The sequence below is a fragment of the Camellia sinensis genome, chromosome 4 (assembly GCF_055761805.1).
Source record: "Camellia sinensis isolate YWXY chromosome 4, ASM5576180v1, whole genome shotgun sequence".
Classification (NCBI taxonomy): domain Eukaryota; kingdom Viridiplantae; phylum Streptophyta; class Magnoliopsida; order Ericales; family Theaceae; genus Camellia; species Camellia sinensis.
In genome coordinates this window covers 196,576,805-196,648,893 of record NC_138964.1, presented here as the reverse complement: position 1 = coordinate 196,648,893, position 72,089 = coordinate 196,576,805, and the positions used below count along the sequence as shown (strand labels likewise).

Below are 72,089 nucleotides of genomic sequence, written 5' to 3'. Positions count from 1 at the left end.
GCCCGGTGCCCAAGAAGCGAGCCCAACCACCAACCTTGAGACTACCGAGGATGAATTCACCAATCTATCCCCCCTGGTTTAGTTTTCTTTTCTTTGCATTTTTGCTTTCAATACTTTTGATGTAACCGGGCTCTGTCCCCACCTCTTGTAATGAATTTCTTTATCAATGAAAAATTTTGAATTTTCGCCAAGTGTTTGTCCGGTAGTAATCCATTCCATCTTCAGCAAACTATCTCGGTATAACTTATCATTGGAACACTTTGTCGACCGGAGTCCATAACACGGTCGAAGCAATTTGAGCATAACAAAACAAATTCATGCACCGAAATACCCATCTCGGTTGTAGCTAAGTTTGGACAAGATACCATGTTGGACAAGACGCCAACTCTTCCAACCGGAGTACTTCATCACGGTTGGGAATCCCAAGTTGGACAGAACACCAACTCTTCCAACCGGAGTACTTCATCTCGGTTGGGAATCCAAAGTTGGACAAAACACCAACTCTTCCAACCGGAGTACATCATCTCGGTTGGGGATTCTAAGTTGGACAAAACACCAACTCTTCCAACCGGAGCAAATCATCTCGGTTGGGAATCCAAAGTTGGACAAAACACCAACTCTTCCAACCGGAGTACATCATCTCGGTTGGGGATTCTAAGTTGGACAAAACACCAACTCTTCCAACCGGAGCAAATCATCTCGGTTGGGAATCCTAAGTTGGACAAGACACCAACTCGTCCAACCGGAGTAAATCTCGGTTGTAAACATTAAAAGAACAATCCAAGTGCTAATGCAAAATGACTTCTATAATTTGACAAAAAGAATTACATTCTGCTTTGCAAGCCAAAAAATTGCTTTACAAAAAGAGGAAAGTAAAAAGCTTAAAAATAATACAATTTTAAGTTGGCCGCATTCCATGGCCGGGGTATGGCTCTTCCCTCTAGATCCTCCAAGTGGTAAGCCCCCTTGCCAGCCAGACCAGTGATCTTGTAGGGTCCTTCCCAATTTGCCCCTAGTTTGCCTTCTCCTGGCACCAGGGTGTTGCCCATAATCTTCCTCAAAACCCAATCCCCAACTTTGAACGGTCTGGGGTGCACTGTCTTGTTATACTTCTTGGAGAGCTCTTGTTGGTAAGCGGCAACATGGATGAGGGCTTTCTCCCGGCGCTCTTCCGCTAGGTCCAACTCCAAGGCAATAGCCTCGGCATTTAGCTCGGGCTCAAAACTCTCAGTTCTGAGGGTGGGCATTTCAACTTCCAAGGGTATGACCGCCTCCATGCCATAAGCCAAAGCAAATGGAGTCTCTCCGGTCGAACGTCGCGGGGTTGTTCGATATGCCCAAAGGACGCTCGGTAATTTTTCAGCCCACTTGCCCTTAGCCTTTTCCAACCGTTTCTTCAACCCATCCAGTATAGTCTTGTTTGATGCTTCGGCTTGACCATTGGACTGCGGGTAGGCCGGGGTGGAGTTGTAGAATTCTATCTTCAGATCTTCACAAAATCCTCTGAATAGGCGACCGTCAAACTGGGTACCGTTGTCAGAGATCAAAATCTTGGGGACGCCAAACCGCGTGACAATGTTCTGCCAGACAAATCGCTTCACGTCTTTTTCTTTGATGGTTGCCAAGGGCTCAGCTTCAACCCATTTTGTGAAGTAATCTGTGGCCGCGATGAAGAATTTCCGGTTACCCGGTGCTGTTGGCAACGGTCCCACTATATCTAGCCCCCACATGGCGAAAGGCCAAGGACTGGTGAGGGGAAGAAGTTCCCTGGCAGGCTGGTGGATCTGATGGGCGAATTTTTGGCATTTCTCGCACTTGCGGACATATTTTTGGGCGTCGGCCTGCATGCACGGCCACCAGTATCCCTGCGAAATAGCTCGGTAGGCCAAGGACCGTCCCCCGACGTGGCTGCCACAACTGCCTTCATGAATTTCAAACAAGAAGGCCTCCACACTGTTCGGGTGCACGCACTTGAGATAAGGACCGGTGAAGGACTTCTTATACAACGCGCCTGATGGAGAGAGCCAAAACCGCTCGGACTTCACCCGGATTTTGTGTGCTTCTTTCTTGTCCGCTGGAAGAGTCCGGTCTCTGAGGAACGAGATCAAGGGGTCCATCCATGAAGGACCTAGCTCGGCGCAGAGTACATCCGTCTGCCCGGCGTTTTCAATGCTTGGCCGCGGAAGAAAGTCAATCAGCAGGGGGTTTGGAGATGTGCTATCTACCATGGAAGCGAGGCCGGCGAGTTCATCAGCCCGGCTGTTTTCTTCCCGGCCAATCTGCTGGACTCTGATTGCCTCAAACTGCTTGATATGGTCCCTGACCAGAGCTTGGTACTTCGCCATCCTGTCGTCCTTCGCTTCATAAATCCCGGAAACTTGATTAACCACAAGCTGGGAATCACTATATACCAGAAGCTCGGCAACCTTCATTTGGATTGCGCTCTTGAGCCCAGCAAGAAGCGCCTCGTACTCAGCCTCGTTGTTAGACGCCGGGAAACCGAGTGTGATAGAATGCTCTATGGTTAGGCCGTCCGGGGATATAAGAACAATACCTAGGCAGGCACCATGGCGGTTGGACGCTCCATCAACAAAAAGCTTCCACATGTCCCCCACGAAAAGCTTCCAGCAGTCAGATGGGTCCTGAGAGTTGCGAAGGGCAATGGGATCACAACTGCTCGGCTGTGCGGTGTCAAGTTTGGTGTTGACCGGTTCAAAGTCAGTGCCCCTTGGTGATTCGACACCGGACTCAGCAAGTTGGTCCGTAATGCCCAAGTCCGTAGGCGAAACACCAGGTTGCGGTGTGAAGCCGGCCGCAGGTTCTGAGCTGCCTGGAACCATTCCTTCCCCCCTTGAGGATTCGGCACCGGACTCAGCAAGTTGGTTCAGAATGCCCAAGTCCGTAGGCGAATCATCAAGTTCTGAGCTGTGTGGAACCATTCCTTCCCCCCTTGGTGATGCGGTACCGGACAGAGTGGATGGGTTGGTGATACACAACTCCGTCATCGCAGCACCGGGAGGTATTACCGTGCAAACTGAGGGAATTTCGATGGTGCGCGCTAACTCCGCGGCGCGACCTTCTGCAGCTGGTAGTTCCTCGGTTGGCATTGTGGGCGTCGCATCATCTGTCCCGGCAATGTCGACCGGGCATACCGGATGAGTGCCAGGTGAGAACTCGGCAACAAAATCGGCCAAGGTTTGGGCTTTGATTGCGGTGCGCGGCTGGAACTTCACATCGAACTGTCCCAACTCGACCGCCCATTTTAATATTCGACTGGAAAAGTCTGCGCGCTCAAACAAGGCCTTGAGGGGGAACTCGATCAGTACGACGATGGTATGGGCGTGAAAATAATGTGCCAATTTCCTCGAAGCCATCATCAGTGCCAACGCAAGCTTTTCCAGCGGCAAGTACCTCGTCTCAGCCGGCAGAAGGGTCTTACTTACGTAAAAAATTGGGAGGTGCTTAATTCCTTCAGCCCGGACTAACACCGCACTTACTGCGTGCTGGGAGACGGCAAGGTAAAGGTAGAGTTCCTCACCGGGCTCTGGTGTAACCAACAGCGGCGGAGAAGACAAATAATCTTTGAGCTCAGCCAAAGCTCGGTCACACTCGTCATCCCATGAGAATTTTGACTTCAATGCTTGAAAGAAAGGGCGGCAGCGATCTGATGACCGGCTTATAAATCGATTAAGCGCGGCGGCCATCCCGGCCAGATGCTGCACGTCCTTAGCCGAGCTGGGTTGTTTCAATTCTTGCACGGCTCTGATCTGAGTAGGGTCTGCTTCGATGCCTCGGTTCGTGACTAAGAATCCCAAAAATTTCCCGGATCCCACGCCAAAGGTACACTTCGAGGCGTTCAAGCGCAGCTTGTGCTTCTTAAGAATGGCGAACATCTCGGCTAAGTCGGACAAATGGTGTGCCTCATGTCGGCTCTTTACCACCATATCATCGATGTAAGCCTCCATTGTCCGGCCGAGCAAAGGAGCGAACATTTTGGTCACCATCCTCTGAAAGGTTGCCCCGGCGTTTTTCAAACCAAAGGGCATAACTCGATAGCAGAAGAGTCCCCTTGGAGTCGTAAAAGAGGTGATTTCTTGGTCAGGCCCATGCATGGCAATCTGGTGATAGCCGCGGTACGCATCCAAGAAACTGAGCCGACTGTGTCCAGCCGTCAAATCCACTAGCTGGTCAATGCGCGGCAAAGGGAAGCTGTCTTTTGGACAAGCTCGGTTGACTGTCTTATAGTCGACACAAACTCGCCACTTCCCATTTTTCTTGGGCACCACTACCGTATTGGAAATCCACCGAGGGTAGTGCACTTCCTGTATTGCTCGTGCCTCAAGCAAGTTCTTTACCTCCTCTGCTACTACCTCGGCGTGATGCAGCGCCGATCGCCTTGTTCGCTGGATGACTGGCTTTGCTCCAGGGAAGACATTGAGGTGATGGCAGATAAAGCTTGGGTCAAGACCAGGCATGTCATAGGGCGACCATGCAAAGACTTCGATGTTCGCCATTAAAAACTCAATCATCTCGGTTCTCTCCATGGCCGAGAGACTTGAACCGAGCAAGAAGAACCTGTCCGGCTGCTCGGCATCAATCCGCACCTCAACCAATTCTTCAACTGCCTTGTCTTCTGCTTTGGTGCCAACATCATCCAAGACACTCTGGTCCTCCGGTCCCTCGATCATTTGAACGAATCCTTTGGCAGCCCGGCTCCCGTTGACCGCCACGAAGCACTGCTTAGACATGACCTGATCACCCCAAATCTCCTTGATTGCCCCCATAGCCGAGGGGAATCTCATCACCTGGTGGTAGGTCGATGCTACGGCTTGCATGGCGTGAAGCCATCCTCTTCCAAGGATAAGGTTGTATGTTGAAGGCACTTGTAGCACCCAAAACTCCACTTGCTGGACCACGGATCCCGCTTTGACCGGCAGGATAATCTTTCCCAATGGCCACTCCGGCTGCGAGTTAAATCCAACCAGTGGCGAAGTGGCCGGTGCCAAGTCTGTCTCGCGAAGTTTGAGCTGTTTGAACGCATCATAATACATGATCTCGACCGAGCTTCCCTGATCGATCAAGATCCGTCTAACATCAAATTCTTTGACGCGTAGTGTTACGACAAGAGCATCGTTGTGCGGCGTCTGGATACGCTCTAAATCCCTTGAGGTGAAACTGATCACGTCTTTCTCCTCTGTCTTCCCCCTTTTGATGGCAGGCTGTACTGACAAAACCTCCCTTATATGCTCTGCCTTCTTAATCATGCCCCGGAGTTCGCAAACACGCTCCGGTTCCACGATTCCGTGGATGACATTAATTACTCCCTGTGGTGGTGCATCTCGGTCGTCCTGTCCCCTGGGATCGACCGGAGCCTGATTCGGTTTCACTCCGCCATCGATGTAAAGGTCCAGATGCCCGGCCGCAACCAGTTCTTCCAAGTGTTGTCGCAGAGGCAAACAATCCTCAGTCCGGTGGCCCCTCTCCCGGTGAAACGTACAACGATACCGCGGATTGTAGCCCTTTTGTCCATCGCCCAATTTAGCAGGAAACCGGACATACTCCTCGTCTCGGATTTCACTAAGTATGCGATAGATTGGAATCTTGAAGACCGTGGTTATGCCAGTCCTTGCCTTCATTCTTCTGTTTGCGTCCTCAACGTCATCTCAGGGATAATCATCCCGGTCATTCCGACGTCCTCTACCCCGGTTTTTTTGATTTGAACCTCGGTCTGATTCCTCTGCTCGGTCATTTGAGCGGTTGGACTCTTGCCCAACTGCGTGCACCTTGCCTGCTGTCTTCTTGTCTGTTCCGACCGGAGTGGCCTTTACGGTGGAGGCCGACGCATCATCCTCTACTCGGATGTGCTCATTGATGCGCTGCATGAGCTGGCCCATGGAGGTCGGTTGGTGCATGGTAAGCGAGTCCCGCAGTCTATGTCCGACCGGGAGACCGCGCTTATATTGCGTGATAGCAAGGTTGACCGGGCAGTCTAAGATCTCGTTGAAGGTTTCCCAATACCTTGAATTGTACGCCTTCAGTGTGTCGCACGGTTCCATCTTGACACTTAGCAAGTGATCGACTTCCTTTGGCGTTTTTGTGTTGGTTTTGAAGCGCGTAACAAACGCCTCGGCCAACTGATGCCACCTTTGTATGCTCTCTTCCGGCAACCTCTCGAACCACTTTAGGCCCAGCTCGCCTAAACTTGACGGGAAGATTAGGCACATAAGTCCGTCATTGCGCCGATGTCCGGCCATAACCTGTCGGAAGAGGCTCACATGCATGTACGGATCGGTTTTTCTGTCGTAAAGTGTGAACTTAGGCTGGTGGAAGCCTGCCGGAAGCGGCGTTGTTTCTATTTCCAGGGAAAAAGGAGTGGCACTCAGCCTTGCCAAGTCTGTATCTTCGAATATTGGCATTGCTGGGCGGGGTGGAGGCATTCCGACCTCCTCGCTGCCGTGAACCCCGTAGGAGAGCCGCTGGAAAGCAGGTATTCTCTGAGCTTCACGCCGGCGAGCCCGCTCCCTTAACACTGCCCGTAGATCCTCTGATTGAGCAGAATAAGAGTACCTCGACGTCGTCGCCGGACGTGAGGGTTTGTAAGTGCTGTCATGCGCGCTAGACTTTTCTGCACGCATGTCGGAATCACCAACCTGGTAACTCCTGGTGATGGAAATGGACTGAGTACGTCGCTGACTTTGATCGCCTGACCGGCGGGATGGGGTGCGCTCACTGTGGTCTCCCACCCCAGTTACACCTTTCCCTTTGACATGCCGCTTAAGATCCTCCATCTCCGCCGCCATCCGCCTGATGACAGCGTCTTGGTCCCTTAACTTGCTTTCCAATCGCCTGGCGTGTGAGTCTCTCCGCCGGTGACCGTCTGGACTCCGTGAATGCCCATGACTCCTTCCGCGCTTATCCCGCGCGTCACCTGACTGTCCTCCAGTGGGCGTCCCCAAGTCAGCCATTGGATGGACGGCAGGTGGTCCCTCTCTCCTTCGGGTATACTCCGGGGTGGCTCCATCGATGGCGGACAACGGGAACTCGTCGTTGTTCGCCATGGATGGCAATCAGATGAACCTGGAAGACAAGGTTTTGTCTGTCAAGATTCCCACAGACGGCGCCAATTGTACGGGGAGCAAATATTCCGGCGTGCCCGTATTCCTTTCTTCCGAGCTCCGTCGATGTCCGATCACCTGCGAGCAAATAATGGTGAGCTACCCGGCGGTGTGTGGCCGGAAAAACCCTCCGACGGTCAAGTTAGCACACACCTTAGAGGGAATAGAGAGAAGGGAGAGAGTGTTTTTGTGTAAGGATTTCTTACAGATATGTTCGTCTATCGCGTATGGGGGGCGCAGACATGCTTATATACCTTCTGAGCCCCATATCCACTCCCTGTCATCTCCTGACACGTGGCTCTGCTATCCCATATGTCAGCATAAACCATGCCGTTCATCACCTGCTCTCAACTGCCTGTCAGCATAGCTGGAGCTCGGCAGCCAAGCTGCCCTACCTCGGTCATACCATGCTTTATACCTTAAGCGCCTAACCGGATAACCGAATGAAGGACCGGGCTAGGCGGCATCTCGGCAGAGCTTAGCCCGGGCTCCTCCTTTGGTCGGCCTTCTCGCCGGTCAGTCAACTACCTCGGCTGACCGCGCCTTTCCGAGCGCCGGCCTCTCGGTCTGTCTGGTCTCGACAATCCTCGGACCGAGCATCCTAGCCTGACCGGTCACTTCCTGGCCGAGCAGCTTCTGCACGGTCCGGGGCAGCACACAGACCAAACTCTGCCCGGCCCAACTTCTGGTAGCCCATCTCCGGGTGAACAGTCGATCATCTCGGCCCAATGCTCTGCTGGGCCCTCAACTTGTTCGGTCTATACCTCGGCCCAACACCGGAGCATAAATCACCCTCTCAGTTGCAATATCATTAATTTCTTCCTATTATAAATTTTTTTTTATAAATCTTATAAGATTTGTTCAATGACTAAAATTCAATTTTTGTAAAAAAATTCCAATATATTCCTTCCAAAAGTTAATATAGCAAGTCTAGAGAATCATAGTTTAAAACTCAAAATTATTGATATTTTTATTTATTTTTGTTTTCAATAAGCATGTTAAAATATAAATAATATCCAAATAAAATTATACGTATAAATAAACATGACATTAGTTTTAATTGTAATCACATCTTTTTAAAGTCTTTATTCATTTTTTTTTTTGATATTTTAAATTACATGTTACAATTATTCTTTCTTATTCATTAAGTTTTTAAAATTTCTTTAATTATTTCCTTTCAAAAACCAATATAACAATTTTTTAAAATTCATATATTTTTATTCTAAAATATTGAAGTATTAGAACTATGTCATTTTTTTTTAGAACAAAGCATAATTTTAATTGTTAATTGTCAATACAACAATTTCAATCTATGTTTATGAGTAAATATTACAGTAAAGAAACATTTGAAAAAAACTCTTAAACTTATATACAAAATTTTATTTACAAGAGTAAAAATATAAAAAATTAAATATAATTATTGTATTTTTAATAAATAATATATTATTTTATCTCGTGCATAGCACGGGTGACATGTTAGTATATTATATAAGGAAGAGGTTTCTAACCCACAAGCTTTGTGGGAACTTCAATATCCCAATCCTAATTTTCTAATTTTTTGATTTAAAAAAATAAATAACCTTAGCATTTATTGACTTCTCCCAACCCACAAATCTTTTTGACTTTTCTCATAATTATTGCAGCATCCTTTTCAACTTCCCCCATACAATATGATTAATGATGTTATTGTTAAATTATTTTTATAAAAAATCTAAAAAAATAGCTTGTATATTAAAAAAATATCTAAAACAAATACAAATATCTGTATCTATCTATCTATCTATCTATCTATCTATACTATATATTAAGCAAAAGGGAATTTTTAACCCCCAAGGCATGTGAAAGGTCCAATATGTCAATCATAATATTCTAATTTTTTGTTTTTTTTTTTAAAAAAAAATTAACCTTAGCATTTATTAACTTTTCTCAACCTATAAGATTTTTTGACTTCTCTCATAATTATTGTAGTACCTTTTTTAAAACAAATAATTCGTATATTAAAAAAAGTTTAAAACAAACATAAATATCTATATCTATATCTATCTATTTATTTATATTTATCTCTAACCCACAAGTTTTGTGGGAGTTCCAATATCTGAACCTTAATTTCTTAATTTTTTTGATTTTTTTTTGAAAAAAAACTTAGCACTTATTAAATTCTTCCAAGTCTTTTTAACTTCTCTAATACACACACTCTATTTAACTTTTTACATACCTATTGCAAACAATGAGTCTCCTTATTGTTTTCTCCTTCTTGACTTCTCACTTCTACACTTTCAACTTCAGTGACCATGTATACAAACAGTAAGTTTTCTTTTTGTTTTCTCCTTCTTGACTATTCCTATTGTTTACTGTTTTAATATTGTAATTAGATAGCGCATACAAATATTTGTGATTTGTCTAGCGAATAAAAAATTATAATTTGATTTTTTAATATGATTGAAGTTAGATAAATATAAACACTCACAAAGAAAAAAATGTGATTATAATTAGTTGAATGATTTTTTTTTTAATGTGATAGTAGTTAGTTTAATAAATTTTTTTTTTCATTTATTTATTTTATTATGGGAAAAATGTGATGTGATTGTAGTTTGTTCAATGACGTTTTTTTTTAATATAATTGCTGTAGTTAGTTCAATGGTTCTTTTTTTCATTTATTTATTTATTTTATTATGAGAAAAATGTGATGTGATTGTAATTTGTTCAATTGTTTGTTTTTAATGTGATTTAATCTTTTACTTACTGTTTTAATGGTTTTTCTTTACAATTATTTATGAAAAAAATATGATTGTAGTTAGATAGCATAAAAATATTAGTGATTTGATTTGATTTTTTTCTGATTTGATTTTTAAAGTACCAATTATTGATAATGATTAGATTGTTTTTGAAAAAAAAAATTAATTGATTTTTTTAACTCACTGTGTTTTTTGAAAAAAAAATTATTCTGTTTTTTTAACTATCAATGCACTTAATTTGTGATTTGATTTTTAACTTACTGTGTTTTTTGAAAAACAAAATGGATTGTACTCATTAGGGTCACATAATGTACCAATTATTGATGATGATTAGATTGTATTTTGACCCCAAAAAAATTGTAATTGATCTTTTTAACTCACTATGTTTTTTGAAAAATAAATTATTGTGTTTTTTAATTATCAATTGGCTTAATTTGTGATTGATTTTTTTAATTGTTGATGATGATTAGATAGCATTAAAAAAATTGTGATTTGTATGATTGAAGTTATCTTTTTTTGTTTATAATTTTATTTTTTAATATGATTGAAGTTAGATAAATATAAACACTTACAAAAAGAAAAATGTGATTGTACTTTGTTCAATAGTTCTAAATAATCTTTTTTATTTACTATTTTAATGGTTATTTTTTTCAATTATTTTTTTTATTATGAGAAAAATGTGTAACAACGCAGATTTTTAATTATTCTGTAAAATTTATACTAATATTATTTAATCTCAGTTCCGAAAATATATAATTTATTATATATTATTATGTGTAATTTTGTAAAATAATATAATTATTTAAAAGTTTAGGGATCAAAATATAAATAATAATAATATAGATAATACAAATAATAATAATAATGGGTGTGATACTAAAATAAATAAATAATTTTTTATTAGTATATGATAAAGTGTAATTTAATTAAGAATTAATTTATTTATATAATTATATTAAAATATTAGATCAAAGGGTAATTACCTTAAATATCTATTAAGTGTAAGAACGAATTAATGATAAGCGAATGGGGGTGTGACACGTGGCACCCCGTGGCTTGGTGCCCACGGCTGCCTCTGTATGTATATAAGGGGCCAAGTGCCCAGAAAGTAAAAAAAGAAAGGAAAGAAAAGAAAGAAGAAAGAAAGAGAGAAGGAAAGGAAAGAAAGAAAAGAGAGGAAAGGAAGGAAAGGATAGTGAATGCTAAAAGGGTTTTTAACAATTGAAAGAAAGAGTAAGGTATTAAAGTTAAGATGAGTTATATTATACCTTGAGTCACCAAAATGTATTTTACGTATGTTTTAACTTACCAAAATCTGTTTTACACAAGTTATGTTTTTAATAAAAGTTATGTTTTATAAAGGTTTCAGTTACGTGGTTTATCGTCTGAACTCTATTTGCTTAAAATGAAACCCATGGATATGTCTGTTTATATTTTAAAGAATATTTGATTATGACCTTATAAACAATTATGTTTTGTAAGTACCACCACGGAAGTCCTACGCCTTGGGGGACTTAAATAACCATTGGCCTCTGTTTGACTACTTTGTGGTCCTCTGTTTGTCATTGATCCACTGACCTCTGTTTTGTGCAGACCAAAGTGCTGTGCGGAACTAAGTGCTACACTATTGTGGGAGCCACCTCTAGAATCCGTACGAACCACCTCTTGAATCCGTACCTCTGTTCTGTGCGGACCAAAGTGCTGTGCGGAACTAAGTACTACACTATTGTGGGAGCCACCTCTAGAATCCATAAAAGTCACCTCTTGAATCCGTACCTCTATTCTGACTGTCACTTCTGTGACCTCTGTTCTGTACCGTGGTTATGGCTATTTACTTACATAATATCTGTATTTCAGTTTCTGCTACTTAAACGATTTCTGCTACTCAAATGATTTGTTTATGTAAATGTTTTAGCCTAACTAACTATCCATGGTAATTTCGTATCCCTTATACTCTTGGTATAATATTTCTCACTCTGCCATGTGCTTATAATTTTTTACCAATTTTCAGGAATCAATGCACTTCAGAAATAGCTTCTGGAAAGTCGGGCTACGGAATAGACACACAGTATTTTTTATGATATTATTTATATGTAAATATCGGCCTTTTTGGTCAATAACTTTTGTAATAAAAATAGAAGCTCCAATGATTATTTTGGTACCATTACTTAAATATTTCTTCCGCTTGCGTTTATTTATTTGTTTATGAATTGGCCGTAGGTAACCTCAATTACTGGCCATCACGATGCTTAACCCTTGGGTACGAGGAGCGGGTCGTGACAAAATGTCATTGTAGTTAGATAGCATTAAAAAAATTGTGATTTATATGATTGAAGTTATCTCTTTTTGTTTATAATTTATTTTTTTATTATGATTGAAGTTAACTCACAAAAAGAAAAATATAATTGTAGTTTGTTCAATGGCTCTAAATAATATTTTTATTTATTATTTTAATGGTTCTTTTTTTCAATTATTATTTTTTATTATGAGAAAAATATGATTGTAATTAGATAGCATTAAAAAAATTGTAATTTGTATGATTGAAGTTATCTCCTTTTGTTCATAATTTGATTTTTTTTAATATGATTGAAGTGAGATAAACATAAATACTTACAAAAAGAAAAATGTGATTGTACTTTGTTCAATACTTCTAAATAATCTTTTTATTTACTATTTTAATGGTTCTTTTTTTCAATTATTTTTTTTATTATGAGAAAAATGTGATTGTAGTTAGATAGCATTATAAAAAATGTGATTTGTATAATTGAAGTTATCTCTTTTTGTTTATAATTTGATTTTTTAATATAATTGAAATTAGATAAATATAAACACTCAAGGGGGTTTTTAAGTAAAAGGAGGTTTTTAACCCCAAGGCCTGTGGGAGTTTCAATATCTCAATCTGAATTTTCTAAATTTTTTCTTTAAAAAAAAAACTCAGCATTTATTGATTTGGTCAAAATCTTCTGATCAACATTTATTAACTTTTTTCAATCCACATACCTGCATTTATTGATTTGGTTAAAATCTCCTGATCAGCATTTAAAATCCCCTCATACAAATAACTATAGATACAATCTGTGTATAGTTACTGCAGTACCCTTTTTAACTTCTCTCATACACTATGGTTAGTGATAAGATTGTTAAATTATTTTTATAAAAAATCTTAAAAACATAATTTATCTATTAAAAAAAATCTAAAACAAATATAAATATTTATAATTATCCCGTGCATAGCACGGGTGATAGGCTAGTACATTATATAAGGAAAATGGGGGTTTTAACCCATAAGCCTTATGGGAGCTCCAATATCTCAACCTTAATTTCTTAATTTTTTGATTTTTTTTTTTTTATAAAAAAACTCAACACTTAATGAATTCTCCTAAGTCTTTTTAACTTCTCCAATAGATTTTTTTTTTTTTTTAAAAAAAAATCAGCACTTACTGAATTCTTTTAAATCTTTTTGACTTCTCCAATAAACACACCCTTTTTAACTTTTCACATACCTATTACAGCTTCCTCACTTCTACCATACCTATTGGACCCTTTCAACTTCTTTATTTCACTTCTACGGGCAGCACTTCTTCACTTCTCCCTTGCAAACACTGAGCAAACAGTGAGCAATAACCCGTTCTGACATATGCAAACAGTAAGCCTTTCATTTCGCCTTTTGGGTTAGTTCAATAGTTTTTTTATTTTTATTTTTATTTTTTATTTTTAAATGTGAACAGTGAGCAATTCTTCACTTCTCCCTTGCAAACACTGGCCAAACAGTGAGCCTTTCCCGCGTATGCAAACAGTGAGCCTTTCTCACTTCTTCACTTTCATTTCTTTCTTTTTGGTTCTATTTTACAATGATTGTATCTCATTTCTTCACTTTTTTCTTTTTTTTTTTTCATTTATTTATTTTTTATTGTGGGAACCTTTTCCTTATATAATGAATAGATGTGATGTAATTGTAATTTGTTCAATGATTTTTTTTTTTAAATATGATTGTATTGTAGTTTGTTCAATTTCTTTTTTTAATTTTAAATGTGATTTAATCTTTTTATTTACTGTTTTAATGATTCTTCTTTACAATTATTTTTTTTATTACGAAAAAGATATGACTATAGTTAGATAGCATAAAAATATTTGCAATTTGTATGATTGAAGTTATCTCCTTTTGTGATTTGTATTTTGTCTAGCAAAAAAATAAATAAATTATAAAGATAAATGTGATTGTAGTTAGTTCAATGGTTCTTTTTTTCAATGTAATTGTAGTTAGTTTAATGGTTCTTCTTTTTTTCATTTATGTTTTTTATTATGAGAAAAATGTGATGTGATTGTAATTTGTTTAATGGTTATTTTTTTTAATGTGATTGTGTTGTAGTTAATTCAATGGTTCTTTTTATTTCATTTGTTTTTTTTTATTATGAGAAAAATGTGATGTGATTGTAATTTGAAAAATAAATTATTATGTTTTTTAATTCGTTGTATTTTTAACTACCGATTGTAGTTAGTTCAATGGTTCACATAAAGTACCAATTATTGATGATCATTAGATTGTGTTTTGAAGAAAAAAAATTTGTAATTGATTTTCTTAGTTTAATGGTTCTTTTTTTTTTCATTTACTTTTTTTTATTATGAGAAAATGTGATGTGATTGTAATTTGTTCAATGATTATTTTTTTTTAATGTGAGTGTATTGTAGTTAGTTTAATGGTTCTTTTTTTTTTTTTTTTTCATTTGTTTGTTTTATTATGAGAAAAATGTGATGTGATCGTAATTTGAAAAATAAATTAGTTTTTGAAAAATAAATTATTATGTTTTTTAATTATCAATTGACTTAACTCACTGTGTTTTTATTTATTTATTATTATTATGAGCAAAAATGTGATTGTATTTTTAACTACCAATTAGATAGCATAAAAATATTTGTGATTTGTATGATTGAAGTTATCTCCTTTTGTGATTTGTATTTTGTCTAGCAAAAAAAAAAAAAAATTATAATTTGACTTTTTAATATGATTGAAATTAGATAAACGTACTCTCATAAAGAGAAAGCTGTGATTATAGTTAGTTCAATGATTTTTTTTTTTAAATGTGATTGTATTGCAGTAAGGTTAATGGTTCCTTTCTTTTTCATTTATTTTTTTTATTATGAGAAAAATGTGATGTGATTGTAGTTTGTTCAATGGTTATTTTTTTTTAATGTGATTGTAGTTTGTTCAATGGTTATTTTTTTTTAATGTGATTGTATTGTAGTTAGTTCAATGGTTCTTTTTTTTTCATTTTTTTTATTATGAGAAAAATGTGATGTGATTGTAATTTGAAAAATAAATTATTTTTTGAAAAATAAATTATCATGTTTTTTAATTAGTTGCATTTTTAACTGCGGATTGTAGTTAGTTCAATGGTTCATGTAAAGTACCCATTATTGATGATCATTAGATTGTATTTTGAAGAAAAAAAATTTGTAATTGATTTTCTTAGTTTAATGGTTCTTTTTTTTTTCATTTACTTTTTTTATTATGAGAAAAATGTGATGTGATTATAGTTTGTTCAACGGTTATTTTTTTTAATGTAATTATATTGTAGTTAGTTCAATGGTTCTTTTTTTTTCATTTGTTTTTTTTTTATTTTGAGAAAAATGTTATGTGATTGTAATTTGAAAAATAAATTATTTTTTGAAAAATAAATTATTATGTTTTTCAATTATCAATTGACTTAACTCACTATGTTTTTTTTAAAAATTTATTATTATGAGTAAAAATGTGATTGTATTTTTAACTACCAATTGACTAAATTTGTGATTGGGTTTTAATTCGTTGTATTTTTAACTACCGATTGTAGTTAATTCAATGGTTCACATAAAGTACCCATAAAGTAGCCATTAGAAAAATGTGATGTGATTGTAGTTTGTTCAATGGTTATTTTTTTTAATGTGATTGTATTGTAGTTAGTTCAATGGTTCTTTTTTTTCATTTGTTTTTTTAATTATGAGAAAAATGTGATGTGATTGTAATTTGAAAAATAAATTATTTTTTGAAAAACAATTGTTCAATGAATTACATTATGGTTTAAATAGTGATCAGTTGGAAGTTTATGACACCATAATGAGTTCATACAATTATAAACAAGGGGGTTTATTTTTCCTTTACGGAAGTGGGGGAACAGGAAAAACATATTTGTGGAAAACATTGATAGTAAAGTTTAGGCCAGGAAAAAAAAATTGTCTTGACAGTTGCATCATCTGCAATTGTGGCTTTGCTGTTACCAGGAGGTAGAATTGCGCATTCACACTTTAAAATTCCAATTAATTTGGATGAATTCTCAAGTTGTAGTATTAATCAACAAACTAAATTGGTAAAATTAATTCAAGAGGCATCATTGATCATGTGGGATGAAGCTCCAATGCACTATCGCTATGGATTTGAGACAGTTGATCGTACTTTTAGAGATATTCTAAAGGGTACAGAATTTTGTTCAAGTGATTGTGTATTTGGTGGAAAACTATTCATACTTGGTGGTGACTTTAGACAAATTTTACTTATAGTACCAAAAGGTAGGCGGGAAGCCACAATTGCAGCATCGTTGAAGGAATCGACTATTTGGAATCATTGTCGCGTGTTGTATTTGAGGACCAATACGCGTATTATGGCTCATGATACTTCTATTCAAATGCATCAACAACTAAGATATTTTGCTAACTGGATATTGATGATTGGTGATGGAAAAATACCTGGAATTTCTTTCACTGAAGGCGGGGAGACTAATTGGATTGAAATTCCAGAACAATTCTTGATTAGAAATGGATCACATGCTTTACATGATTTGATCCATGCAATCTATCCAGAATTAAGTACTAGATACAGTGACAGTTCTTACTTGAAAGAGTGTGACATCTTAGCACCAAAAAATGCTGATGTTGATGAATTAAATGTCATAATGCTATCAATGTTTCCTGGAGAATCTCGAAAATACCTAAGTGCAGATACGATATGTCCAGCTGAGGGTGAGAACATTGATGAAGACATGCATCCACCAGAGTTATTGCACTCATTAAATTTTTCAGGAATTCCAAGTCATTGCCTTGAACTCAAAAAGGGAGCGCCTATGATGCTACTGAGAAATCTCAATCAATCTCAAGGTCTATGTAATGACACCCGTCTTATAGTTGAGAAAATGGGAGATAAAGTGATTAAGGCACGAGTGATTGCGGGTTCGAATATTGGGGAAGGAGTCTTCTTTCCACGTATCATTTTATCACCATCTACCACACAATCACCTGTAACGCCTTCAAAATAAACCCATAAATCATACATTCAAGACATCCACAAACTTAAGAGAATAAGACATAATTCTATTTATCAGAGTATTCATTACAAAAGTATCACGTGTTGACATCAAAAGTAAATGCCCTACGGGCTTACAACTTTTCAAGCCAACACTTGGTTAGAAAAAGAGAGTACAAACTCAAAACATAAAATAAGCCCTTGGCTTGATTTACATGTAATACACAAAAAGGAAGCCTTCAGCTTCTACAACCGCCCAAGCTAAGACCTTGGAGGCGGCATATCACCTATACCTGAAAATAATGTCCTATATAGGGTGAGTCAACGCCCAGTAGAGATATGCTAAACATAATATGAGTAATAACTAAAACATGAGCATTCGATAAATGTTAACACTGGTTAACCAACTTTCAGTACAATTCAATTCCATGACAAATATGTTCATGTTTCATTTTACTTTCCTTTACTTAACCAATTTTCAAGTCATAAACATGGCTCAGAACCTCGCCAAACAATTAAATGAGATTACAACTCATAACAACAATACTTCCATTTCAGATGAGATAACAACTCATATCAAAACACTTCCATACTTCGCAATAGATACACTTATTTGCTGTATCAATATCATATTAAAACACTTCCATACTTCACAACAGATACACATATTTGCTGTATCAATATCATATTAAAACACTTCCATACTTCACAATAGATACACATTTTTGTGCTGTATCAATGGAGTCCATCCCCTATCTCCTCCCAAATAATATCCGGTTTAGGAGTCCATTCCCTATCTCCTCTCAAACCGTGGAGTACATCCCCTATCTCCTCCTACACAATACAATGTATATAAAAAATTATCATATACATGATCAATCAATACACATATTTGATGTATTATTTCAATCGTCATATTCAATGACATATTCAATTGATTAGTTTTAATTCACCTAATCATCATGCAGTGTCTACAACAATCAAGACTATCCTCCACCGATAGCCCAAAGCAATTATTTCTAAACAAATAATAAATGCATCAACATATAAATTATCAACATTTTCAAAAGTGAGCGATTAATAAATCCAACTCCATCATTCGGTCTCATCTTAAGCCAATTTCATCATTTCCATCCCAATTTCATTATCTCATAATAAATATTATTAATTTCACAAATGACCCAATTAATCCCAACTAAGGTATTTTCTCCTTTTTCTCAATATTGACCCAAAGTTCCAAATATCATCAATAGACCTCAATAATTTCATTTTAAGGCCCAAATATACATATATAGTTCAATTGAACAAAAACCCATCTTTACACATTTTAAGGTTTGAAACCCAAACTCCAAAACTTTTCCAAATGCAACATTAAATCAAAATGACTGCAAGCTTATGTCAAAGACCATAAATATGAGTAGTAATCCCTACCTCAAATTCGGAGCTCAAAGGAGAAGATGAAGAATTTCGAAGTGCTCCAAACTCCAAGATTTTCGGATCAAAGTGAAGCTCACACCAAGCACAACACTTTTTGTAAAGGAACTAAGGAAGAAGATCACGCAGACTAGATCAAACCTTAGAGAGAAGTTGAAGTTTAGAGTGAGGAGCTCTCAAATGGAGGTTTTGAAAAGTTAGAGAGAGAAAGGGTTCAAGAAAAGTGATCCAAAAAGTCACTTTTTGGACTGATATAAAAGTCGCCCCGCTCGAGTGTGGAACTCCCCGCGCGAGCGTCAGACACAGACTCACGCTCGAGCGTGAAAAGCGTCGCTCAAGCGTCGATTGCACACTTCCAGAAGTTTTGCAGACTATGGTCCCCGCTCGAGCGGAGGAACAAAATCAAAAGGGCCCGCTCGTGCGTCAATAGCCCCACTCGAGCGTCCGATGACCTGTAAAGAAAAAATACTGGGAGATGAATAATCACGCTCAAGCTTCAAAACTCCCGCTCGAGCGTCAAAATCCCCGCTCGAGCGTGAAGGCCAAAATTTGGGCATCAACTTTTGGTTTCTAAGCACAACCAACCTGTTCCCAACCTGCCCAGCACAACCCAAGACTCAAATATAAAGAGTAAAGGATAGAAATGAGAATAAGACAACCACACACTCACGGAATCAAGTCCGGAGTACAATAAACAAAGGAAGGGAAAACTAGGATCGCTATATCACCTGTCCCGATTAAAAAAAGACAATTTCCCATAAAATTAGCATTTGCAATGACCATAAACAAAAGTCAAGGTCAGACTTTAAAAACAGTTGGTGTATATCTTCCTAATCTAGCATTCTCCCATGGTCAGTTATATGTTGCCTTATCGCGTGTTACCACACCATCAGGCTTGAAGATATTGATTGTTAATAAGGTTGACCAACCATCAAATTACACAAAAAAATGTTGTATATCGTGATGTCCTTGATGGCATTTGAAGATTGATATAAAAAGTCATTTCAAAATTTCAATGACTATGGTTTTTTTTGTTCACTTTGTTTAATTATACAATACTTACTACTCTAAATTTTAAATCTTATCCAAAATATTACATTCAGTATACAAAAAATTGGATGATCTAATCTTTTTTTTTTTTTATCATTTTCATTTAATAAAAATAATTTAAAAACTTACCCTTACAAAATATGTTTGTATAATATTTTTTGTGTAATAATTCATTACTTATTTTTTTTATTTTATCATAATGTAAACTTAACATTTTTTATTTTTCTATTAAAAATTCTTAATATTTTGATTTTCAAATTTCTTGAGATCTATAGATATGTCGTATAAAAATTTTATATGACAATTTTTTTGCTTATATGCATCTACGTTGTTAATAGGTGATAGAATTATCAAATATCCCTATTTTGCTGATTTACATCCATATGCAAGTAATTGGAGCATTAAAACTCAGTTAGTCAGGTTGTTATCTATGACTAATCGTCCTGGGAGAAATATGACATTCAGAATGATTTTTGTTGATGGACAGGTATTTATAACTCTTATCATGAGATAATTGTTAAATATTTTGTTTTATATTATGTTAAAAATGTGTTCTTATTACCTTTTTTCAAAAGGTGATGTCATGGAAGGAACTGTATGCTCTAAAGAATATGATTACTTCAAAGAACATTTAATTGAAGGAAAAATATATTGTTTCAGAGGAGTTCATATTACATTGGCTGATGAGAAATTCAAGTTGATGCCATATTATTATAAGATGTCTTTTACTAATGATACAACAATTGTGCACTTACTTGATCATGATAATAATATACCACTTTAGTGGTATTTCATTAAGAAATTATTAGACATTGGCCAATTTTTTTATCAAGATGTTCAATTAATAGGTACGTAACTTTTACCAAATGATACTTATTTAGATTATATACTTACATAGTTTATTACCATTACAAAAATTTAAACTATCAAAACAATAAACATGCCAATGCTAAAATATGCAGATGTGATTGGCTTGGTTGTTAGTGTAACTGAATGTCAAGGTATTGCAAATCGTGATAATTACAAGAGAGAGATTCTACTACTTGATACAAGGTATGATACCATAACATACAAGGTATGATACCATAACATATTTCTGTGTCTTCACCAAATTTGAAATACTTTATGCATTATATTATTTTTTCATAATCTCAACTTTTTTTTTTAATTGTAAAAACAGTTTCACATTAGTAAGACTAACTCTATGGGATGTGTTTGCAACAACTGATGGCATGCAACTATATCGTACTTTAGAGAATGAGTTAAAGATTATCATGGTAAGATTACTTTTCATTCACTTTTATAATATCTACATGCATATACAAATATTGGTATTAATAAATTATCTTTTCTCAACTTCGTGGTCCATGTCTCGCTACATGCAAATACAACAAGTTATATATTAATCATTCATTCCGTTATACAAATCATATTTGAGTGTGGTATGTTATGACTGTATAATATTAACCAATTATATATGACAATATAATTCTCACGATTATATATATATTGACATGTTTATCTAGGCTTGCTATGAATCATATATCACAAAAATTGGTATCTTGGAATCGAAAAAATGGATTATCAATTTCACAGTCATTAATAATATCAAATGCCAAAAGAATTCGAATACATGATTTTGCACCTATGCCAAAGGTAAGAATTGTTATCATCGTAATTAATGAAAGTTAAACGATATGTATATAAATTTGTTTATAGAGAGATTAATTTTTGTTTTTTCAAATATTTTGTAAGTTTCGTATTTTCGAATACTTAGGTTACATCAAACAAATTGATGTTGACAACCTTTGGATTGATTTGTGCAAAAACTGCTATAAAAAAGTTGAATATCATTATGATCACATTGTTTGTCGTCATTGCATACCTGATGATATTGATATTATAACGAGGTAATTTTCTTTAGGTAAATAATTGCTATGTACAATAATAATTCAAACTTAACAAGTGTTTTAATTTTTCATTAGGTACAATATTTCCTTTTATCAAGTGTCCTTTTTTTTTTTGATTAGATACAATGTTAACATTGTGGTCAAAGACAGTACTGGTTCAATAAATCTCACTGTTCAAGATAAACGGGTATAGTTTATCTTGCGAAGTCAACCATCATATTTGAAGAATATGAGATCAAAGGTAAGAAATTATAAAATTTATTCTTACCTTTTCAAACACAAAGTTATAATTCTAAAATTTTGTAGGATAATGGCGTTAGAATGATTAAAGATTATATTGCGTCATGCCAAGACTTGTTGGACAATCTTCACTGTGTTTAAAAGATTTAATTCTATTGTGTACACAACAACAATTAGAATTTAAAGAAATAAAGAAAATGAGAGAATTTGTTTGATTACAAAAATCAAACTCGAAATAAAAATAAATAAATAAAAAAAACAAATTTTATTTTGTTACAAAAACAAAATTTAAATATGATTTTAATAAATAAAAACAACACTGAAAATAAATTAAATAACTTACTTGATTTAATTTGTTCGAATTATTTTCTGATCAAGTCCAGTGTTTGACACTGTGTCCTTAAGACAGATTCGTCCTCTCCACGGTGCTTTCAGAATTTGGACGCCTATCTCCCAGGATGAAATGATCTTACCACAAACAATAGCAGCACTACAAATTGTTTACCTTACGAACACACTAAGTGTTTACACTCTTTCTTTCAGAAATAAAATGCAGCAAGATGAAGAATATAATTAGCAGAGGTGAAATACGAAATTTCTGAAATAATAACATCAAATGAGGGTGGTCCTATTTATAGATGTAAAGGTGGCTCTTGGTTTTAAATTGAACAGGTATGATACCTGTTGGTTTTGAATTCAAACAGATTTGAATCTGTTAACAATTCAAACAGATAGCAAAAACGGGAAGGGCACTGTTTGGGTGTGCACTAATTCCAAACTAGTTTATTTCTGTTTGAAAACGGGAAGGGCCCTGTTTGGATGTACAGAAAATCCAAATCAGTTTAATTTGAATTCTGCATTTTATTTTACCAAAACATAAAATTAAATTCAAATGTTTTTGGCCCAAAAAGATTAGAAGCCCAACCCAACCACACACCACGCACCCGCGCCCAAGCCCAGGCCCAGCCCAGCCCGCCTGACCGGACGGACGGCGGCGCGCGCGCGTGTGTGGTGATTTTTGGGTCCAATGGGTCTAGCCCATTTTGCCTATAACCTCTCCCTCTAAAACACTTGGGTACCCCTTGGGGCACACCCCAAGTATCTCACCCAAGCCTTATAAACCCTTTCAAAACTTCCCACCAAATCAATGTGGGACAAGCCAATTTACAACCTTTAAGGAATTTCCACCAAAACTCCATTTCCATGGAGCACACTTTGGCTTCAATTTCCCATTCACTCGGTAATGGTTTTGAGCAACCAAATATACCACGTGAATCACAACGCAGCATAGAACGCGTTACCACTTTGACCCGAGTAAATCGACACTCGGGGCCCACCTAAAAAATAGACCAAACTTGAGAAAAAATTCTGATTTTACCTAGAATTTTTCTACCATTTCCAACAATCCCCCACATGAATGGAATTTGATGACAACGGAAATGCAACAATATGCAGACTTTAACGAAAGAGTATAAGTCGAAAATATCTTGCATCAGGATAGGTAGTTTTCGGCCTTGAACCTTCCCTAGTGATAACCTATCGGACTTACTGGCTAACCAATGGACGCGATGCCTTGAATTGTTCAGCCGTTTGTGTAAGCCAAGACAATAGATTTCACACAAAATATCTTCTAACACATCGTGGTTCTCACTGTTGTGTTCATTTTGGCCTTGAACGCGCCTGGTTTTCATAAGTGTTTCTAGAGAATTTAGCCTTTTCATTCTCATAGAACCGGCCCCAGTTCAACACTCATATAGGTGATTCTTATTGTGAGTATCTCCTTATACTCGTCTTGATTTCATACCTTAATCAAGATATAAGTAATCATTAAAAGCAAAGCTTATCCTTATACCCCTGCATACAACATATGTTGCAGATATCACTCTCACTATAGGAATGGGTAGGGAATTTTTAATCCCTTGGTGATTTCTGGTGAGCCATACATAACTTAGTTGTCCCTTTGAACTTAGTTCTTGGGATCTCCAGTCATATAAGTAGGGTTACCATTATGACGACTCTTATATAATAGGCTTTACCTATTGCAGATTGACTATCACAATGAATGCAAATAGCTGGCACAGGTTTTGGCCACATTGGAATGTCTTCTAAGAAGTGACGAAGCCGTTCTGCTTCTTCATCTGCTTTGTCTAAAGTAATGAACTCGGATTCTATTGTGGATCGTGCGATGCAAGTTTGTTTCGTGGACTTCCAAGAAACAGCAGCGCCTCCTAGAGTAAAGACATATCCACTAATGGATTTTGAATCTTTAGTATCCGATATCCAATTGGCATCACAATAACCTTCGAGTACTGCTGGATATCGAGTAAAGTTCAAACCATGATCACGAGTAAATCTTAGATATCTAAGAACCCGAATGATCGCTTTCCAATGGTCTTCTCCAGAGTTACTAGTGTACCTACTCAATTTACTGATAGCATATGCTATATCAGGACGAGTACAATTCATTAGGTACATTAGGCTTCCAATGATTTGGGAGTATTTTAACTGAGACACTGCATCACCTTTATTTTTTGATAAATAAAGACTGATGTCTACAGGTGTTCTAGCTAAATTCAAATCTTCCTTGATAAATTTATCAAGAATTTTCTCAATATAATGAGATTGAGATAATGCATATCCGTCAGATGTTTTAGTAATTTCCATTCCTAATATAACATCTGCAACCCCCATATCTTTCATATCAAATCTTTTGTTAAGCATCTGCTTAGTTGATTTGATCATGTTTTGACTGCTTCCAATGATAAGCATGTCATCCACATAAAGACAAACTATGACATATCCTTGGTCAGTGTTTTTAACATAGACGCATTTGTCACATTCGTTTATCTTAAACCCATTAGTAAGCATTGCATGATCAAATTTTTCATGCCATTGCTTAGGTGCTTGTTTTAATCCATAAAGGGAGTTTACAAGTCGACAAACTTTCTTTTCTTGCCCTAATACTACAAACCCTTCGGGTTGTTCCATATAGATCTCTTCATTTAGATCACCGTTTACGAAAGCTGTCTTAACATCCATTTGATGTATTTCTAGATTAAACAACGCTGCTATAGCAATAAGCATGCGAATGGATGTTATTCTTGTCACAGGAGAATATGTGTCAAAATTGTCCAGACCTTCCTTTTGTCTGTAACCTTTAACAAGAAGTCTTGCTTTATACTTGTCAATTGAACCACCTGCTTTTATTTTTCTCTTGAATATCCATTTATATCCAAGAGGTTTAGAACCTAGTGGAAGATCCACAAATTCCCAAGTATGATTTTGCATAATGGATTCAATTTCATTATTAACAGCCTCTTTCCACAAAGGTGGTTCAGGACCTGTCATTGCTGCCTTAAAGCTTTGAGGTTCATTTTCTAACAAGTATGTCAGAAAATCTGGACCAAAGGATTTTGATGTTCTCGCTCTCTTACTTCGTCTTGGTTCATCATTAGTTAAATCCTGTTGGTCGAGACTATTACTAGTCTTTTGTGTTTGATTGTCATTAGTCTCTCGACTTTGTGTACAATCATAAGTTCTTTTCTGTGAACTTAATTCTTGTCCTTTCTTGTAAGGAAAGACATGTTCTAAAAACACAGCATTCCTTGACTCTATAATAGTGTTCACATTTATATCAGGCATTTCTTATTTATAAGTCAGAAACCAATATGCACTACTATTCTGAGCATAACCAATAAACACACAGTCTATTGTTTTTGGTCCAATCTTAGTCTTTTTAGGAACAGGAACTTCAACTTTTGCCAAACACCCCCACACTTTTAAGTATTTGTAGGAATGTGGTTGACCTTTCCACAATTCATAAGGAATGCTTTTGGTTTTCTTGTGGGGTATTCTATTAAGAACATAATTTGCAGACAATATTGCTTCCCCCCACAAGTTCTGTGGTAAGCCTGAACTTAGTAACATGACATTCATCATTTCTTTTAGGGTTCTATTATTCCTTTCAGCAATTCCATTTTGCCGTGGAGAATAAGGGGCTGTAGTTTGGTGAATAATGCCATGTTGTGCACAAAATTCATTTAATGGTGCATCATATTCACCACCCCTATCACTTCTAATATAAATCAATGAATTTTAAAACAAATTTAAGAAAAAACCAAAATAATTATGACTACTCAAGTCAGAATTAATGTTTTGACAAAATCATATCCTCATAAAAAATTTTGCCTAAAAATCAAACAATTCAAAAACCCATTTGATTGTATACGTTCTAGCAACTCAATAACAAATAAATGTCACTGTCATAAAAATATTTGTGACAGAAGAAAATTAAATTATCTCAACTAATGAAAGAGATACACCCCCATATTAATAAAATGGTTCATGGTTTAACAAATTCTACTACGCAAGTAAAATAATTATTAATGACATCTTATGTCACATAATTCAATAATCAACATAAAAGATTTCTTAAATTACTTCCCAATTAAACGGACCGATATAATTACATACATCTTCATGTTTAAATTTCTCTGGTGTTTAAACACCCATTCAAAATTGATTAGAAATATTCAAAATAACCTGCTTATGTCCAAAGTCGACATAACAATTTATCATTCCAAATCACTTGAAATCATTGTTAAGAAATAACTTGAGTTGATATCATACATGCATATCAAACGCATCAACTAAAAATAATGAATTAACAAAATAAATTAATCATGCATGATCCCATCACTTGCATCATGAAATAAAAGGATTCTCAACTCATAAATAAAATCCAACGCATTTAAACTTTAAACTTCAAAATGACAAAACATACCTACATTTAATAAGTTTGATTTGTACATAAATAAACAAATTAAATATGCATTAAAATGTTCTTGTGAATATATATATATATATATATATATATATATATATATATATTTTCCGACTCATGTGCAGAAACAATTCAAGACTATGAATCCACATTGTAATAAAAATAAAATTAGTTTGTAAAACTAATATTTTACTCTAGAAACAAATTCTTCCATGTATACTCACGATGAACTATGATAAAGTCAAAATAATTAACACCTTCTCACAAAGGGTTCAAAAATAAGTGGTCTACCAAACGAAACCAAAAGTTACTTACAAAATTAACAAATTGTGACCGAGTCACAAAGTTACATGATTGATTAACAAAATTAATTTTCTAGTTACTAAAATCAGAAAATAAATTACAATACAAAATAATTTTATTTTCCTTGTTACTAAAACGAGTAAAATAAAATACCGAAATAATATCTAATTACAAAAATCAGAAAACCAAACCACAAATTAATTTTCTAGTTACTTAAACCAGAAAATAAATTATAACACAAAATCATTTTATTTTTCTTGTTACTAAAACTAGAAAAATACTGTAATTTTATTTTTCTTGTTACTGAAACTAGAAAATAAAATACCACAAAACTATCTGATTACAAAAATCAGAATAAACACAAAATAATTTTCTAGTTACCAAAATCAGAAAATAAATTAAAACACAAAATAATTTTATTTTCTTTGTTACTAAAACTAGAAAATAATATAATTTTATTTTCCTTGTTACTAAAACTAGAAAAATAAAATACCAAAATAATTTTCTGTAACATCAAATAATATTCTGCAATTGTTAATGACACCAGTATATTACTACTAGTTGTCAAAGAAAAGAGACAGTATATTACTACTATCTGTCAAATAGCATAAATCACTATTTGTTTTTCCAACCAGAATATTAGTTTGAAAACGCAGAAAATTAAATACAATGAAGATACCAAAAAGGAATCTGTCTTAAGATTGTTGGACAATCTTCACTGTATTTAAAAGATTTAATTCTATTGTGTACACAACAACAATTAGAATTTAAAGAAATAAAGAAAAGGAAAGAATTTATTTGATTATAAAAATCAAGCTCGAAATAAAAATAAATAAATAAAAAAAACAGATTTTATTTTGTTACAAAAACAAAATTTAAATCTGATTTTAATAAATAAAAACAACACTGAAAATAAATTAAATAACTTACTTGATTTAATTTGTTCGAATTATTTTCTGATCAAGTCCAGTGTTTGACACTGTGTCCTTAAGACAGATTCGTCCTCTCCACGGTGCTTTCAGAATTTGGACGTCTATCTCCCAGGATGAAATGATCTTACCACAAACAATAGCAGCACTACAAATTGTTTGCCTTACGAACACACTAAGTGTTTACACTCTTTCTTTCAGAAATAAAATGCAGCAAGATGAAGAATATAATTAGCAGAGGTGAAATACGAAATTTCTGAAATAATAACATCAAATGAGGGTGGTCCTATTTATAGATGTAAAGGTGGATCTTGGTTTTAAATTGAACAGGTATGATACCTGTTGGTTTTAAATTCAAACAGATTTGAATCTGTTAACAATTCAAACAGATAGCAAAAACGGGAAGGGCACTGTTTGGGTGTGCACTAATTCCAAACTAGTTTATTTCTGTTTGAAAACGGGAAGGGCCCTGTTTGGATGTACAGAAAATCCAAATCAGTTTAATTTGAATTCTGTATTTTATTTTACCAAAAAATAAAATTAAATTCAAATATTTTTGGCCCAAAAAGATTAGAAGCCCAACCCAACCACACACCACGCACCCGCGGCCAAGCCCAGCCCGCCCGACCGGACGGACGGTGACGCGCACGTGTGTGGTGATTTTTGGGTCCAATGGGTCTAGCCCATTTTGCCCATAACCTCTCCCTCTAAAACACTTGGGTACCCCTTAGGGCACACCCTAAGTATCTCACCCAAGCCTTATAAACCCTTTCAAAACTTCCCACCAAATCAATGTGGGACAAGCCAATTTACAATCTTTAAGGAATTTCCACCAAAACTCCATTTCCATGGAGCACACTTTGGCTTCAATTTCCCATTCACTCGGTAATGGTTTTGAGCAACCAAATATACCACGTGAATCACAACGCAGCATAGAACGCGTTACCACTTTGACCCGAGTAAATCGACGCTGGGGCCCACCTAAAAAATAGACCAAATTTGAGAAAAAATTCTGGTTTTACCCAGAATTTTTCTACCATTTCCAACAAGACTGTGCCTATGCATTTATCATACATGTACCAACAATGCCACGTCAACTAGATTGTACACCGTGCGTGACCTTTGTTTCAAATATAGATTGGTCTGAAAAATGTCTATACCTTTCCGAAGGTAAATAATAATAATAATAATAATAATAATAATAATAATAATAATAATAATATGTAAGTATAACATTTTTACTTTATAACATTTTATAAATACATAATATATGTGTTGTTCATTAATTATAATTCTAACTATCATGTTGACAATGCAAGAATGCTGATGGAAGGCCCACAACAATTTAGATTTTAGTTGCACTTTGTTTTATTTATTCAGTGAATTTGGAACAAATGTAATAAATTCTTGTTTTTATTACTTTAATTATGCAATGTCAACATTTTCTTTAAAATTACGTATATTTTATGCTAACAATTTAAAACTATGTTTGACATAACCATAAATAATTTTTTTAAATTCAATCCCGTGCATAGAACGGGTGATATGCTAGTATATTATATAAGAAAAAAGAGATTTATAATGAGAAGCCTCCTAAGAGCTCCAAACTCTCATTCTAAAATTATTAATTTTTCAATTTATAAAATAGATTAAAAAACCTATTGGCTGATTTATTTATTTAATTATTTTAGAAATAATAATGGGAAGATAACAAAAATTTTCATAATCTCTCCATCATAATCTCTCTCACCAATTTTTTTTTTTAAAAAAAATTAAAACTTGCATTCCTTTTCTCTCCTCCAAAAAATCAAATAATATTTTTCATAAAAGTTGTGAGTATCTGTCTATATCTTATATATTATATTATAACACAACAAAATAAATAAATAAATAAAAATCAGATATACAAAAAGATAAAACTAATAAATTAGATTCTTATTTATTCAGTTAAAATATTTCTTTTGCCTCTCAATATCCAATTTTAAATTTTAAAAATCTATAAAGTCTATCTAAACAAATCTGATTTGAAAATATCTCTCACTATCATACTTTAAATCAATAAAACTCACATATCTATCACATATTTAACTCGCATCATAACTTACTTAAATAATAATAATTAAAAACGAATAGAAATACAGATAGATTAAATTTTTTTTTTAAAAAAAATAAAAACCCACAACTCCATCTAAAATAAATTGAAAAAAAAAATAGAAACCACGCAAAAATAAAGAAGATAAAAATTTAAATATGGATCTCAAAAAGATATAACAATATCTAAATTTTAATCATGATTTAATAATATTATTATCTATTTTTTTTGATATATATCTATCCAAATTTTAAATGACTTAATAGAACAAATTAATCAATTTTCTAAAATTATTGATTTTTCAATTTATAAAATAGATTTTTTTTTTAAAAAACTATTGACTGATTTATTTATTTATTTATTTTAGAAGTAATAATTATCCTTTAATTTATGAATTTCAAATGGAAAGATAACAAAAATATTTCATAATCTCTCCATCCTAATCTCTTTTGCCGATTTTCAAAAAAAATATTAAAACTTGCTTGCCTTCTCTCTTTCCCAAAAAATCAGATAATATTTTTCATAAAAGTTATGAATATCTATATATATCTTATATATTATATTATAACATAACCAAAAAAAACAAAAACAAAAAAAAAACTAAAAATCAGATATACAAACAGATAAAATTATAAATTTGATTTTTATTTATTCTGTTCAAATCTTTCTTTTGTATCTCAATATCCAATTTTAAAATTTAAAAACCTTTAAAGTTTATCCAAACAAATCTAATTTGAAAATATCTCCCGCCATCATACTTTAAATCAATAAGACCCACATATCTATCACATATCTAACTCACATAACTACCTAAATAATAATAATTAAAAATAAATGGAAACCATAGATAAATTAAATTGGGGAAAAAAAAAATAGAAACCCACAACTCTATTTTAAATAAATTGGAAAAAAAAAACCCAATAGAAACCACACAAAAATAATAATAATTAAAAAAGATAAGAATTTAGATATTGATCTCAAAAAAATGTGATAATATCTAAATTTGAATTATGATTTAGTAATATAATTATCTATTTTTCTTGTATGTATCTATCAAAATTTTAAATCAATTAATGAGACAAATTAATCAATTTTTAAGTCTTATTTAAAGAATAATCTGATTAGTTATCCAAACTCCTAAACTTCACGGGCATTGGAGGATGAGCTAATGGATTGGGTTATGTGAGGTTTTAGTTGCTGGAGATAACATTCTCTAATTCTATATATTTATTTGTTTTTTAATTTTTTTTTCCATGTATGATTCTCTTTCTCTGCTGTTGTTTTGGTTTTGGTTTCTGTTTTAGTGAGGTTTATGTGTTTGTTTACAAGTTTGCATGGTGGAGAAGAATTATTGGTAATTATGGTTGCAATCAAAGTATCTATGTTCGTTTTGTGCCAAGGATTTTGATTGGATTTTGTTTTCTTCAATGAAGACCATAAAATTGAAGTAAAAAAAATGAGTATCAAAATTTTTTATTTTTTATTGTCATTTTATTTTATAAAAAATGTGAAAATTTATTGAGAATTCAAGATTTTAATATAATATTAGGTAAATTTAAAAATTTTAAATATCATTGTGTCATTTATTTTTATCCTCTTTCTATCCCATTATACAATTACAACTATTTGTTAGTTTGTTAATTATAATTTAATTAATTGAAAATGAAAACTTAATATAACTTTTCATATATATTATAGTTAATTTGTTATATCTATAGTCGTATATAATAGCATAATATACAGGGATAATCTCTAAATATAATTTTTATTTTTTTATGTAATTAAATAGACCATCTTAAATAGTATATAGAGGAGTTAGATGGCTTCTTTCATCTCTAAAAAATCCAATCTATTTTTATTTTTTACTTTTTAATTTTTAAATTGAAACATCAATTATTTATGTCCATAAAACAAAACTGATAAACACATATCCAAAAACTACACGATTTTTTTTATTTATATTTAATATGTAGAATATTTACAAATAGAAAATGTTTGACACCTCAAATTTTTTTTCCATAATCTGACTTATAATGATGTAGTCATAAGTGTCAATTTTTATATAAATATGAGAAGAGAATTAATTAAATTATACATTTCAACTAACCATATATTCAAACTTTGACTATTTCAAGATGTTATTTCATTATAATTCCAATTAAGAGAATCTTCAACCCTTAATAATTTTTTAATCAAATTATAATTTGATAAAAATTTAAAAACATGAAATGTTGAAAATTATTGTTTTTTTCCATCAAAATTGGTGAAAAGAAAAAAAAAATTGGGATAAGAATGAAATTCTTTTAAAAATTGATAAAAATTTAATGAAAAAGTTAAAGTAATTCATATAAAATCAAAATTTTATTCAAATTTAAAATCAAATTAGATAAAAAAAAAATTAAAAAATGATGAAAGTTTAAAAATATTTTGAAACTTTCTTATTCTTAAAGAGTAGAAATCCATGTGTGTATTATATTCATATTGTTTTTTAGTTATGAAACTGAAATCAAAAGAAATATAACTTAAATTATTGGATTAATAATAGAAACATCATATTAATTATTATTAAATACAACTTCACTTCACATTTAATTGTATATTTGTCTTACATATAACTTTTAAATTTGTATATTTTCATAACAAGAAGAGGTATGTCATAACTCAGTTAATCAAAGTTAACTTTTTTTTAATAGAAATTATTAAAATTACACTAATTAGACTTATATATATATATATATATATATTTTAAATTTTTTTAAACTAATAATTTAAAAATTTATAAATATAAAAGTTAACTTATAAATTTTATGTATACCACAAAATAAAATATTAAATTATTTCAAGATAATTATAATAATTTTTTTTTAATTTATAAAATCCCGTACATAGCACGGGTTACCACTAATTCCACAAAAGCTAAAAGGCTTCTTGTGGACTATTTTACATGGCAAACTCCTAACCAACAACATGAGATTGAAAAGAGGGCTTTCAGATAACTCTTGTTGCCCATTTTGCAATGAAACTGGGGATCTCAACCATCTATTTAGAGCATGTTTCAAAGCTAAGGAAGTTTGGATTGTTGTCAAAAACCAACAGTGGTACTTGCAGATGATCGATGAAAATTGGATGCATTGGCTGATCTCTAACTCCAAAACGAAGGCTAAATTTGGTGCCAAGTCTGCTTGGAGCACTGTCTTCTTGGTCACACTTTGGAAAATTTGGAAGAACAGGAACCTCAAAATCTTTGAAAACAAATTATCTAATCAATTTGAGAGTTTGAAATATATTCTTAATTACTCTACTGAAATTGATCTTACTTTCAACTTATCTATTATTAATCCTAGACCTCCATTGAGACTAATTAAATGGTCTCACCCTCCTGTAAGTACTTTGAAATTGAACACGAATGGAAGCAAAATAGAGCAGGGGCCCCAATGGCTTCGGGGATCTCATTTGGGATGAGAGGGGAGCTGGGATCTGCGACTACTATGAAAGGATGGAAAGTTATACCAGCCTTGAAGCTGAATTATGGGCGGTGTATAAAGGCTTGACAATCATTCTCCAAAAAGGCTTCAATAAACTGATTGTGGAAACTGATGCCCAAGAGGTTGTGAAGCTACTTGTAGAAGGCCCTGGAGAGAAACACCATCATAAAGGTCTGGTGGAAGATGCGAGGATCATATTCAATGGCTGCTAGTGCATCGCCCAACATGTTTATCATGAAGGAAATCTCTGCGCGGATGCTCTAGCCAAATTGGGAGCTGCTCAACCTGAAGACATCTTAGTTGTTAATGACCCTCCTGTTGAGATTAGAGAGCTGCTAGTTCCAGACATGCTGGAGTTAGGTAGGGAAAGGGTCTAGTCCTCTGTTTTTAGTGTTATTTTCCGTTGTATCCAAAAAAAAAAAAAAAAGAAGGGCAATTTCTCTTCTGTCTTCTTGTGACTGGACTAGTCCATTGTTTTAAGGCCACAATAGGACCCTTCAAGATATTTCGAGTCATTTATCTTTTATTTTTGTTTGTGTGAGTTATTCATGAACGAAAAAAAAAAGAAAGTAAAATCAAAAGGATTTGAGAGTTAAAATATAGTATTTTTTTTAAAATTATATTTGTTGCACATTTTTTAAAACAATAAACATGATAAAATCACATAATTATAATTGTCTGATCAATTTAACTATTTTTTATTTTATTTTATTTTTTTTAATGATTTCGTGTATAAGGGTAAAAGATGAACATATCATATCATCTTCACATGATGTATTTTTGGGCCAATAAATTAGACTACACTGGTCAAGTCACAAGTCTAACCAAAGATAAGTTAGGCTTCGTTTGGGATGTGAGTTGCCTTTTTAGTTTTTTTAGCTATTTTAGCCTAGAGTTAAAAAGCTTAGTTTGGGAAGGACTTTTGACTTTTTGTGAGAGAAAGAATGTAATGATTATGGGCTGTTTGTGATGTTTTATTTTATTGGATTAAAAAATCTATTTTGTTTTTTGTGACAATTTTAGTAAAAAAAAAATCCTCAAACCCAATGTCCCAAACATAGGCTTACTTTCATTTTGAAAAGAGATGGTTGGATGTGTGTGTACATGCTTTGTACAAGTTACTTTCATTTTGAAAAGAGATCGTTGGATGTGTGTACATGCTTTGTACAAGTTACTTTCATTTTGAAAAGAGATCGTTGGATCGTTGGATGTGTGTACATGCTTTGTACAAGTTACTTTCATTTTGAAAAGAGATGGTTGGATGTGTGTACAAGCTTTGTGCAAGTTATTCAGAAAAGTAATGACATGCAAATTATTAAAAAAAATTATATGAAATTATTATATTAGAATGATATGATTTATTGTAATTGTTTTATTTAAAAACACAATAATCATCATTATAATTACAAGTTTACCACTCTTATATCATTTGAAAACAAATTTTATATAAAAATTATCATGGTATATCATTTTTCAATTGAGATGAAAAGTAGATCATAGATTAAGTTTGATGGCAAGAATGTCATTAGAGGAATTTTCAGTAACGTTTGTCAGAAAATCACAAGATGATTGATTAGTTATAATGCAATCAATCTTTCATTATAATCCAATAGTGTAATTTAAATAAAAAAACAATCCAAACGATCCATGGAAACATTTACAAAGTAAAAGAAACAAAAACAATGTAATATATGTAAATGATTCATATTTAAAATAAAATAAAAAAAATTAACGGGGATTGTAATAGCCATAAACAGCATAAAAGGTCTGAGCAAAAGTAAGCACCAACAACACCACAGCCGCAACAAAGGAGATGATAGCCCAGGGATGGTTAAAATAGTTATGCTTCAAGCTCGCCCGCCAAGCGTTCCACCGGTCAGTGTAATACTTGTTCACTTGCTCAGACAACCGGGAAAGATAACTGTCGTTGATGTCGAAAGCCACCTCTTCGCAGAGGCGGTTGAAGAGGTTGGCCACCTCGGCACCACTGCCGAGCCCGTGCTCGATTATGCCGTGGTAATGAAGGTAAGCTACGTCGGCCGGGGAGTTGATGAGGTTGTCCATGAAGATCATGTAAGAGGTTATGTCGTTGCTGCAATCGAGTTGACACTGCTCGAAGGCGATGAGGTTGAGGAAGAGGGACTTGGTACCTGTTTAGAAAATTTTAATAAAAATAAAATTATGTTTATTACATTTAAATGTACGTTACAAGTTTTTAGTGTTCCAAATGATTTTCAAAATTTGAATATTTTGGTTCATCTGTTTTCTACTCTATATATTTTCCCATCTTTGTTGTTGGTTTAGATGTGATATTAAAATTAATGTTACATTCTCGCTTGTTAAATATGTATAATTTGTGAGTTTTAAATTATGAATTTTTAGCATTTTTCATAGTGCATCTTCTTCCAATACACGAAAACACTTTTGGAAAACATTTCGACACTAGTTTTCCCTTTGTTTGCGTATTGTTCATATATGGTTATTTTGGACAATTCAATAAGTGATATGGTTCAAATAGTGAGCACCAAAGTCCTGTTTAGGATTAACTATTTTCTTTTATTTATTTATTTATTATATTTTTTTTAAGTCAGAAGGCAAAAAAGCTTATGTCAGAAGAGCTAAAAAAATTATATATATATAAAAAAGAACTTTACCACTAATGAAAAAAGAAATTTTTCTACAATTTTTTTAGATTTTATGAAAGTCAAAAAAAAAAAAAAACACACACAAAAAAAAAAAAAAAAACCTTAATGTCAAACTCCACTTTAAAAGAGACATTGTGAGTTAATTGAGTTTTATTTTAAAATTATTTCACTCTGCAAATACATAGATTTGTTTCAATCATAAATTTAGTTAACGATAAAAAATAATTTTAAGAGCGCAGCAATTTCTCTCAAATTTTCACAAAGGCATTGAACTCCAATTTCCTATTTTATATAACTTGTGTTAGCTAGCTAGTATATTCCGTTTGGTATGCTAAATACTCTCAAATTGCATCCACACTATTAATTATCTATCAATTTCATCCCAATATTTATGCTTAACATTCAGTTTTTATTTGGCAAAAGAATAACATTCAGTGTGTTTGGTTTGAATTTTTTAGATTAAGTTTTTTAAAAATTGAGTTAAGTGGAACTTGTCTTGGGAGGTCGGGGCAAGTTCCTAGGTTATAGCCTCCTCGCGCAGAATGGCTAACAGGACACATTGGTGATCTCTACAAAGGGGTAGAGAGGATTTTCCTGTTTTTTTTTTTATACTTTTTTAGATACACCTTGCTTAGATGTATCTAAAATGTAAAAATTTGTGAAAAAATATTTTAAAAAATTAATAAATACATAAAAATCTAAAAAATGTACTGAATTTTTGTTTTTTTTTTGTATTTTTTATATTTAGTGAATTTTTAAAATGTTTTTTTTACAATTTTTTTATTTTTTAGGTATATTTATGTTAGGTATCTCTAAAAAGTAAAAAAAAAATTACTTAAAATATTAAAAAAAATTCAATATAAACAAATAAAATAAAATAAAATAAAATAAGAAAGTAAAATTAGTTTTTGAAAAACTCTAACCAAGCGCGCTGATTACCATCATGGATCAACAACCTAGGAATCTTGAGAACCCCATCCTTGAATTTAATGTCTCAGAATCGATCAGTCTTTCTCCTCCTAAACTTAATCCCTGCTTCACTCAGCTCAGTCACACAATGAATCAGCTGCTGCCTCTTCTTATCCACCACCCTACTCGCATGCGACCACCCATTGATCCACACTCTCGACTCGGGTTTGGGCTCGGTCCCCAACAAACTTCGCCGGAAAACGTAGAGGCAATGAGCCCCGCCTGGGTCCGAAAAAGGATCAAAGGTGGCGGCGGTGTCGGTGTTGGTTCCGTGGCCGAGCGATGAAACCAACTTATTCTGATCGGTTTTGCTCAATGGCTCGATTGGTGAGATAGTGCTTAGGTGAAATTTGGTAGAATCAATTCTTGATTTTCGGCTACTGTTGGTGTGAATATTCGGCTGCTTTGTGTGGGTTGATTTGGAGTATTATTTTTGGTCTTCTACAACTTTGGTTTCTGAAGATTTTGGTTTATCTATTTGGTGAGGTCTTTCCTTTTGTTTATTTGTGAGTATTTGGAATTCACCTAAGGGTGGTTTTGTGAGACTATTTGTGCCTCGTTTGTAATTATTTGGAAACTTTTTGGTTGATAGTGGAATCGGATTTCGATCCCGTGGACGTACCTCACATTGAGGGAACCACGTAAAATTCTTGTGTTGCTTTTGATTTAATTTTTTCGCATTAGTTTTTATTCCCATTGATTGATTTACTTGTGGAAAATCATTGTTTTTCCCTAACAACTGGTATCAGAGCTTACGGTTTATTTGAGTCTATTTATTTGTGTAAATCAATAGAGGGGAATGTGGGTCGTATATCTAGCTTCAATGAAAGTAATTGGGTAACTTGAAAAACTAAAATGGAGGACCTATTATTTTGTAAAGATTTGTATGGACTCATTGAGGGTGATAGTGGCAAACCCGGGTGTATGAAAGATGATGAATGGAAAAGCTTTAATCGAAAAGCCGTTGGTGTTATCCGTCAATGGATTGATGACAGTGTGTTTCATTATGTTGCTACTGAAACTTCGACACATGATTTATGAAAAAAATTAGAGAGTCTTTATGATAGAAAATCAGCCACAAATAAAGTCTTTCTGTTTCGTAAGTTGGTTAATTTAAAATATAAAGAGGGCAGCCCTATTCCGGAACATCTAAATGAAATAAAAAGTATTGTTAACCAACTTGCTTCTATGAAAATTGCTTTTGATGATGAGTTACATGCTTTGATGCTACTTAGTTCTTTGTCCGAAAGTTGGGAGACCTTGGTTGTAACCGTTAGTAATTCGGCGCCTGATGGAGTTGTCACAATGGGCCAAGTCACTAGTAGCCTGTTGAATGAAGAAACTAGAAAAAAATCAGCGGGTTCCTCTCATTCAGAAGCATTTGTTGTGAGAGGCCGAAGCAAAACAAGGGGGAGGAGTAAGACTCCTCATGGTCGTGATCAAAGCTGTGACAAATCAAGAGATGGTTCTTTTTCAAAGAAAGACATTGAGTGTTATTATTGCCATGAGAAAGGGCACATGCAGCGAGAATGCCAAAAGCTCAAGAACAAGGAGAAAAAGCGTGAAAAAAGTGTGGATAAGAAGCAAGAAGACACAACGGCAGTTACTACCGATGATCTCATGGTCGTTTGTGAAGATGATTGTATCAATTTTGTGGGCCAAGAGAGCAATTGGGTGATTGATTCTGGTGCTTCTTTTCATGTGACTTCTCATGTTGATTTCTTCACTACCTACACCGAAGGAGATTATGGTTTTGTTCGAATGGGTAATGAAGGTTTGTCCAAAATTATTGGCATGGGTGATGTTTGCTTGGAAACAAATTTGGGCTGCAAGTTGTTGCTTAAAGATGTGAGGCATGTTCCCGACATTCGCCTCAATTTGATCTCTACTGGAAAGTTAGATGATGAAGGCTTCAACAACAAATTTGGTGATGGAATATGGAAGCTCACAAAGGGTTCTTTGGTGGTGGCTAAGTGCAAGAAGACTCATACACTTTATTCGATGTAAGGAAAAATTTGTAAAGGTGTTGTCAATGCACTTGAATATGATACTTCTACTGAATTGTGGCACAAGCGACTTGGGCACATGAGTGAAAAGGGGCTGTAAGTTTTGTTTAAAAAAGAGTTTCTACCCGGTTTGAAAGGTACACATCTTAAAACTTGTGTTCATTGTTTGGCGGGTAAACAACATAGAGTTTCTTTTCAGAAAAATGTTGCTTCTAGAAAAGAAAATGTTCTGGAGTTGATTCATTCGGATGGTTGTGGTCCTTTGAAAGTTAGAACACATAGTGGTACACTTTATTTTGCTACTTTCATTGATGATTATTCAAGGAAAGTTTGGGCTTTTCTATTAAAAACTAAAGATCAAGTTCTAGAAGTATTTAAGTATTTTCAGGTCATGGTTGAAAGAGAAACAGGGCAGAAATTGAAGTGCATCCGATCAGACAATGGTGGTGAATACATTGGGCCATTTGATGAGTATTGTCGCAGCCAAGGTATTCGGCATCAAAAGACAGTTAAGAAGACTCCTCAACAAAATGGCGTTGCCGAGAGGATGAACCACACCATTGTGGAAAGAACAAGGTGTTTGCTTTCACAAGCTAAATTGCCAAGATCCTTTTGGGGTGAGGCACTGAAGACAGCAGTTGACGTGATCAATTTGTCTCTTTCATATCCTTTGAATAATGATGTTCCTGAAAGAGTTTGGACCGATAAATATGTGTCTTATGAGCACTTGAGAATGTTTGGTTGCCGAGCTTTTGTTCACATTCCAAAGGATGAGAGGTCCAAGCTTGATAGCAAGTCAAGACAATGTATTTTTCTTGGCTATGGGCGTGATGAATTTGGTTATGGATTGTGGGATCCGGTGGACAAGAAAGTTATTCGAAGCCGTGATATTGTGTTTCTTGAAGACCAAACAATTGAAGACTTTGGCAAAGGTGATCAACCAGAGCCAAAAACTAGTGATCTCATTGACATGGATCCATCTCATTCATCTTCAGTTGATGATGAAAATGGGGGAGAGATGCAGCCACCTCTTGAAGATGTAGATGATGATGCTATTCAAAATGAAGTTGAGCCCGAAATTGAGGAAAAACATCCAACTCAAGAACTGCCACCACAACTTGAGTTGAGGAAATCTACAAGGGACCGACAACCTTCAAGAAAGTATCCTCCCAATGAATTTTTGTTGATTTCCGATCAAGGGGAGCCTGAGAGGTACTAAGAAGCAATTGAGTATGCAAAGAAAGGTGATTGGAAAAAGGCCATGGACGAGAAGATGAATTCCTTGCTTGAAAACTAGATTTATGATTTAGTGAAGTTGCCTAAAGGGAGGAAAATTCTGAAAAATAAGTGGGTCTTCAAATTGAAGAATGATGGCAAGAATCTGAGTTACAAAGCACGTCTTGTTGTGAAAGGCTTTGGGCAAAAGAAAGGCATTGACTTTGATGAGATTTTCTCGCCGGTTGTGAAGATGTCTTCTATTCGGGTTGTACTTGGCATGGCTGCAAGTATGAACCTTGAAGTTGAGCAACTTGATATGAAGACCGCATTTCGTCATGGTGACCTTGAAGAAGAAAAAATTTACATGGGGCAACTAGAAGGTTTTGTAGAGACAGGGAAAGAGAAATTTGTTTGCAAATTGAAGAAAAGTTTGTATGGTCTCAAGCAAGCTACGCGGCAATGGTTCAAAAAATTTGACTCTTTCATGATAAATAATGGTTTTTCTAAAACCACTTCAGACCATGTGTGTTTGTGAAAAATTTTCCGGATGGTAAATTTATTATTCTTTTGCTTTATGTTGATGACATGTTAATTGTGGGTCAAGATTCTACCATGATTAACAAGTTGAAGTTAGAGTTGAGTAAATCTTTTGTTATGAAATATTTGGGACCGGCAAAGCAAATACTTGGTATGAAAATTGTTCGTGATCGCAAAGAGGGGCTGATTTAGTTGTCTCAAGAAAGCTACATTAAGAAAGGTCTTGAGAGGTTCAACATGAATAAAGCAAAGCCGGTTGGTTGTCCACTTGCAGGTCACTTCAAACTTAGTTTGAATCAATGTCCTACAAGTGAGAAAGACAAGGAAGAGATGTTGAAAATTCCTTATGCTTCAGCAGTTGGTTCTTTGATGTATGCCACGGTTTGTACAAGGCCGGATATTGCTCACGCCGTTGGCGTGGTGAGTCGTTTTCTTTCTAATCCGGGTAAAGAACATTGGGCAGTGGTAAAATGGATTCTAAGGTATCTTTGAGGGACTTCGAAGGTATGTTTGTGTTTTGGGGATGGTAAGCCAATGCTTGATGGGTTCATGGATTCTGACATAGTCGGTGATGTTGATTCTAGGAAATCTATTTCAGGGTATTTGATGACATTTGTAGGGAGAGCTGTGGCATGGCAATCTAAATTACAAAAATGTGTTGCTCTCTCAACTACCGAAGCTGAATTTATTGCCATTACGGAAGCTTGCAAAGAAGAGTTATGGTTGTAGAAATTTTTGCAAGAGTTGGGTTTGAAGCAAGAAAAGTATGTGCTTTATTGTGATAGTCAAATGCTATTCACTTGAGTAAAAATTTTACTTTTCATTCGAGATTGAAACACATTGATGTGAGATACCATTGAATTCGTGATGTGTTAGATTCGAAATTGTTGCAACTCGAAAAGGTTCACATAGATGATAATATTTCGGATATGTTGACAAAGACTTTGTCGAGGGACAAACATTTGAAGTGTCGAACTTTGGCGGGTATGGTTGATGTCTCCACCTAAGTCGCTAGGGGGAGAATTGTTGGGGTATATCTTCTTATTGGAGTTTGAGACCCAATTGGTTTTGGAAATAGAATTTTAATTTATTTTGGTTTGGGTATAATATATTTTAATATATTATATCTAATTTAGAGACCCAATTCAATTTGGATACAATTAAAGTTTGATAAAACAAACTTAAGACCCAACTATATATATATGGCTTTGTTTTCGGAGAGAGTCAACAGTGGCCTAATTATATTTGTTTTTCCCAAAGTTGAGTGAAGCAGCAACAGCACTTTTTGATCAATTGAGTGGTGAGATAGTGCTTAGGTAAAATTTGATGGAATCAATTCTTGATTTTCGGCTACTGTTGGTGTGAATATTCGGCTGCTTTGTGTGGGTTGATTTGGAGTATTATTTTGGATCTTCTACAACTTTGGTTTCTGAAGATTTTGGTTTATCTATTTGGTAAGGTCTTTCCTCTTGTTTATTTGTGATTATTTAGAATTCACCTAAGGGTGGTTTTGTGAGACCATTCGTGTCTCATTTGTAATTGTTTGGAAACTTTTTGATTGATTGTGGAATCAAATTTCGATCCCGTGGACATACCTCACATTGAGAAAACCACGTAAAATTCTTGTGTTGCTTTTGATTTAATTTTTTCACATTAATTTTCATTTTCATTAATTGATTTACTTGTGAAAAATCATTATTTTTCCCTAACAATTAATGGGTCGAAAAATCGGATGGCTAGCTTTACCACCAAGCCTCTTTGGTGTGGTTGGCCATACTGGAGCCCCAAGAGGCGGTCGAGGAGGAATAAAGGAAGCTGGTTCTCGAGCATGATCATATCGCATTGGATCGAGCGCGTCAATCCACGCATTGCGAATACTAGATCGTTTCTCGAGTAACCCAACTTCTTAAGCTCCTCCACCGCACCTGGAAAAGTTCCAGTACGAAGCATCCATCAAGCACATCATTTCCACAGATTCATTGCTGCTATGGCTGATTTGCCCCTCGTAACACGCGCGCACTTTTTCCTCGAGCTCTTTCATGGAATCTAAAAACACCTTTATGTCTTGATGCGTGCGCTTCAAGATGTGGTGGAGGGCCTGCCACTTGTGGCGGTCCATCCCCCGGAGACGCCGCCTGCCATGGTGGTAGGGCCCCACGGAGACGGTCTGGGGGATGTAAGCCCTCTCATCGCCATCTCGTAGGCACTGAGGAACTCTGTAGATGCATATCTTGGCCCAAGCACCGACCTCATCGTCTTGGCGGGCTTGTTCCAGTTTTTCTTTGATGTTGATCACCCAATCGGATTCTGGTGACTTGCCACCCTCTTCGAAATTGTCCGTTTGATCATCACCTTTGATTGCAATTTGCAGCGAATCGGATAGTGGTTGTTGAGATTGTTGTTCCAGGAATGAGATTGATCCGGTGGTTGTAGGACTCTGTAAGTTTTGGATTCCAGCATCAACAATTTCTTTGAGTTTGAGGGTGATGACGTACCAACACAAGAGCTCTTCGTTGAAAACAGCAACCATTTTGTGTGTGTGTGTTTTGAAGGGGGGGGCGTCTATGAAGTTGGCTTAAAATGGTTCTTGTAAAGTATAAAAGCTTTTTGAATTTGTTATTTTTTAATATTGTATTTTATTGAAAGATTTAAGCAGATATTTAAAAAAAAAATTGTATGAAATTAAGTAAAATATAAATATATTTTATTTATATTTTATTTATTTATTTTTTTTCAAATCATTTTTCAAATTTTCAAACCAAATACGTTAGCCCCTGCTTTTAAGTAAAAGAACATGTTGACATGTTGGGGGGCTTGCTTGCCATAGAACATCATGAAATGAGATATTACTTGTTTTGATGTTGAAATTGGTCTAATCCAGGACCTTCTTGATTTTAGAATGAGACATTTTTTTGTTGGAGTTTTAGCCTTTCGGAGCCTGTTTATCTTTTTGGTTGATTGTTCTATGTTTCACCAAATTAAAGGAGGGAAACAATAATGATTATACAATTTTTATATAAAATTTGTTGTCAAAATGATATAATTATGATATTTTTATAATTAAATATTCAGTGAATTATATTAACAGTGCTTATAGTTTGGAGTTCGTGTCACTCTGATTTTTGACTTTTCAATTGTGACACATTTGACTCTAAATTTTGAATCTTGTTTCAAATAAGGACAATTGAATATATCATTACTTAATTTCAAGGGCAAAGTTGTCAATTTGATAAAATGTAAACTAATTTGATAAAAATAAATGTCAAAAAAATATTTTTGAACTTTAAAAATTATTTCTATACATCAAAGATAAAATTATGTAAAATTAATAAATCTTTTACACATTTATTTATTTATTTTTACCAAATTAATTCTTATTATGTGTTTGAATGATGATCATAAAATGGGTGATTGTTAAGTTTTTAATGTATAATCGATATATTTAATATATGAAATATTTTTAGTTTTGGATTTTTTGATTTAATGGATTAATTTAATAATGGTATCAAAGTTATCGCCATATTTAACTTTTGAAAAATAGAAAATAATTTAATGAAAATAAAAACAAAAACAACCACTCATTATATCATCATCTAAACATATATTAAAAATTAATTTGGTAAAAATAAATAAATATGTAAAAGATTTATTAATTTGATATAATTTTATCTTTGGTAGGTATAAATAATTTTTAAAAATTTAAAAATATTTTTTTGATATATATTTTTCTTAAACTGGTCTATATTTAATCAAATTGACAATTTTATCTTTGAAATTGAGCAATAGTATTTTCAATTGTCCTTATTTAGAATACAATTCAAAATTAAGGGTCAAATGTGTCATAATTAAAAAATTAAAAATCAAAATGATACAAGTCTCAAATTATAAAAATCGTTAATATAATCCACCCTTAAATATCATTTAAATAAGTATTTTGTTTTAAAATGGTTCCAATGCAAATACATCATTATGTATTCAGATTCTGTACACTTTTTTGCGTGTGTATATTACTACTCATAAATATAAGGTTCAAATTATGCTAAAGTCAAAACTCTTTCCCCTCACTACAACGTAGAATATAGCAAACAAAAAATAGGTTATATTTAATTATTTATCACATGACACACTTAAAAATTTAGGGCAAATTACATATACACCCCTCGAGATTTGGTTAAATTACAAATACCCCCTGAGGTTTGAGAAATTACAAATTCCCCCCTGAATACTATATTTACATAAGAAATTAGGGGGTAATTTGTTATGAAATATAAACCTCAGGGGGTAAATTGTTATGAAAATACAAACCTCAGGGGGCGGGATGTAATTTTCGAAACCTCAGGGGGTATCTGTAATTTTACCAAACCTCGAGGGGTGTATATGTAATTTGCCCTTAAATTTATAAAGACTCCACCGTGAATACGATCACTGATGTATCAATAAAAAAATTGTTTTATTATTCTCCCATGACATATTCAAATTCACACAGGAAAATGAAGAATTAGAATTCTTTGGTTATTTGATCACCTTGATCACAATTTGCTATATGACACTAGATTAGGTGGAATTTAATAACCATTTTTTTTTTTGGGAGGGGGGGATAAACCTATCAAATTTTCTCTTTGTTGTGTTCAACTTTTAACAGAGTGGTTTGGAAACCCTCTTAATTTCATCGAACAAGTGAAAAAAAATTCTACTTATTGACATTGATTCTTGTTAGGTCCTTAGTTGTCAATTCCGCAAACAAACTCGATTTAATAAAGTTGTATGTTTTTCTTTTGTTTTGGTCTTCTTGCTCGAGCGGGAACATTTGCGTTCGAGCGGATTTTGTACTGTCCCAGTAGTTGAGCTTGTCTGCACAAATACTGGAAAGTGTGTTTTCATGCTCGAGCATGAATTCTAGCGCTTGAGCGTGAGACCTGTTTTGTCGCACGCATTTTAGTGACTCCGCTCGAGCAGAAAGTTCTGCGCTCGAGCAGGGTACGCGGCCCTTATTTTCTATATATATGTATTTAAGTCTTTTTTTAGGATTAACACTCCTAGATCTGTTTTGGGGCTAGTTTGATAGTTTTCCTTTGATACTTGCTTGAGTATTAAACTCACATAATTGATTGATATACATCAAAGAATTGTTTGAGTGATCTTCTTCAAAAGTGTTCTTCTTCGGTGGAATCCGAAATTCAAGCACAGAGTAATCGAAGGAGTTTGATGTTGTGTGTAGTCGTTGATTTGACAATGGATGTTGTGGATTCAACATCAGTCTAACCAATTTCGAGATGAAGGTTGCAGTGAAAGATATACAAAATATTTGAAGACAAATTGGAAGCGTTTGGATAATTTGTTTGGTATCTTTGTAATCTTTCTTTCTTTAGTAGTAGATTGATTTGTAGCGTTTCACCCGTGGTTTTTTTTATCATAATTGGAGGTGTTTTTTTTTTGTGATTTTTACACGTAAAAATCGTTTGTGTCGGTTTATTATTTTTTGAAACAACAATCTAAATCACGTTCGTACGTGCTTGATGATTTAGATTGTTAGTTTTAATTGTTTGGGAACGGGTAAAATTAAATCTTGATCTAATCACGAATCACTTAAGTTTTTCAATTGGTATTAGAGCAGGTCACTCTTTATTTTTATCAAAACTATAGGCGTGTGATTTTGTGTGATTGGTGATATGGATTCAATTCGCGAAGGTAACTTGACCTATAGACCTTCATTACTTGATGGTACAAACTATTCTTATTGGAAAGTTCATATGAAAGCGTTTTTAAAATCTATCGATGAGAAATTTTGACACTGTGTAATCTATGAGTGGAGTGAACCTATTGTCACCATTGATGGTGTTGATATTCCCAAACCCCTTGATAAATGGGATGCATTCGACTATCAAAACTCGAGTTGGAACAACAAGGCTCTCAATTCTCTTTTTTGCTCTGTCACACCTAAAGAGTTTCGTCGTATTCGCACGTATAAGGTAGCAAAAAAGGCTTGGGACATTCTTGAAACAATTTACGAGGGTACTACTTCTGTTAAAAGGTCAAAACTTCAACCTCTCACCTTAGCCTTTTAAACTCTTTTTATGCGTGATGATGAGACGTTGATGATTTTTATGCTAAACTTAGTGACATTGTGAATTCTTGTTTCACACTCGATAAAAAAATCCCTGAAGCTAAGGTTGTTGGAAAAATTTTGAGGTCTTTACCCGAGAGGTTCTAATCAAAAGTGACAGCAATTGAGGAGGCTCAGAATGTTGATACCCTCAAGCTTGATCAGTTGGTTGGAAACTTGCAGACTTATGAAGCCCACTAGATTTCTAAGAAAAAACAAAAAGATAGTGTGGCTTTCACTAGTACTCATGAGACTGCAAAAACTCCTGAGACTAAGTTTGATCTAGAGTCCGAGATGACGGCTATGTTTACTAAACAGTTCAAAAAAATTTAAAGAAAAAGAAGCCTAATTTCAAGAACCCTATTTCAAAAGATAAGAATAATGAAAAACCCAAAACTTTTCCACCAAAACTTGCTCAAAAAACTAAAAAGAAGATTATGAAGGGGCAAGGGGTCAAGTGTTATGAATGTCAAGGGTTTGGGCATATTGCTCTTGAATGTCCATCGAAAAAGAATCAGAAGAAAGTCTATACAATGACTTTGGATAATGAAAGCGGGTCAGAGCAAGAACCCGAAGAAACCGAATCCGGTGAAGATGGAGATAGTACTTCCATGGCATTCTGGTCCATTCTCACTCAACCTCCTCCAGAGCCAGTGGAATTTGCTTGAGGTCATAATCTGCACCGTGCTCCTACCTTTGATGGGAGTAATTACTTGTTCTGTAATATCAGAATGAGGATGTTTCTGAGAGCTAACAACCCTGCGAGCTAGCAAGCCATTGACGAGGATGTTGAGAGCACTAACAATCTGAGCTATCAAAGAGTTCTGTCTACCAGTTGTGAAGCAATTTCTGATAAAGAACGCTAACGGATTGCTCACTGCACAAAGGCCGAAGATGCATGGGACATTCTAAGTCAATTTCATGAAAGAGGAGAGTCATCATCACCACTATCTATCTATCTTCATGCTTTAGTTGCTCGACTAGATGAGATCCAGGAGAAAGAGGAGCAAAAAGAAGATAATGTGAACTAGGAAGACAACGATGAGATTGATGGTGATGACCTACAACAAGCTTATGAAAAGCTTTACGATGAATCTCTGAATTTGTCCAAGATTAGTGACAAACTCATTCTCAAGGTCAAAGCATATGAAAGCAAGAATGTTAAGCTAAAAGGAGAAATTGCAACAACAAAGTAGAATGTCATCAAGATCTCTAATGACAAGCAAGATCTATGTGGGAAACTTCTATCTTGTGAGACTGAAAGGAATGAACTTTAAAAAATATATGCCATATATGAAGAAAAGATTGAAAACCTTGAGATGTCATAAGCTACATTGGAAGAGATGGTTGGTCAAAAAGATAAAGAACTCAGAGATGCTAGAGCCACATTTGTCATGTAGAACAAAGATTCCAAGACATTAGAAGACATCCTCGGGTGTCACGACCCAAACCTGCCCCTATGGGTTTAGCATCGTAACCAACCAGTAATCCATGGATTACCGAAAGCCTCTTAACAGAATAATATATATAACAGGGGCCGTAGAAGCAAATATACAAACCTACATAGTCCATAGAGCTGTGCAGACATACATGGGACAAGAAATTTAAACTTTTCATATACATATATATATACATACAGATGTGGCGTCGAAAATACAGTAGTCTTACATCACCCAAGCCACTTACACAAGCTCTCAAACGTGTTCATACCAGACATAAACATTTAGAAAGTACAAAAGTCCCAAGGACACAAAAACTTGGGTAGATCTCAAAAGGGAACCTCCACGAGAGGCGTGATGGCTGGCTGACACCAAAACTCGACAGGCAGTATCTCAGGCCTGGTCACATGCCTGCTCACCTACATACATACAAATAATACAGTGAGCTAGAGCCCAGTGAATAATAACTAAGTGAAGTGTTTTAATGAATTATGCCCAGCATGGAGTTAGAAATCAGAGTTTATATCAAAAATATATTCTTATTGAAAACAGAGTCTTATGCATATTCAGATTTCAAATCAGAAATAGATTCAGTTATATATTCATATTTGTATTCGTATTCAGATTTTGCATAAGATCATACGTGGTACACTCATTAGCTATCATATCAACTTGGTCCTGAGACCCACATGTATAGTCGGTATCGACGACCATAAATGAATAACCCGACCTTCGTACATGTTTTCTAATATACTTTCAATCCCCTCTTCTGTGCATTATATGCTTGTTGTGAAATTCCATGTAAAATTAAATTTAATTAGACAAATCATATGGTTATGGGTTTCTATCTGTTTAATAGAAGAAAAATCTGTTACAATTAGAATGTTTGGATCAGAAATTGGAAGTCTTAGAAGCTTAACAATCTGAAATTGATTTGACATTTAAGATTAGCACGATTTTTAAGTCATAAAAGGATTTTCTGTGAAATTTCAATTTGGAATGACTAAACTGATTGAGTTTTGTCTTATTCAACTTTTGTTTTTATAACTTTTGTTTTTATATTATATATATATATATATATATATATATATATATATATATATATATATGCCTCTTGGATGATTGACTTGGATAAGGGTTTTAACAAAAATATCTCCTGGGGGAAAAATTAGAGAAGAGAAGAACTTCATCAAGAAGAAAGGTTGAAAAATTGAAGGGAATTGTAGGGTTAAAGCTTAAGGTATGTGAATCTTACTTAAATTTAGTCATTTCTTGGATATGAGTAAGATCTTCTTTTATAATCATGTAAGTTAGGGTGTATAATGGTTAAATTGGAAAGATGTTTCATCATTGGATTAATTTAGAGTTGAATTGAGTTATATGGAGAATAAGTCCATTCTATTCTCTATTTGTACATATTTGAACTCATTTGTGGGTTGGGATGATTATATGTATATTTGGGAACTACATGGTAAGGAATCAAAGTACTTAATTTATGTTTATGAAATGCAAGGAATTAAAGATTTAATTCATGTTCAAATGGATATATGTTGTGATCCCCATTTACATGGTTGTTGTACCATGTCTTAGTAATTAATGAGTCTATTTTGAACCTTGTAAGTGCTCACCAAAAATGGGATTTTGTTTGAATTTCGGACTGCTCTCACACTAGAATCGCCGCACGTGCGGGGGTCATGGCCGCACGTGTGGGACTCACAGCTGCACATACGGCCCTTGCTGGAAAAAATGATTTGCTCCGTTTTACGTGCTCGACCCTCTGATATTTTTAGAATTTACATTTGATACCTTTTTGATGTACGTAAATTCATTTGAAGCAAAGCGAGTCCGAAAACGATGCAACAAGGAAAGGAATTAATGTGTGAGTTATGTATGTGTGTAGGGCACACTCCGGGAGGGACTATCACTCCGTTACAACACTGTGAGTAATAGTACGACAGATGTACATTTTACTTACCGTTATGACTATGGTTACTAACGCTTTGTTCCACGTAAATGGTTACACTAACATTTGTATCGGTTGGGAATCAGTGTGAACTTATTTAAATGTTGAAAGATTTGCATACATCGGTATGACTTTGGAACCATTCTGTTCTGTCAATAACGAATGTTAACTCTCTGTTATCTATACGCAAACTACGTCGTTCTTAATAAATAAATAGAACCTATGTTCGTCCGGAAAGGATGGTATCTGTGTGAATCTAAGATTATCCGGTTGTGTAATACATGAACCTGAGGTCGTTCAAAACCTATGATATGAACATAAAAGTCTACCATCGTTATATGACCCACGTTATGATATGAATGCTTCTGAATGATTCTATCTCTATTGACCATACTGTAATGATACATGCATCTTCCGTTAATAATTATTATTAATACTCTGTTATCTTCAAGTTAGCGATATTGATTCATAATGAATAATGGAATGTGTGTATATTATGGAACTACGGTATCTATTTGTTAATAATCATCATTAACACACTGTTAAATGCAAATTGGCTATGTTAACTCGTGTGAATGATTAAAAGAATATGTGTGCCTTCGTATCACTCTGAGACTAATAATACATGTGTCTTCTGTTAGGGAGTAGTGTTAATGTTCTGATATACGTAAGACAATTAGATCAACTCGCAATAAACCATGGGGTTATTCTGTTTTATTTATTCGTTTCATTTCTGCTATGACATGATATGCATTGTTTGGTCTTTAAGACCTTTTGATTTCTGGTATGGAACAAAGTGTTGTACGGAACTAAGTGCTGCAATACGAGTCACCTCTAGAATTCGTGCGAGTCATCGCTTGAATCCATACATATATTTCTGGGTCGATGGCCGTTCTGTTATTTCTGGGCCTATGGCCGTTCTGTATCTGTTAGGCCTATGGTCGTTCTGTTATTTCTGGGCCTATGGCCATTCTGTAACTCTGTTTGGCCTAAGGTCGTTCTGTATATTACTGGGCTTAAAGCCACTCTGATAAGGAAATTGGGCCCATGGCCGTTTTGGAGATAATTACAGAATGTAGTTAGTTATATGCCTCTGCAGCTATAAGCTTTATTATTCAAGTTGACCATTACATTATTTATGTACTATTATTCACTGAGTTTCGCTCATTCTGTATTTTGTCTGTTTCTGTAGGTAATCAATCGGGAGGCCAGTCTTAACCCTTAAGGCTTGTCTCTCTCTTGTTAACCTCAGTGTATCCAGGCACTTAGGTGAAGCCGTGCATTCTGTAAAGTCTTGCTAGGTTTTGGCTCATGCTTTGATTGTCTGTCTATGATTGAATGTATATAACCCCTTCTTCATTAATATTTTTGTCATACGCCCAATTGTGGGGCTAGGACTAAGTATGAATGTGAATGTGTGTAACTGATGCCCGAGTGTATGTTTCCTGTACATTAACTGCCTAATGCAATATTTGCGATCCTGGCATGGTAGTGGTAGCTTAATGGATGTTGCTTTATGTCATTTTATATTAATAATGCTTCCGTTTAGGCCCCATATATTACGTATATCAGGTTAAATGTCCGTTTCTAAATAGGTCATGCCCAAAACTTTTAGGGACGGGTTTGAGGCGTGACAAGTGGTATCAGAGCACAAGTTGCTATCTCACACACGGATCCATTGAGCTTTAGGATGCTTAGAAAAGACTTAGGCATCATGCATAATATTCTGAAAGCACATGAAAAGATTGATGGCAACGTTAAATGTATATGTTCTACCTACTAACTCTGATGATTACGATCTATGTCTATTGTATATTCTTTTATTGCCTCTGTTTACCTTACATAGAGTGATGAACAATGCAAGACATGCAGATGGGATTAAATCACCAACATTGTACTGCGGAAGCGTGGTAAGGATTTGAGCTGATCGGTAAGACAATTTATATACAAATAATGAGATGAAATGTATGATATCGATTGATAGTCATCTATGGGGGTAATGAAAATATGCTTGGGCTTTTTAGCATCTATTTAAGTAAAGTGATTAAACTCTTAGTATGGAATATTTCTAAGAGCAAAGGAAATAATATATACGATACTCTAACTTGTATGCTATAGTTATGTCTTCCTTGCTATAACAATGTTTAGATCTGTGATTTGAGAAACTATGGTGTTTGAATATTTTGATGCGATGTGTTTTGCTTAATAATTGAAATTGTGTTAAATATGACCGGTTGTAAGAGGAAGTCATGAATATAACGACCCCTCTTAAAATTGTGTAAGGAATCAATTAATTGTGATTTTGTTTCTTGCTGTAAGTAATATGATTTCGTGAACTAAGGAAATTACCGACGACCTCTGATAGGGAATTAGTGGTGTCTAATGAGTATTGTTTATGTGTAATCGGGATGTGATTTTGGGAATCTGTAATCATAATTGTGTCTGCTTATAGTTAAGAAATATGTAATCTGTACTCCGTACTCTGTACTCTGACCTCTGTAGTCTGTAATCTGCAATCTGAAATCTGAAATCTGAAATTTGTAATCTGTTTTGTTTATGTGTAACTTGTAATCTGTAATTGGGATTGTTTTTTTAGAATGATTGAGAGACATGAAGAACCCCACCTATATTACTTGTCTGCTCATATGACACCCGTAAAAAGATAGGTAGTTGTCGACTACTTCGAAATCAAATTAAAGGATTAGTAATCTGACAATCTACCGCAAGAATTTAAATCTCGCCTATGTACATTCCTAGCTTAAAATTGAGAAATCACTTCTGTGATGTATTTCTGTATAGAGAAAAATGTTAACATTGGATATTACAATTTAGTCCTCTATTGCCTATTTGGGAGCTTTAATGTGAACTGTTCCGCATGACATTGTGAATGTTGATAGAAACAAATGGTTATGGGGGATTCCATATTGATGAAGGATTAATGAGTACCTACCTTCTCTTGCATGTTTATACAGATTAGCATAATACACATTACATGATTCCGAATTGATTTACTATTATGTTGAACTGATCTTGCCAAGAATTCTATCCCTAATATTAATTGGTTAGATCCCTTTATCGTTATACTGTTGAATTCCTAAACATCAAGGAATCGGCATGGATGTGATTACTGTATATTTAATGAAATTTATGACCCTACGAACGGACTTAGTAGGACCTACGCACGTGGAGTAATTAGATACTCTGTTTATGTTAATTGACTGAGTCAGATGACTGGTCTATAATTTCTATCTGGCTGTTGTAGACCACTATAATTATAAATGGTGAATACAAACCATGTGGTTGATCTTGTACCCTACAGTAGGAAAGGGAAGAATTATCTGAACTGTGGAACACGAAAATGATTAAGAAGAGGCCAAATTAATTTATGTTGTAGTAAGAAAAATGCTTATTGAGAGAGAATGTATCTCTTACTGTTATGACTGATTAGCTAAAATGAATTCAAATTTGATTTCTAGCTCTATCCTTGGATGACTTCTTTTGCTTAAAGAGATGATTGTTCAACCTAACGCTATTGCTTAGATCCAAACATATAATCGTATGATTAAGTGTCTATCATGGCACACCTGCATGAACACTAGTTTGATACTAGCATACTTGTTTGATTCGGAGCATGATTTGTGTTACTATATTTCGAACTAATATTATGAAAAATTAACGATGGGTATTGTGACCCTTCTTTCTGTTGTACTGACGTGGTTAAGAACTCTTGCATATTATTCTGAACCAACATAACGACATGATTTTGAAATGCTTTTGGACATAGAAGAATACTACGAACAAATTGAGCAGAATGAGCTCTGATATCCGATTTTTTTTTTTTTTGCATAATACGATTTGAATCTAACTACATAACTGATTTCTTTTGAAAACGATACAGAACTTTAGTTAATAACTCATCCCCAAGTGACTTGCAATACGGGATTACCAAGGAACTACTTAATGGAATAAAGTTTGAACATACACCTTCTAGTGGAAATTATATATGAACTATTAATACTGGATTGATCTGGCTATGCATATAATGGAAAATGTTTTTTTTTTTATGATAGAAATTGACCTATGCTATGGGAATATATGAAGTATGTGCTTAAGGAATAAGTTTTATCGTGTTTTGCATTTGGGAAATTGATACTATGGAACTTGTTGGTAGGAACATATTGTGATTATAACCCTGTCTACCGGGGATGATATACCTTATACGCCCTGCAATGGACTCTTATAGTCTTGTCTTATTCAACATGTAATTCTCTGAAATAGAAGTATAAAGTCTACTTTATATGTCGGTAGCTCGCGTAATCGTAGAGAATATCGAATTAACTGTGAATTATTCGAACGAAGGAATTACGTTAACATCTATAACAAAATTGGACAATGGTGTAAGACTGAGACTTCCAATCTGTTACATGGTAAGACAAGTTTGAGGGACCAAACTTATTTAAGGGGGGAAGAGTGTAATAACCCGACCTTCGTACATGTTTTCTGGTATACTTTCAATCCCCCTCTTCTATGCATTATATGCTTGTTGTGAAATTCCATGTGCAATTAAATTTAATTAGACAAAACTTATGGTTATGGGTTTTTATCTATTTAATAGAAGAAAAATCTGTTACAATTAGAATGTTTGGATCAGAAATTGGAAGTCTTAGAAGCTTAATAATCTGAAATTGATTTGACATTTAAGATCAGCACGATTTTTAAGTCATAATAGGATTTTCTGTGAAATTTCAATTTGGAATGACTAAACTGATTGAGTTTTGTCTTATTCAACTTTTGTTTTTATATTATATATATATGCCTCTTGGATGATTGACTTGGATAAGGGTGTAGACACCCCATTTTTGATCGTCCTCAAGACTTGGACGTCATCATTTGAATACTCGATGATCATCCATGATCGTGTTCGTTTTGAATTCTCGGAGGTCTCGGCTACGCGCCTCACCTCAAGATCTCTTAACTTATTTGTTTTGTGTTTGGTTTTGCACCAAACACTTGTTGTTTTGCTTATGAGGGTGGGAAATAGCTTGTTGGCCATCCCCACACCTCACCGGCCATGGCTTGAGGCCACCGGCCCTGTTTTCTTGCTACCGGCCAAATGTGTTGGCCGGTCAGCATTGTGTTTGGTCAGCCGGCCATTGTTTTGATCAATCGGCCACTTTTTCTGGCCGAGACCTTTTCTTGGGAAGGCTTGACCCTTTTGAACTTTTGTTTTAGCTTCCTGAGGAAGCTTGGACCTTTTGAACTCTTGTTTTAGCTTCTTGGGGAAGCTTGACCTTTTGAACCTTTTTTTTAGCTTCTTGAGGAAGCTTGAACCTTTTGACCCTTTTTAGCTTCTCCAAGAAGCTTGACCCTTTTTTTTTAGCTTCTCCAAGATGCTTGATGCTTTGCTCCAAGCTTCTAAGAGAAGCTTGAACCTTTTTTAGCTTCTTGAGGAAGCTTGACCCCTTTGCTCTACCTTCCTCAAGAAACTTGACCCTTTTTGCTTTAGCTTCTAAGAGAAACTTGGCCCCTTTGCTCCAAGCTTCTAAGAAAAGCTTGGACCTTTGTTCCTCTATACGAGAGAGCCTCTCTCTCATTAGAAAAGGGTCCAAAAAATAAATTTTGCTGAGGCATACACATATATCTCTCTTTGTCTCTACACTTAGGCTTAGAAAGAGTGAAGCTCTTGGCCCCTTTGCACACCAACTCTTAGCCTAACACCTCCATCATCAACCTAAGGATCTTGGAGACCATTTTCAGGGGTTCAAGGTCTAGTTTTTTGGTTTCAAAACTGCTGGTTTTTCTGAAGCTACAAGGGTAACACACTTTACCCTCTTTTGGTCTTTATTTTGCTTCATCTCTTAGCCATACTTGCAAGCATTTTCGAGGTTTGTCATAAACTGAAAAAAGTCTTATTTTGAACTCCTTTTGAAGTTTGTTTAAGATCACTTTTGTGTTTGGGGTTGTCTACTCCCTCTTAGGCCTTGTTTGGCCTCATTTTTGTGCCTTTTTTGTGAGCTTCGGGACCACCTTGTATTAGCCTTCTCACCACTGAAATCCAGAGGGATGTTAGTGGTGGGGATGATGTTTTGAGGTCCTAAGAAGAAGAGGGCCATCCCATCTCCTTATTGTCTTGTTTACTTGCATTTTCGGCCTTACAAAGGAGCCCATATTTGCATGCATCCCAAGCTTGGTTCAGACCCTTTTTGGTGAGTTTTAGGACCTGCATAAGCTCTGTCCAGAGCTGGTTTTGCTATATTAGATGTCCTTCTTGCATGTGTAGAATAACTCCTTTTATGGCCTTTCAAAGGAGCACCTCATTCTTGCATGTATTAGACACATTTCAGTGGGTATTTGGTCATATTTTGGCATGCCATGAATCTTTTTTTGGCTGGTTTGGTGGTCCCTCATATGCTCCATATGCTTGTAGTGTAAACCATGCTTACTAGCTTACATTACATGTTATTTTAGTCCTCCATTCTAGCATATTTTGGCCATGCCTTAAACTGATTTTGTGCATGTTTTGGACTGCTTTAGCTCTATTTTTATGTCCCATGGTCGAATGGTACTTGCCATGTATGCTTGTAGTGTAATATCCATGCCTAGTCTTGAGTTTGGAAGCCTATTGCATGCTTATATTGAGGTGTTTGCATGTTTTGGCATCATTGGGTATGATATTTCAGAGCTTATACTTGTGCCATAATCCCATGTTTTCCATGCTTTAAGTGCTATTGAGAGTTGTGCTTGTATGCCATGTTACAATGTGTTGTGCATGTTATGTTGTTAGCATTGTGTATGCCATGTCACTCCTTGCATTGTGTATGCTAGGTGGTTAGTTGCATTGAGCATGTCGTAGTTCATATAGCATTGTGTGTGCCATATAGTCCATAGCATTGTGTATGCTAGGTTGCATGTTTGCATATTTGCATATTTAGGTTGTACGCCTATTGCATATTGCTTGCTAACATACTCATTTTGCGTTAGTTTGTTTGCATGCTTAGGTTGCATAGGATTGAGCATGCATCCCTTGCCTCTTGATCAATCATGATAGAGGTTGGGGCCCTTTGTGTGTTTATGTGCATTTCATTCCATATTGAATTGCACACTTGGCGCCTTTGGCCATCATGCATCGAAATGCATAATTGGTGGCCCGAGGGTCGAGAGCCATACTCCCTTGAGTTCGTAGCATGATAGGGAGGGTGGTCGTGCATACATTTGTCTTGTAAATGCATTGTCATGTCTTGTCTGTCCTCTGTTGCAGCAAACCAGTCTTCTGCAGGAAGAAATGGCCGGCCGACAACTTTCAGTGCCGGTCGACTATTGAAACCCAGCCGGTGGTATAATTTTTGGTCGATGACCAGTTCTCCATGGCTGGTGGTGTTTTCCCTTGGTCGGTGACCTCCCACAGTGATCAGGGAGTGATTCTGAAGCATACCTAGGACTTGTGCAGTCTTCAGAGGTACAGAGCAGTGTAAACAGAGGCAACATGAGTATGACGATGGATTTCCGAGTGAAACCGAACATGCATGCATTCATTCCTCTTCCCGAGGCCTCTTTACTACTTTCTTAGCTTAATTACTTCCTTTGATTAGTTAAGTGTTGTGTAATAATTAATTAGCTTGTTAGTTAATTAATTTGTATTATTCTTTCGGACCCTCCGAGTGAGGGCACAATTGTAATAAGTGTGCGTGTGTGTGATGTATGTCTTCCAACCCCACGTCTTTCTCTCTTTTATTTACCAGCTTATGATGGTTAGATTAGGGCACATTTCAATTAGCATACTTATGCTCGCATGTTTGCATCCATTTATCTGTCTTGTATGCACCAGGCTCGGCGCATCATGCTAACTGCATTGTATTTTAATTCCAATTTGAATACATGTATCAAGTTGCATTTCACATGACATCTTAGAATAGCCGAGCCTATTTCTAGTTGCATTTTGCATGTGTTACATTAACCATCTTAACATGGACTAGGATCATGCATTTGATTACTAACTAGTTTATGTTTTGGCTTGGAGTACTAGGTAAGCATTTACGTTTTAGTATCCTTGCATATGTATGAGTATTGCCATGACAGCATGCTTACCATGAGGCTATTTGCGTATGTGATATAACTGTCTGAATGCCTGTGGGTGAAGGTTGGATTGCTTAAATTAAGACAATTCTTTGAAATCCGTATTTTAGCCTATTTGCGAGTAGCAAAACTCAAACCATTTTTCTGAACAAATGGATATGCAATGCTTTGTTCCAAATTAGGTGATCTAGTCTATACTTGTTTTGTTGTGCGCATCACATAGTAATTCTAGCTAATTAACCGGAATAAGAACACATGTGTTTTCAAAAATAAGATATCATGTTTAGTAGTGACCGATCTTTGATCAGGCGAGCGGGGGTGCTCATAGCTGACCTTCCCCAATCGTACCCAAGTTCCCGAGCCGAGACAACTTTGGTGATGACGGACATGTGGCCTTAGGCAACGAGTCAGGGTTTCCTAAATTCCCCCAAAATAAAATATTTAGGTGGCGACTCTGTATCTAGCAAAGCAGTCCATGTTTGGCATCTAAAAATTCATTTTCAAAACGATTTGCCGGATTTGGACTCTTTGGTGATTTATCAGTCTTGCATTGCACTTTGCGAGACTAGATTTAGAACCGTAACAATTTGAGTCCGAACTGTAGTGAGCCCAAATGAACAAGACGGGATTCCCTCCCGGGGCGTTCGGGGACGTCTACAAAGGGTTTTAACAAAAATATCTCCTGGGGGAAAAATTAGAGAAGAGGAGAACTTCATCAAGAAGAAAGGTTGAAAAATTGAAGGGAATTGTAGGGTTAAAGCTTAAGGTATGTGAATCTTACTTGAATTTAGTCATTTCTTGGATATGAGTAAGATCTTCTTTTATAATCATGTAAGTTAGGGTGTGTAATGGTTAAATTGGAAAGATGTTTCATCATTGGATTAATTTAGAGTTGAATTGAGTTATGTGGGGAAGAAGTCCATTCTATTCTCTATTTGTACATATTTGAACTCATATGTGGGTTGGGATGATTATATGTATATTTGGGAACTACATGGTAAGGAATCAAAGTACTTAATTTATGTTTATGAAATGCAAGGAATTAAAGATTTAATTCATATTCAAATGGATATATGTTGTGATCCCCATTTACATGGTTGTTGAACCATGTCTTAGTAATTAATGAGTCTATTTTGAACCTTGTAAGCGCTCACCAAAAATGGGATTTTGTTTGAATTTCGGACTGCTCTCACACTAGAATCGCTGCACGTGCGGGGGTCATGGCCGCACGTGCGGGACCAACTGCCGCACGTACGACCCATGCTGGAAAAAATGATTTGCTCCGTTTTACGTGCTCGACCCTCTGATATTTTTAGAATTTACACTTGATACCTTTTTGATGTACGTAAATTCATTTGAAGCAAAGCGAGTCCGAAAATGATGCAACAAGGAAATGAATTAATGTGTGAGTTATGTATGTGTGCAGGGTACACTCCGGGAGGAACTATCACTCTGTTACAGCACTATGAGTAATAGTACGGTAGATGTACATTTTACTTACCGTTATGACTATGGTTACTAACGCTCTGTTCCGCGTAAATGGTTACACTAACATTTGTATCGATTAGGAATCAGTGTGAACTTATTTAAATGTTGAAAGATTTGCATACATCGGTATGACTTTGGAACCATTCTGTTCTGTCAATAACGAATGTTAACTCTCTGTTATCTATACGCAAACTACGTCGTTCTTAATAAATAAATAGAACCTATGTTCGTCTGGAAATGATGGTATCTGTGTGAATCTAAGATTATTCGGTTGTGTAATACATGAACCTGAGGTCGTTCAAAACCTATGATATGAACATAAAAGTCTACCATCATTATATGACCCACGTTATGATATGAATGCTTCTGAATGATTCTATCTCTATTGACCATACTGTAATGATACATGCGTCTTCTATTAATAATTATTATTGATACTCTGTTATCTGCAAGTTGGCGATATTGATTCATAACGAATAATGGAATGTGTGTATATTATGGAACTACGGTATCTATTTGTTAATAATCATCATTAACACACTGTTAAATGCAAATTGGATATGTTAACTCGTGTGAATGATTAAAAGAATCTGTGTGCCTTCGTATCGCTCTGAGAGTAATAATACATGTGTCTTCTGTCAGGGAGTAGTGTTAATGTTCTGATATACGTAAGACAATTAGATCAACTCGCAATAAACCATGGGGTTATTCTGTTTTATTTATTCGTTTCATTTCTGCTATGACATGATATGCATTGTTTGGTCTTTAAGACCTATTGATTTCTGGTATGGAACAAAGTGTTGTACGGAACTAAGTGCTGCAATACGAGTCACCTCTAGAATCCGTGCGAGTCATCGCTTGAATCCATACATATATTTCTGGGTCGATGGCCGTTCTGTTATTTCTGGGCCTATGGCCGTTCTGTATCTGTTAGGCCTATGGTCGTTCTGTTATTTCTGGGCCTATGGCCATTCTGTAACTCTGTTTGGCCTAAGGTCGTTCTGTATATTACTGGGCTTAAAGCCACTCTGATAAGGAAATTGGGCCCATGGCCGTTTTGGAGATAATTACAGAATGTAGTTAGTTATATGCCTCTGCAGCTATAAGCTTTATTATTCAAGTTGACCATTACATTATTTATGTACTATTATTCACTGAGTTTCGCTCATTCTGTATTTTGTCTGTTTCTGTAGGTAATCAATCGGGAGGCCAGTCCTAACCCTTAAGGCTTGTCTCTCTCTTATCAACCTCAGTTTGTCCAGGCACCTAGGTGAAGCCGTGCATTCTGTAAAGTCTTGCTAGGTTTTGGCTCATGCTTTGATTGTCTGTCTATGATTGAATGTATATAACCCCTTCTTCATTAATATTTTTGTCATACGCCCAATTGTAGGGCTGGGACTAAGTATGAATGTGAATGTGTGTAATTGATGCTCGGGTGTATGTTTCCTGTATATTAACTGCCTAATGCAATGTTTGCAATCCTAGCATGGTAATGGTAGCTCAATGGATGTTGCTTTATGTTATTTTATATTAATAATGCTTCCGTTCAGGCTCCATATATTACGTATATCAGGTTAAGTGTCCGTTTCTGAATAGGTCATGCCCAAAACTTTTAGGAGCAGGTTTGGGGCGTGACAATAAAGGTCCATATCTTACGTGCAAGTAGCCATGGTATTGTTACCCCCAGGCGAGGGCCACATGAATATAGGCCTCGGTATTGTTACCCCTAGGCAAGGGCTACATGAATATAAGCCACAGTATTATCACCCCTGGGCGAGGGCCACGTGCATATTGGCCACGGTATTGTTACCCCCAGGTGAGGGCTACGTGAACTAAGGGTGCCACAAGTATATTTCAGAAAAATAGACATTCATTCATAATTAATAAAATAGCATTTCAGAAAATAGATCGTATCATATCAGTTAGAAAATACTTGTAATTAAACATAGCTTTACAGAGTTATTACTCACAGTTAACAGATGGCTCCAAGTAAACAAGTAGAGTAGGCAACTCACTTATCCTGAGGCGTGTGACCTACACAACATGACAGTAACATACATTGAAACGCACGCTCGAATTGCACATAACACATGTTCTTGCCTTAACTGTGTTTCTAGCCTTTATCCTTATTATAGTGTCTTAAACATGGCCTAAGAATGCCTAGGATGGATTGAGGATACAACAATGCACTTGAAAACATTTTTCAAATTTTGCTGAAAACAGGGTCCACGCTCGAGCGTTTCTTTCCTCGCTCAAGCGGACATGCCAAAAAGTAAGGGTTTGCTTGAGCATGACTTCCTTTGCTCGATCGGACTGTAAACTAGAAAAAGTACTGGTTGCTTGCTTTTAACGCTCGAAGGATGCTCGATCCACACTCGAGCGTGAGGCTCAGACCTTCGCTCGAGCGTGACTTTCGTCGCTCGAGCGTGCTACAAAACATAAGAACTTCTGGATACATGCATTTCACACTGGAGCGGGTATCATGTCGCTCTAGCGGAAGTGCACACATTTAGAGTGCTCGCTCGAGCGTGAACTCCTATGCTCGAGCATAGATTCAAATTCTGGAATTTCCAGATTTGATCTCCAGGCTTCAAACTCAAACCAAACACTCCAAAACTCATCCTCTTGGGCCAAAATTCTGGAAAACACTTAGAGGCTCACAAAACATCATGCTTTGAAGATTATTTCATGAAATCAAGGCCCAAAAGCATGCCAATTGTTCAAAAATTCAACTTAAACTTTATGAATGTTTTATGAGCATAACATGCATGAATTTCCTTAAACTCCAACTTCTCAAAACATGATCAAATGTTACAAAACACCATGAAACTTGATAATCTCCCAAAATTAAGGTGAAGACAAGACATGCATGAGAGAATTCTTAGTAAACATGCTCCAAATGTAATGAAATGTACATGTATGTTTGAATTGGTCTTTCTTCCTACTTCTTAAGCTTGGTTCTCACATTTCCTAGCTCAATTCACTTAAATTCATGGGTGAATCAACTCAACTTCAAGACTAAAGGTTTGGTTTCTTACCTAAAGTCTTCAATTCTTTGGGCTCTTGGTGAATCCTAGCCCAATTCTCCAATTCTCCTTCAATTTCCTAGCCAATTCTTTGTTTGAGCTCAAATTCTCCCTACTCTCCCTTTCTCACGTTTTTTTTTCCTTAAAGAGGCTCAAATGTACTCAAATGAAAGGAAAGAGATGAGTGGGGCTCATTTGGTGCCTAATATAGGCTTGGTTAAAGTATAATTAATTGAAGTTAAAATAAATGGGCACTAATTTAATCTAATTTAATTGTTCCAAATCGAATTTTAATTAAACCTACCATAAAATTCTATAAATTCCAAATAACACATAAATCAAATCAAATTCTGAGTCAGATGCCAATAAGGCCTTCAATTTGCAGAATATAACAGTAACTCAAACAGATATTCCTACAATAAGCAGATAGAAACATAAATAATGCACCATATATGCAATTTAATTCAAAATATGGTCTTAGTATCTTATTAGGCACATTAAAACACGGATTATCGTTAATATTAGGTTGGGGTTGTTACATCGGGTCTCAACAGAAGGGTTGTGACAAAAGTGGGCTAGGCTATAGTAATGCGACAGCTCACAAGGGACAGGCCTCTACATCATATGACCTGAAGACTCAAGCAAAGGAAAGCTAAAGGTGCAACAGGTTGATCCCTCATTTCATCTGCCTAATGAGGGTAAGATCAACAAAAGAGAGGTAAAACCTGTTTTTGTTTGTCATCATTGTGGTAGGTATGGCCACATTCGTCCTTATTGCTTTGAGTTGTTTGGTAAGGTGTCTCAAAAGGGTAGAAATTCTGATACTTTTTGGGTTAGGAGACAACTTTACATGTCTAGGCGGAACACCAAAATTCATGAGGGTATTCACAATGCTAAGACATTTACCAAGACCACCAGTCCTCATTTTGTTAAGACCAAAACGATATGGATGAGAAATGATGACTTGACTTGTTTTATTGTTCACACTGCTCTAAAAGCACGTGACTCACACATGTAATACGTTGATAGTGGGTGCTCTTATGACATGTTAGGTGACAAATCCTACTTCACCTTCCTTGAAAAATATGAAGGAGGAATTGTTACCTTTGGAGATAGTGGCACTTCTAGAGTCATTGGTAAGGGCTCTATAAGTGTGGCTGGTCTTCACAAGCTTGAAAATGCATTACTTGTTGATGGCCTTAAAACAAATCTTTTGAGCATCAGTCAAATGTGTAATTCCCACCATGAAGTATTATTTTCAAAAAATAAATGTGAAATTTTAGATAAAAAAGGAAATACTGTTATGCATGGGGTTCACACATCTGATAACTGCTATGAGATTGTTACCACTAATGATCTCACTTGCTACTCAGCCATCATAAATAATATTGATCTATGGCATTAAAGATTAGGTCACATGAATTTCAAAGACCTAACTAAGATAACCAACAAAGAGCTTATGAGAGGAGTACCTAAACTGGGTAAGAATATGAACCATATGTGTGGTCTATGTCAACTTGGGAAGCAAACTCGTGCCCATCATAAAAAGATGAACAGCTTTATAGCCAAACATCCTCTTGAATTGGTTCATATGGATCTTATGGAATCCACTCGCACTAAAAGCATTGGAGGTAAAAAATACATTTTTTTAATCGTTGGGCGTATCATAAGAATCCAAACTGATCATGGTTGTGAGTTTGAAAATAGTTCATTTTCGGATTTTTGTGATATGTATGGAATTAAACATGAATTTTTTGCATCAATTACTCCACAACAAAATGGAGTTGTTGAGAGGAAGAACAGAGTTGTTCAAGAGATGGCTAGAGTCATGCTTCTTAGTAAGAAAGTTCCTCCAAAGTTTTGGGCTGAAGCTCTAAACACTGCTATTTATGTCATAAATCATGTGTATTTAAGGCCCCGCACTTTACAAACTCCATATGAATTGTGAAAGAGATTGAAACCTAATGTAAAATACTTCAAAACTTTTGGGAGTAAATGTTACATTTTCAAAGATAAAAAGCCTTTGGGCAAATTTGACTCCCAAAGTGATAAAGGTATTTTTCTAAGGTATTCAACCACTAGTCGAGCCTTTCGTGTCTATAACCTCCGAACTTCATCTTTAATGGAATCAATCAATGTAGTTATAGATGACATAGGTTCTCCTACTTCAGCGATAAATGAGAAAGAAAATGGTGAGTCTCTAATCCTGGATACTGAACCACAAAGTCAAAGAAAAGCTGAGGTCTAAGCACAAGAAAGTGAGACAGCACCAACTTCTCAAGTAAGTCAGAGTCTAAAGAGTGTACAAAGAGACACCGCTTCTGATGCCTCTGTCATCACAAGTCCAGAGTTCAAACCATCAGCAAGGGTGAAACCGAATCATCCGGCTCAACAAGTGATTGGAAGCGTATTTGATCGAATGAAAACCCGAAGACAAATTCAGGAAGAGGTATCTCATATGTGTTATATTTCATTAATTGAACCTAAGAATATAAAAGAGGCCTTACTAGATGATAGTTGGGTCAATGCTATGCATGAAGAATTAGGTCAATTTGAATGTAACAATGTTTGGACTTTTGTTCCCAGATTTAGAAACATGAATGTGATAGGTACCAAGTGGATCTTTAAGAATAAATCTGATGAGAATGGTACTGTAGTTAGAAATAAAGCTAGGTTGGTTGCTCAAGGCTATACATAAGTAAAGGGTGTTGACTATGATGAGACGTTTGCTTCAGTTGCACGTCTCGAATCTATTCGTATTTTACTTGGTGTTGTATGCTTTCTTGGTTTCAAATCGTTTCAAATGGATATGAAAAGTGCCTTTATAAATGGGTACTTGAAAGAAGAGGCTTATGTTGAGTAACCAAAAGGGTTTGAGGACCCTAAATGTCCAAACCATGTCTACAAGTTAGACAAGGCTTTGTATGGGTTGAAACAAGCCCCTCGGGCTTGGTATGATAGACTTACTACCTTTTTACTTGATAATGATTTTCAAAGGGATAGTGTGGACAAGACTTTATTTGTGAAACATACTAAGTCTCATATACTTGTCGCTCAGATTTATGTTGATGATATTGTGTTTGGATCCACTACTGATCATCTTGTTAAATACTTTTTGGATTGTATGACACATGAGTTTGAGATGAGCATGATGGGAGAGTTGTCTTATTTCTTAGGTCATCAAATTAAACAGTCTCCTTCGAGTATGTTTGTTTCTCAGACTAAGTATGCCAAAAACCTTGTGTCAAAGTTCAGTCTTGAGTTAGCCAAACATGCACGCACTCACATGAGCACCAGTCTTTACCTTTCCAAAGATTCCTCTAGTACTGATGTTGATCTTACCCTTTACAGGAGTATGATAGGGAGTCTCTTGTACCTCACAGCCAGTCGTCTTGACATTGCATTTAGTGTAGGTGTTTGTGCCTGTTACTAAGCCTGTCCTAAAGAGTCTCATCTGATTGTAGTCAAACGCATCATTAAGTATGTGAATAGGACATTGGGTTATGGGATTTGGTTCTCGACCAACAGTACAGCTGAAATCATTGATTTTTCTGATGCTGACTGGGCAGGGTGTGCTGATGATCGTAAGAGCACATCTGGAGGTGTTTTTACCTTGGGAATAATTTGGTTGCCTGGCCTAGTAAAAAGCAAAATGTCATCTCCCTTTCAATCGCTGAGACTGAGTACATTGCTGCTGGGAGTTATTATGCACAAATACTATGGATGAAGCAAATGCTTCATGATTATGGAATAGACCAAAACACTCTCACTGTTTTTTGTGATAACACAAGTGCTAAAAATCCTATCCAACACTTTCGCACTAAACACATTGACATTCGTCATCATTTTATTCGAGAGTTAGTGGAAGAAGGCTTTATTGTTCTTGACCATGTACCCACTGAGCATCAAAAAGATGATATTTTTATAAAAAACCCTTGATCTTCTTAGGTTTGAGTTCCTTAGAAAGACCTTGGGTGTAGTGCTCAGTTACTAGGGTGTTACCTGTTACTTGAGTGGGTGTGAGTGATTACTTTTATGTGTACTTGGATGCTATAATCTCATTTTCATTGATTCCTATCATCCCTGCATTTAGACTCATTTGAATACCTCTTATGCTGCTTGTAAGATTTCATTCTTCTTTGTTCATAGCTCATTCTGAATGCCCATGCTCACTGACTTCATGATCTTATTCTGTACACATTCTTGAGATAAACTGTTGCAGGGGTTTCCACATAAGTGATCAAAGTTCTCTATGGACCACTAACAGTGTATTTTTTACATTATTGGAGGAATTGACCTATATTGGCATATCATGGGTGATGTTGAGTCTCTTAACAATCTACCATCATTTTTCACTTTCACGGTTCCTCCCTCGGTTCATTGAAGTCCGGGCATTAGAAAAAGGCTACCTCAGAGGCACCAACCAGGCCATCCTTACTAATTTTATACTTTTCTGGTTTGATCTCCATACTCTTGAGCGTGTATGCACCAATGAGTGTCCACAAGAAAGAAAAGTCAAAAATAAACAAAAATAAAAAAAATAATAAGGGGCTCATTAATTGAGGGCGAGCCTCCGCATTTACTCAATAAATACCCCATGATTCCTACTGGTTTGACTTTTCTCTGTAATGTTTAGTTACTCATGCCGGAGGTCCAGCCATCCGATCACTACGAGGATTAACTCTATCTCTGTGGCCTCTCAAGGATTGCACACACACACACATTCATTATGTGAGCTCTCATGTTCATTTTTGAGTTGTGCATTTCCATGTTGCTTATGCTTATTGATCAATTTTTATCAGATTTGCTCATGATTTTGTGGTCCATAATGTCAAAATTTGTGAGTTTGCGGGCTTTATGGTTTGTAGATTATCTCATCTTAGTGTTATATACTTGCTAGTGTGCTCATTTCTTTTTGTTTTAGGTCCCACTTGGTAGTGTGAGCTGGTTTAAATTGCTCATAAAGGTGTTTTTTGGTCTTTGTTTTTTTCTTATCTGCTCGAGCAGACATACTAGCGCTCGAGCGCGTTTTCACTCCATCCAGCACTTTTGCAGCATGCTCGAGATTCTGAGAGTAGTTTTTTAACGATCGAGCGTCCTTTTCTTAGCTCGAGCGGAGGGACGCGCATAAGTGAATCCGCTCGAGCGTTGTGTCTCCCATTCGAGCGGCATGCCCTAGTATAAATTCATTCCCCGTTGTTTCAAACTCACTTTTTTCCCTCTTTTTGCGATTGTCTCTCTCTCTCTCTCTCTCCCCTAGGGCTTTGATTGCGACTTCATTAGGCTGTGATTCGATCATCCTCTTTCGATTTTCTCCTCTGATTCATCCTTGGTAAGTCTTTCATTCCGTATTTCTTCGGTTCCTTTGGTTTGTCTCTCTTTCGGACTGTTTGGGGTGTGGTTAGTTTTTGGTCTTTAGGTTGGTTTGTGCTTAGTCCTTGGTTCACACACTTTCACAGAGGTTTTTAGGCTTGTTAGTGAGTTTGGGCATGTTTGATCCATGATGCACTTGTTTTCATACTTATCTCTTTGTCAAGTGTTTTTTGTCATATGTGATCCTTTGTTGCTACTGAGTTATTGTTATGCTTTTGTTTCTTCACGGATTATGCTCTGAAAGATTTTGCATCTTGACATTTGGTTTTACATCTCTAGGTATTATTCTTATTATATTATGCCTAATTGCATTCTAGTTACTAATGTTTTTTTTGTTTCTTAATTGTTTTGGGTTTGGTGTTGGGTGTGTGTTCAGTTTGGTTAGTGTTCATTTTTTACTCTGTGTTAGCTATGTCAACTACCAAACGTAGGAAGTTCACTGCTTCTCACCCCTCATATAACCTTGATAGGTTTCCCTTTGCTGATAAAGCCAAGACCTTTCGCGAGTCTTTCTCCTCTAGAACTGTTCATCTCGAGCGTCATGTCCAACCTAACACTTTTGAGTCTATTTCCATTCGCCCTTTATTTGATCCGTTAGGGGGTGATTTAGTTTTCTCCTTCTCCGGCCGCCAAAATCTTGATTGGGTCCGCGAGTTTTATTATAACATTGAGGGTATTGATGATGTTGGCCTTTCCTTCCAGGCATAGGTTTGTTCTAAGTCTATATCTATTACCCCTGATCTTATTAGAGAGTTCTTAAGCATTGACCATGTTTTTCCGGAGCACTATCCTTTTCATGTTCGACCCACATATGACTTCGATGAGGTGGCCACTGTCTTGTGTGGTTCATTTCATAATTGGGTCAAGGGCACTCTGATTAAACAGTTTGAACATTTACCCCAGTTTTGTCTACTTAATCTTATTGTCTGTGCTAATATCATCGTTACCACTCATTCTTTTGAAATGAATCAAGAACAGGGGTTTGTTCTATTTTGCATCGCTCGCCATCTCTCCCTTAATCTTGCCACCCTTGTCCTTCGGAAAATGATAGCCGTTTCTGGGAACAAACAGCTAGGGTTGCCCTATGGTTGTTTGATCAACTGACTTCTACCTTGCCTTGAGGTCCTGGTCTTTGAGAACGATGAGCTTCCCACCCCTATTAAACCCTTTACTAAGAAGACTGTTTCTCAGAGTCGGACACATGTTAAGAGGGAGTCTTCTCGGGCTGGTCCTTCTATAGGTGCTGAGGATATTCTAGCCGAGGAGGCGAAAATTGATGCAACAACAGCTGGTGCAGAGGAGGCTAATGATCATCCTCGGACTTTGCATGGCCAGCTTCGTCGTTTTGAGCAGTCTGTGACTCAGCGGTTGGATCATCTAGATGCTTATCTTGATGCCTTTGATGACCGTCTTAGACATTTGGAGCAGTCCGCCGCCCAGACTACTCTTCAGTTTGCTCAGATTATCTCCTTGCTTCAGTTACCGCAGCCTCATCCACCTCCAGCTGATTCTTGACTATGCTTTTTCTTGGACACTTTTGTTTGACTCCTGGCCAAAAAGGGGGAGAATTTTTGGGAGCTATACAGTTATTAAGAGATACACAGTTGTGGTATAGTATTTTGTTTTATTTTTGGAGATATTAGAACTGTTTGTGGATACATTGTTTTGCTTATTAGAATTGCTACAGTTGGTTTCATGAACTCATCTACTTCGGTTGCTTATTTTTTTGAGCTTTCATATCCCATGGAATTTAGTTGCTGTTTTTTATCTTATGGAGTTCCATAGATTTGGTTTTTGTGGTTTGTTGCTCGCTGTTTCACAGGTGGATGGTAAAATGGTTTTTGTGATGGATGGTTCTACATTGTTCAAAATGTTTCTCTATCAGATCAGCATTGCTTTTGTGTTGTTGCAGCGTTGTTTTTTTTGTGTCCGATAGGTTATGTTAGTGAGTGTGTCTAGTGCTTGTGTTTTTAGGAAAAATTGTTAGAAAAGTTTTGTCCAGGAATTGACAAAGAAGGAGATTGTTAGGTCCCTAGTTGCCAATTCCGCGAACAAACTCGATTTAATAGAGTTGTAATTTTTTCCTTTGTTTTGGTCTTCCCGCTCGAGCGGGAACATTTGCGCTCAAGCGAATTTTGCACTGTCTCAGTAGTTGGGCTTGTCTGCACAAATATTGGGAAGTGTGTTTTCGTGCTCGAGCGTGAGTTTTAGCACTCGAGCGTGAGGCTTGTTTTGTCGCATGCATTTTAGTGACTCCGCTCGAGCGGCAAGTTCTGCGCTCGAGCGGGGTACGCGGCCCCTATTTTCTATATATATGTGTTTAAGTCTTTTTTTAGGGTTAACACTCCTAGATCTATTTTGGAAGCTCTAGAGTTTTGTTTTGGGACTAGTTTGATAGTTTTCCTTTGATACTTGCTTGAGTATTAAACTCACATGGTTGATTAATATACATCAAATGGTTGTTTGAGTGATCTTCTTCAAGAGTGTTCTTCTTTGGTGGAATTCAAAGATTCAAGCACAGAGTAATCAAAGGAGTTTGATGCTGTGTGCAGTCGTTGATTTGACAATGGATGTTGTGGATTCAACATCAATCTAATCAATTCCGAGACAAAAGTTGCGGTGAAAGATATACAGAAGATTTGAAGACAAATTGGAAGCGTTTGAATAATTTGTTTGGTATCTTTGTAATCTTTCTTTCTTTAGCAGTGGATTGATTTGTGGCGTTTCGTCTGTGATTTTTTTATCACAATTGGAGGTGTTCCTTTTATGGTTTTTCCACGTAAAAATCGTTTGTGTCAGTTTATTGTTTTTTTAAATAACAATCTAAATTACGTTCGTACGTGCTTGATGATTTAGACTGTTAATTTTAATTATTTGATAACTGGTACAATAAAATATTGATCTAATCACAAATCACTTAAAATTTTCAATTCTAAATATTGGATCTTTCTTCTTCGAATTAAACATGACCAAAGTTTGTAACCTTTTTAATGTAAATATTTGTCACATCTATTACTTTGTTAAAAGTTTGTAACCTTTTTTATTTAAATATTTGTCATATCTTATGTGATCTTAGTATTTATTTTTAAAAGGAAAAATTAAAATGCAATTATATCAAAAGAAAAGTATCATACAAAAGAAGAAAAATAAAATACAACAATGTCCACATTAAATCAGAAATCCTACACAAATTACAAATTACAAATTACAAAAGTTGTTAAAATAACAACTATAGCTTTGGAAAAATTATCAACCTTCTCATAAATGTAATTTGAAAAAACAAAATCTGCATTAAACTAATATCAAATTCTTTATTGTTCCTCCCACCATTGCTATTGTGAACGTCAGTTATTACTGGAAATCAGAATTGAAACATAACCAAAATATTAAAATTGTATTTGGTTCTTAAATTGAGAAAGGGATTTGAAAATTTAACTTTCTAAATTTTTATCAAAATTCATAAATAGAGCTTAAGGAAAGATGATTGAGAGCAAAATAGTTGGCACATCTTATTCTAAGGGTGTGTTTGATTGGAGGGATAAGGGGAAACTATTTACTGTGCGGATCGTAATTCATTGGGAGCATTCAATTCGACGTTTGTTTTTTTTTTTTAGTGTGTCGGATATGGAGTCTGGCTGGACTCCATATCCCTCGTATGAGGGACTATTGTATCCTAGGGGGAGGTGGGATCATTTCTATGTGACTATTTACTGTTGGGATTAGGTTGTGAAATGACTATTTTGACCCTCTACTATTTATTTATGTATTATATTTAGTAAAATTCAATAAAATTTAAATGTCTCAATTTAAAATAAAATAATTTTATTTAACTTTTTATTGATGTTTTATTTATTTAATTTTTTTAAAATAATTTTTTATAGATATTTTTATTGATGTTTT

At 35.3% G+C, this 72,089-nt stretch overlaps 1 protein-coding gene and 1 pseudogene across 1 annotated transcript; one reads left to right on the top strand and one right to left on the bottom strand.

The window, feature by feature from the left end:
* Positions 1 to 16,224: 16,224 nt before the first annotated feature.
* LOC114269761 (uncharacterized) lies at positions 16,225 to 33,726 on the top strand. Its single transcript, XM_082923991.1, has 4 exons — positions 16,225 to 17,118; positions 19,258 to 19,476; positions 33,286 to 33,520; positions 33,590 to 33,726. The coding sequence occupies exons 1-4, from the start codon at positions 16,225 to 16,227 to the stop codon at positions 33,724 to 33,726; spliced, it is 1,485 nt and encodes a 494-aa protein (XP_082780117.1).
* A 1,351-nt stretch (positions 33,727 to 35,077) lies between these two features.
* On the bottom strand, positions 35,078 to 43,263 carry LOC114293413 (UPF0481 protein At3g47200-like; annotated as a pseudogene).
* Between the last annotated feature and the right edge of the window lie 28,826 nt (positions 43,264 to 72,089).

Excerpts from the sequence above, each read along its gene's own strand:
- LOC114269761 (XM_082923991.1), top strand. The coding sequence starts at position 16,225 with ATGTGGGATGAAGCTCCAATGCACTATCGCTATGGATTTGAGACAGTT. Across the intron at positions 17,119-19,257 it reads CATCTACCACACAATCACCT|GAAGGGAAAACTAGGATCGC; the intron begins GTAACGCCTTCA and ends CAATAAACAAAG. Across the intron at positions 33,521-33,589 it reads AGAGAAACACCATCATAAAG|GAAATCTCTGCGCGGATGCT; the intron begins GTCTGGTGGAAG and ends TTTATCATGAAG.